Genomic DNA, 60,948 nt, shown 5'->3' on the forward strand with positions numbered 1-60,948 from the left:
GGATGCAGTGATTCCTCTGATGCAACCCAACTAATGCAAACTGATACATCCAGTGGATTTTATGCCTTGAAAAAGTAACTTAAAATCCCTATGGCTACTAGTTCTTTTGCAACACTCCTCCCTTACACACAGGGCTGGGAGGTAGAAAGATGCTTCGGGTCTCTTGCAAGATTGGTTCCACCATCTGTTTGCTAAAGGCCCCACATTTTGCTTCTTGACAGCACCTGAGAGAAAAAGATTTGAAATTTTTGACAAGGAGCAGGGATCAATACAGTAAAAAACCAGAAAGTAAAAACCTACTATCAAATACAAGTCAGAAAGCATTGAAGCCAGACTTCTTCCTTGTTCCCAGATTATTTTGAATTCTATTTCAGCATTTCCTGCACATAGATCCTATATCAACATTTTCTCCAGTTGCATTGAAGAGCCAAACTCCAGTGGATTCAAGACGGACTGTCAAAATGCAGTGTACCCAAAAAGAAGCAGCAAAAACAATCCTAAAATACCATTAAAGATTCCAGAATATTCTCTTCTGAAGGTCAATAAAATCAAACTAGGTGCAGTAGGATTGTCACCCTCTTAAAACTTCTTTCTAGAACTTGACCAGATCTTACAATTTGATACTTAATTTATCTGAGGGTTTGTTAAATACTTTTAAACGTGTCATTAGTGAAAGCCCTAAAAGACATGTAAAGAAGAAAGTGGGTTAAAATATAGGGAAAAAAGTGATACCTGTACAGTTAACCTTCAGTCAAATGCTGAAAAAGTTCAGCTTTAAGATGTTGATTGAGGGATTAGAGCATTGACATGTGCACACATCAAATTTTACTCCCTAAGTTGAATGACTTTAATATTGAATTTTACAAATGTTGTGCAGATAAAGATGTACCATGCTTTGATGTCTCTCTTTGTTATAATAAATTTCCTGAATTCATTTAGATGACCTTGATTTCTTTAATCATAAATAAAAGGGGCAAAGTTCTATCCCGCCCTTTTCTTTTAGCCCTGGCATGCCACAGTTTACATAATGTCATTTTAGTTGAAAATCCTCAGAATACCAAAAAAATCTCAGTTACTAATTCAAGAATGCCTTGACCAATCACTCTTTTATGGTAGGATTCAATCAGGCAATACTCCACAGGAAGACCAACTTAAGAAATATTTTACAACAGTTTTCTCTCCTCTTGTCAAAATGTCTCTCCCATGTGGACACACAAATTTTGAGAACTGGTGTGAAGCCACAGCCTTTTCCCTTCATTTCGCATCAGGATAAAGCAAACTTGTCAAACTGTAATGAAGCCTTCAGGATAATTCAGGTAACGAAGGAGAAAGCATGAGCATGATAAAGAGGAAGGGAAGGTCAGTATTGACATCTTCCCTATGTGCGGGAGCAGCCAGCAGAGATGTTTGCCCTCCTGGGAGGAAACACACCAAGAACTCCCTTAGATCTGTCAGGGGTTATGACTGTGACCAAACACAGCCAACTCAATACAAAGGAATCTCTCATGACACCTCTGCCCAAACACATGAGTGTTGTGATGCTTCTTGACTGTCACTGAGCTTTAAATGCCACACTCTGCCCGCTGCTCACAGAGGGGCACTCCAGAACCACATGTCCTTACAGATACTCACACCAAGTTCACAATGGCAGTGACAATTTTTTTTAATTTATTTTTTGGGGCAGAGAATGGGGAGTGTCTTTTGTTTGGTTTTTTGGTTGGTGTTTTTGGTTTGTTGTTTTTGGGGTTTTTTTTCTGGGAGGTCAGGTATTTCATATGAAGACGATTTGAAGAATGAAATGCTCACATTGCAAATTCTGATCTAAGTAAGAAATTAAATCCGACAGACATCTTTAGGATAAACAGAAGTTTAAGTACTCTTTTACACCACACCATGATGTCTGACCACCTTCATGCCTGAGATCAAAATCTTCCTGAAACTGCTGGTCTTCTAGTTAGGCTGTTCACAGTTATTGGTGAAACCTGAAGATAAGAGTGGGAGAGTGAGAGCAGGCTACTCACAGAAGGGCTTCTCTGCCATGTTTGGGGCTCAGACTGTGCCCACCTGTGCAGGGACTGCTCCATCCTGCCACCCTCCCAGCTGTGCACACAGCTGTGTCACTGTCTGAGTCCAAATCTTGCAGCCACATGCTAAGTACACAAATGAACAAACCCCACTTAAAATGCAACATCCAAACCAGGACTTCATTCAAGATCCATGAACACTTCTATTGGTTGTAGCCAGCTGGTGTCTGAAAACCAGGAGAGCAGCGCTTACTCAGAGTTAAACCAGCCTCCAAAGCAACACTGCATCGCAGTCAGTGGGAGTTACTAATTGGGGCTACTAAGGCACTTTAAGAAACAGCCCTTGTTTTTCACACTCATTCTTTCAGAATGTTTATGAAATGTCACCCTGAAGTTGGCTGCAGATATCTGACCTTAGGAAGGGCACTTTAGAGCATTTACGATCTGCTAAATAACACTGTACAGACCTGCCTGCCATAGACTTTCTGTGCTGCACTAGCAGGAAACTCCACAGCAAACAGCAATCTCTCCCACCCTTTCTGCCTCCATTCAGCACTTACCTGCCTGCAGTTGGTATCAAGAGGCTTACAGAACATAAACCAACCACCATGACAAGAACAAAGGACAAACTGCTGCCTTACAGCATTTCAAACTCTTTTTACTTCTATTTTTTTGTCTTAAAACAAATGCACACAAAGGTGTTTCGCTTTTAAAGAGAAAAAAAATACATAGAAAAGGTCTTTGGTGGTAACAGGAAAACACTCCATAGAAAACAACTTTGGATCATAAGTATTTACTAAAACAAGTCTCTACCTATAAGGTCTTTCAGCCCGGGATTTCAAAGTACTGGTTCCCGTCGTGAGCATTGTACTCTGCAGTGTTTTTTCATGCTCAACAGCATCCCATTTTGAGCTGCCTAGTTTATACCATGAAATACATTAAGTTTAAAATATCCTCATATTTGCTTTAATAGTTGTTTTTTGTTTGTTTATTTTTAAATAGAAGCACACAGGTTGCATTTACTGCTGGAAGTAACAACATAATACTCAGGTGCAGGACCCTCTAAAATTTTTACTGTCAGTACAATCACTATAACAAATATTTTCCTCTGTGTTGTAGTAAAATATTTAAAGATAATCTGTCTTTAAAATCAGGGACACAAATAAAATAAACCTGAAGATAAACTCAACCCCTCCATCCCACACTAGATTTACACAAGAAAAAGTCCTAACTTGTATTGTCTGATGGGCTGAAATAAACTCCAAAACCCCAAGAAGAGGTTTAGCGTGCCCATTACAGGGCCCTGAACCATCAGGAACTGACCTAATCTTCAGAAAAAAAAGAATTGCAGTTGTACTAGCTAATTAGAGAAAATCTACAGATATTATAAGACATCTCAAATCCTCTATGCCCTCCACATATAAACAGCCATGGCAATCTGCCATTTAATTTCCTTCACACCTTTTTTGTTGGTGTTGAAAACACAGACCTTTAATACTTGCCCAGCTTTGCAGGGGTACATTACATTGCTTTGCTATTTTTGCAAACACGTGTCTATTTATTTTGCCAGCCATTTGTTGCAGGTTGCCTGAGAGCTGCTACCCACCAGGACATTCCTTCCGAATGAAACACCGTCTTGTGCCATCCACCCCCAAATGCAGAGCACAACTGCAGGGGAGAGGCACTGCCACCTCCCAGCTGCAGCAGGGCCAGGAACTGCTTCCCAGGCTGGGTTATGGTGACTGCCTGTGTCAGCCACAGTCTGGAGAACATCTTCATGTTATCAGCTCAGGAGGGTTGAAATTTCTATTAGGGTCAAACTAAATTACGGCCTTCCCCTCCTCTGATTCTGTATGGGGGCAGCTACAGCCTAGAGTTTAGTTACACTGGCTAAGAAATACTCAGGCTTCTTTAATGGATATGGCCATTTGACACATTAACCTTTTTCCTCCCCACCCCCTTTTTTCCTTTTGAATATACAATCCCTTTCTTAAAAATAAAAAAATCTACAAGACCTGTCAGAGCATGTCATGGCCACTTAAGCTCCTCTAACATGAAGATCAGTAGTAAAACTGCACTCTAATGTGCAACAGCAGAGTGATTTATGTGCAAATCTAAATGGATTCACATGGAAAAAGCAAAAACTGGTAAGGTACCACAGAGACAAGAGAAGCTGCACAGACTATTATGTAAAATCAGAATAAGCACCTATTACTGGCTGAGCAACAGCAGTAAAAGATGCAAAAATCCCTAAGGTCATGTTATGGGCTGTGATGTACTGAAAGTGGGTTAACTTTCCCAAACTGTACTGGCATTCACTTGTATCCCCAAAAGTCCACAATTAACCTTCTAAAATACATTTTAAAGAGTCTAAATATAGAAAAGCATTGTAGGAGAGTTGATATTTTCTTCTAAAGAACAATTTGCAGTATTATTTCTCATGAGAATTCAGTGATTTCTGATTAATAATTTCAGAAAGTAATTCAGGGAGACAGTAGATTTTTTTCCTCTGAGCTTGAAAATTACATTCAAAGAATTGTAGTATAACCCATTTTTGATGGGCAAAAGGACCAACATATGCTAGACAACCTCTATTATTTGTTATCTGAAATCAAATGTCCACACAATAAAGCTGTGAATTAAATAAAAATTTTGAAAATCCCTGGCAGTTACTGAGTTTCAGATGAAGACATCTGTAACCCCTCTGTGCTGGAGCATCCCAGGTATGTTCAAGTATAAAATATAGGTGAGCCACATAAGCTCTGTGTAGTTCCAGGTACACTTCAGCCCTGAACAACCCTGTAGTGCGAGGCAGAGGATGACATGATGACAACACAACACAGAGACCAAACAAAAAAACCCCACCAAGCCATCAAATCTTCTGACTGACTCCACAGCTACAAGATTGGATCTCGTATTGCCTTAAAAGGCCAAAATAAAAGAATTTTCTTCAGATTCGGAAAACTGTTTGCAACTGTTTTTCAATTTTCAGACCTCCAATTTCTGAATTCTCTCCTTCTTCAACAACCAAGTTTCACAACTTGTGGATTCAGGCAAAATCATTTTAAACGAATAAGCAGCGCATCAACTTCTATTCCTCTTAATGCACATTGTGTCTACTATCAAACCACACAGAGAACATCCCTGAAGTTACTGACCGTTAAACTAAGCAAGGTTCCACACCTGCATGGAAATCTGCACCCAAAATTTAGCAGAGATGAATACTCTTTCACTGTAAATTGCAACTGTAATAGTAACACAATAATTTTCCACACTATTTCTAAGACAATGCCAGTAGCACTCCCAAGACATTCTGGTTTTCCAACTGAGCTGACAAAAAACAGTAATTTCAGCTTCACAGCTCTAGATGCTTAGTTACTGACAGTGGTTTAGGTAAAGCTGGTTTCACAAATGTGCGTATTCACCCTTACATATAGACACTAAAACTAAAAATTCAGGCAGGAATTCTATTTTGCTTACCCAGCAAAGCCCACTTAATTCTGAGAATTTAGTCCCTTACAGCTATGAAGAAGCACACCTTACATTTATGCTTCCCAAAATCCTGTAGTAATTCATTACCTTCTCTCAACAGAGACCTGAGTCTGAGAAGCCAAAGTGGCTCCTGAAGACCCAACAGGCTGAAGGCAGAGGAATCTACACTAAAGCTTGAAGCAGCTAAAAAAAAATAAATTTAAAAAGCCCCTTATCCTGATATCTTCTATACTGCCCACATAAACAGTCTAGCATTGATACTCTTCATAATTAGAACCAACCCAAATAAACCACTTAGAGGAAATGAGAAAGAGCTGCTCATCAAAACACATGGGTTCCAAACTGCTACTTTGACTCAAGTCTGAACTTCTTTATGTTGAGATTACATCAATCCCCACTACAAGATACAATTCTAAAACAGGAACAAAACACTTGAGACATTATACTTCACTAGGAAATATTCCATCCCATATATTTGTTTTCTTTTCTTCTCACACGTTGAGAAGTCCAGATACAGTCTGCAGGACCTCCAGGGCCTCCTGGCAGAGCTGCAGTACGTAATAATAGTCAGCCCAAGCTCAATAATAAGTGCCTTAAAAAAAAATCCACAATCATGATTTATCCTTAACAAGACTTATATACCTCACAAGATTCAATTAACATAATTTAAAATCCCTGTACAAAGTTTGTCTTTGCTTTCTAAAGTTTTTTGAAGGTCATCACATGGTCAGACCAGTTTATCACCAAGACCCCTCAAAAGCACATAGGCCCAGAAATGTGCAGTTAATCCTCTCTTCTCTTATATTTCAGATTTATCTGTGACCTACTAAGAGAAAGGTACAAGGTACCTACAAATCTGAAACACAAAATATTTGCTGCTTTTTGAGACAGAAAACTCCTACCAAATTCTTCCACACATAGGGCTACTGAATGTATGTATGGCCAAACTTCACAACGAAGATTTGGGAAGGGCTCTCCCCAGGTGGGGGTGGTGCCCTTCGAGCCTACGCAGTGGATTTTTTAGGTGAGGCACAGCGTGCGCAGAACTGGCCCCACTGTTTCAGTCCTGAGGTCCATCTGCCACGGCTGAGTGAGCTTGGACAGTGACAGTGAAGTCCTCAGGACTGTCTACAGCACCCGGTACTAACCGGGGCTGACCCTGCTGAGCATCCGAGATCTGACGGGATGGGATGGCAGGGAAGCTTTAACTGGCCGGTACGGTCTCCGCTGAGACTCGAACTCACGACCTTGTGATCCAGAGTCCGGAGTGCTCACCATTACACCACGGGACCACCCCTAGGGCTATTGAATAACAAACTAATAATTAACTGTTCACTAGTTTTATAACATTGATCCATAAAACTTATTACATTCCATTTAATAACACATGCCCAGTTACTTCATTTCTGTGCTTCCTACACATTTGAAACTTTAAAGATAAAGTAATCCAGTACTGTTGATTTCAGTGAAGGTATGTTAGGTAGCTTCATTTTCATAACATTTATCCACTACATGATGTTGACACTAATTATTCCCAAACAGAAACAAACCTTTTTTTCAATTATCCACTGAACAGGCCTAGCTACATATTTAAAGCAGAAAATAGAGAATATTTCTGTTTGAAATAAAATTTTATAATAAGAAGCTTGCAATGTTTTCTAGAGGAAGAAAACAATGAGAGCAAAGCCCCTCTAAAGAATTCTTCATTACTCACATTGTCTTTGAAACACACAGAAAAATTAGTACTAAAAATAGCCATTAGTGAATAAAACTTACTTTGTAGTAGACAATGCCTTCAGGAAAGATGCAGATGCACTCCAGCATTCATTAGGACTAACTCCTCCCAAGCAAAAACAACCTTTAGGGAAGGAAGGAAAAGAGACCTTAGCTCCCTTTGAAATACAGATTATCCCTTAGGTTTTCAGCTGCTGCAAATCTAGATAGCACAAGTGATTTCAATTCCCTTTGAATTTATGGACCTTATTTTGAATTACACCAGCTGAGGACATTCCTGTAGATAGCTTTACTTATGGACACCTAATGCATCAAATCGTTTAGGGAATGATGGGTCTGTGTGAGAGGATGCACAGCTGTAAGTCAGAATCCTATCAGAGACAAAGGGATGGCCAGGACTGAAGTAATTTGTGCAACTGAGTTCCTGCTCACATTTGCTTTGCAAGTCTCTCTCTTGCTTAAAAAACAACACTTTGTTGCCTTGTAAGAGAATTGTTCCATTTCTCCAGAGAATGAGGTAGGAAAGGGAGGCATAGTAATTTCAAGTACATCTCCCTCCCCACTGATTGCTAAGGATGCACCACAGACACCACAACAGAATGTTCTAGGAGATACAAAGCCTCTGTTTGCCTCTGGGAGCTTGTCTGGTCCGGTTTCACGCACCTTGCCAAAATTCTTTGCTAGGAATGCAGCTGCCCTAGGCTTCCTATGATAGAAGTGACTCTAGAAGTGTTTGCTTTGCTCCATCAAATGGCCCTGCTGTCCCTTACCCGGAAATTAACTTTCTTGTTTTCTTAAGTGACTTTAATGATACTCAAAACACCTAGGTGGTTTTAATGTTTATATGGAACTCTGCAAACAAAAATAGCTCAAAAGATATTTTCTTACATTTCAATAAACAAAAGGCTGAGTGATCCATTCTGTCTGCAATTAGTCCAATGTAAATGAAGGAGCGGGGGTATTTGCATGACACGACCAAATGCTAGCCTTGATCTGATCAGATGTAATGGAGAACAGAATTTGGCCTACAGCTACAAAGTGTTCAAGTTAAAAAGTGTAGCTTTGTCCTCCCAGGCAGTCTGCACTGCACAGACAAATGCAATGACATGTAGATTTGGCAAAGAATGTACTACTGGAGAGGGAAATGTCCCAGAGCAGCCCACAATAACAAATTGTCACTGTTCAGGCTAATAAGAACAAGCACTTAACAAAGTTGACATGGAGAACCAGACTGATCTTACGTGGTAGCAGGTGACAGCAGCGACAGAGACATTTATGGAATTTGGAACAGTACACTGAACAAGGGGACCGCCATCCTCCCACTGCGAGAGTGCCTTAGGCTGTACACAGAAGCATCAGGCTTTAATCTCCTCCATATTGCTCAGAACTGAGACCATAATCAGTATTAGATAAAGAGGTATTTTCATATTTGTTTATATTCTGGATGGCAGAGAAACACATGCAATCATTTGAAGCCTTAGAAATCAGATGTGCTGGGGGTTTTGTGCATATGTCACCAAGCATTAAAGAAAAGTATTGCTCACTAATTTGCTAAAAGCTATGCTAGGCAGTTATAAAACAACTTTATAATCATCTGTTTATGGTGACTGCTCCTTTTCTCTTTGATGTTGCATCCCAGACAGTACCCGACAGCAGAATACCTTGTGGGATCATCATTCTGCTGCGTACCTTGAGCTCATCTGCTTGTTTTTCTCTCACAAGCAGCAAGCCAAGCCTTTTTTGCACTCATTTCTTACCCATGCTGTCCATTAATTTTGCTGATCTTATACAGCAGAAGAGTGAGAAAGAAAATTTCTTACTACGGAAGACTTGAAGAGACCATTACTTCTTCGTGTCTGAATGAGAAGTTATGAGAGGATAAGAACAAGGATGAGAATGAGGAATGAGGGAGGAATGTTTTGTTGACTGTAAGACAAGCACAAATGGAAGGGCTAGAGGTTATAAATGTTTGCATTTTTTAATAGGGGGCTGAAAGGCATTTTTCAGATAAATACAGACATAAAGCACATGCTTTGAGGAACTCACAATCCAAACACTAGATTTTGGGCAACTGTTCAGGACAGTGTTGGACTGTCCACATTTCCCTGAAACAAAAAGATCCTTCTTACAAACTGTTAGTATGCCCAAAAACTAAGAGTTGATCTTGTCTTTTGCCCCTCTGACCTGAGCTAGTGAAGGCTGCAGGGTTAGATACGAATGCAGCGCAACAACACTCTCCCACAGTGTGCCTGAGGAAGCCACACAGACTGGAAATCTCAGAGGGTCCTTTATAAGGCCAACCCTGTAAGGCAGACTGAAGGGGCCTACTTAGTGCAGAATGCTTCTCGTGCACTAATGCAGTCTGGGATACCTACCCTTTCAGTCTGCTTCCAATTTACTGACTGGTACAACAGCAAATGATATTGATCTAAAAAGATTAGAGTGGTGGGTTTCTGCTAAGTCTGAGAAACTGAATCTCTCTCCAAAGTGCTGTCACTCCCAATTACAATCTCTGCGACACACATAAAAAAGTTTCTAAGTTCATGCCAAGAGGCACTTCCTGTTTCTCAGCCCTGGTATTCATAATCCTTTTTGGACCAAAAGCTAAGTTTAGTGGGTGTCTTTAGCTTAAGAGCATAAGAAGGGCTATAATAGTTCAAAGACAATGTCCCATGTAGCAGTATTAGGGCTGTCCCCTGGGGGTCAGGAGTACATGTCTAGGGAAGAAAGTAAGAGACAATAAGCCCATAGCAGAATTTTTCTTGTATGAACTACACAAGCCACTAACAATCAGTGGCTCAGGGGCCATCAGAGCTGGACGATGCCTTTAGACCAGTTTGACAGCAATGGATTGATCTCTGAACTCAGTAAGTTTAGTAAGAACTCGATAAGCTTAGTACTAGAGTTAGGATCAGATCTGGCATTATTCACCATGACTGTGTGGATATTAATTGACATTAACATTTCCTACCTCATCTGTGGGCTGGGAACACAAACTGCAGAGGTTGTATTTCACTGCTTAATGGAAATGAATGATATATTATTTATCTATCTCACCTCAACATTGTTATTTTGAGGTAGTTCATAATCTTTCTTGCTCGTAAGAGTTCACAGACCTGTAGCATTAAAGTTTTCATCACCACATATGCTCTTAATGAGCAACTCAAGCACCTGAGAAAACAGAGGCTCCTTGGCAGTTATAAACAGCCATCACTCTCAGACCTTGTCTGGTGATGTGGTATTCAGCACACTCACCATACACAGCCAAAGGAAGCACAGAGTTCCTAATGCAGCTTTTGGGTCACAAGAGAGCTTGCAAAACTCAGGGATAGCACCAGCATTGTGATGTGTTCCCCTCACTGTGCACAGCATCTGTATGGGCTCCCATCATTTCTTCTACTGTCATTTTAAGTGGAGTAAAGGTCTTGTTTGTCTTGGATTAATTTTAAGGTTGGAACAAGGAGAATAAATTGCAATTTCTTTCTTTCACCCTATTTCACTGTGTCACAATGTCACGCACACTCAGCAAGTCTACCACTTGGCATGGTTCCTTTCTGCTGACTCTTCAGCAAGGAAACTTTTCAGAAGAAAACCTGACACAGACACCTCAGAGTGAAAGCATTAATGCTATTCAGTTACACATCTGGTTCCAGGTGATGGGCACTGCACAAGTGCCTGAAAGGCACTCACTGGCAGTATCAAATTTTCATAGATATTACCACCCCTTCAGACTCTTGCAAAGCCTTCATCAGCACTTGTTGCCTGCAGAGAGTGAACTGTCTGGCATTGGTTGACACAGAGGTCCCAAAATAGATTATAATGCCAAATCTTTAAAATTACACATTTTCTGCCACTAGTTTAGATGATTTTGAGTAAACACAAATCTGGAAAATCTATATTAACTGTAACTTCAGCAAATTATGTTGTAAGATAACAGAGTAACCTCTTTTTACTTGCCAGCTAACTTCATCCATGTGCTGGAAGTATTTAGATGAATTTAACATTCTTGAATTATTATTTGGGTTCCTTATTCTTGTAAATATTTATACTCAGCATGAATCCAAGACAGTGTCTCCATCTAAAAATAGCATTCTGATTTGTGGCTTTGCAAATATGAGTTGAGAAGTCAGAGCACTACAAACTAAATACAGAAAGTGTGTGTAATTATCCTCATTAAAACACTTTGAGTAGAAAATATTCATTACCATGGGTTATAAGAGAAAGCAGGGCAGACACTCCCTGGATCCTGATTGCAATCTACTTTTATGAAGACCATGTAATCCCACATTTCTAGTAATTTGCTCAGACTTTCAGGGAATTCCCTCTAGCCCTGAAGCTACAACCTGCTCGTGCAGAGCTGAGGTAGATGCGTGGCCACTTCGTAAGTCCCTGTAAAATTATTCCATGGGTTTCTGAAGGCAAGTGGACTGGACTTCCAAGTGTCAGAGTTGGAATTTGAAAAATGCTATGGAAAAGCTCTAAGCAGGACATTTAGACTTCTGGTCTTCCAAAATTTTATCATTTAAAAGGCAATCTGCTTGACTACACGCTGAGAATTTGGTGTTGTCACTTAATGGATTCTGCCTACAAGTGGGATCTGGAAGCTGAAGTGTAAATGAAAACATCACCATCCCATAATTGCCAATCTATCTGATATTCTGCAGCTGCCTTCATGAGACTGGACATTTTTCTTTCTTTCTCCAACTCTCTTGCTTTCATTTTAAATGCATAAATCCTCAGCACACATTTTCTCTCCCACACATTTAAGCTTTCTCCTTTTCCCCTCCAATCACCTTCATGTTGTTTCCCAAAGAACTGCTTCTGCACTACTGAATGAGGGGAACCACAATCCTTTTCACTTCTCTGAATGAAAGCAGGAAGAACTCCTCTGGTGATGTTTATTCAGCTGTGAAACCATCTTCTAGAGGAAGTAGCAGAATTGCTAACACCTGAGTCACTTTATCACCATACCCAAAGCACTGCAGAATCCATGTCCTACACGAGCAGAGCTGAGCTGATCCTGTTTGGTCAGAAACTTTCAAATTTCTGCTCCCTTGACAATGAATGTAAAATAAAATACAAATCAATTAAACAAAAGTTGTGCATCATTCTTCTTACTAGGTAATAAATGTTTTGTTAAGCTTCTGATTCTTGTTCTTTCCCAATCCATGTTCAATGGAAACTTGCTCAGTTTGTTTTTCCTCTTGATAAGGTGACTCTGTGCAGGAGATGGACAGTCTGGAGAACACATATTTAAGGAATGACTTAGAATAATTGACTTGAATTTAACAGGTTTAATCCTTTAACACACTTTCTCTCTGAGTACTTAGGTATAAACCTAATTTCTTGGTAAACTTCTCTCTTCCATTTTCAGGATGTCAGATAAGTTTTTAATATATTTACTCATTTAATTGGCACATATTTGTATCCACAGGAAAAAAGGTATACACAGCAGAAGCAATATAACAGTGGAAGCAATCACAGTCCTAGTACACATGCTAACTACAGCACTTCTGCTCTATCAAAACTTTTTAACCTGGAGCAGAAACTGAGATAAAAGAGGGCAGATAAGGAATCAAATCAGATGGTTACATAATGCCCCTTGCCTAACATCTTGCGTGGTGTCACCCTTCTCCACATGTGCATGACAGCCACCCAAAGGAGAGTGCACTTACTGACTGGTCATCCTGTAAAGCAACACTTACCACTCGTCTTACTGAATTGCTGGCACTGCAGTGGAACACATTACAATAACCTACACATCAAATCTCTTTTAATGCATTTCATGTTGTTGTGAATGCAAAGTTTAGTTTATCTCTATTTTTTTTCTATTTAAATCCTAAGAGTAAGAAGCATCTCCCCATTCTGCACTTGCTCAGCCAATTCAGGCTTCAAAGGGTTAAGCTCTTAAAAAAAAATAAAAACAGAAACAACGGTGGCATTTTTCCTTCTGGCTTTCCTCACTATAGCTGAAACTGAAAACAGAAGGGCCAGAACACCACAATAAAGGCTGCCCTTACTGTATTTTTTAACTGACTAGAAGAGACAGGAAGATCAAGAAACCCTGTGAGAGATAATAAAAGACAAGCACTTGAAAACTGAATAGTGATGTGGCCACCAGAAATACCACTCTGAGAAGCAAAAATACTTGCAAGTGCATCCCTAGAGGATGGCATGCCAAGCCCTGGCTCAGCAGCTCTGGTCTTTTTTTTTTTTTAGACAGATTATGCAAGAATTTTCTGTGAGCACTTGGAAGGAAAAACCAGCAGTGGCTTTTGTCAAGCATCAAACTATCATGAAAATCTAGGAATTACCATATTAGATTAGGCTATGCTTCCTATCAAATTCCTCTTAGCAGTCATTAGCCCCAGATGCTCCAGAGGAGGCTGAGACAGTTCCAGTATATCATATTCCCCAGGAGACCTTCCCCCCGTCCCTGTTTCTCATAGTCAGTGTTTGGATAAAGTACTGAAGCACCAGGGAAGAACTGCCTCTCTCTGTGCTCCAAGGAGCTCTGAGGAAATGCATTTTACTTGGCCCCTAACTGGTAGGTCTCTGGATCTTTTCAGAGTAATTCAGGGTTAGCTCTAGTCCAAGGAACATTTCATTCGTAAATGTTTTTAATAAAGCAATGGAAGCCACCCACATCCTGCTGGGACAGTATGGGTTTGTGTTTCTGAGCTCTTGAACCATTTCAGCAAAAAACTGATGCACACCAGGATCCTTTTAAATGTCATATCAGGCAGTAAGTGATATTTGGCATGGTGAACTAATTAGTTTCATAATAAAAAAATAGTCATCCAACTAATTTTTTTTCTATGAACACACAAGAGTAGCCCCAGCTCACATGTTTATGCAAGATGAGTATACAGCCCAGTTTTTTTCCCTTTTACCTTTTGAGAGGCATCAAGGCAGCCTCAGGCAGGCCTCTGCCTCCTTGGGAAGATCACTGGGGAGCTGTACCACTTCAGACTTCTTCAAAATAGGAAAGTGTTTCAAAACCAACCACACACTTTAATTACTGGCAATTAGAAATTCCTGCGTTTGTGTGTTTACAGCTGAAAAATGTTAATGTGTGCTAGTTGTGTCAGAAAGTTTGATTAAGCTCTTTAAACTGAACTTGAAAAACTTAAAATGCTCCAAAGACTCTGATCTGAGTATCTAGGGGGGTTTACAAAAGTGACATGTAGAAGTCAGAACTGCTTTAATAGTCTCCTCACTGTTCCCAGTGGACCACAGCTTGCCTTGCAAAGACACACACCCAACAGAATTGGCAGGAGAGATTCCTATCTGGCAGTTTTACAAAGACTAAGCAGCACCTTAATCATATCTAAGGTCACTATCTGAATGGCAACCTGGAGTTACAAGTGAAGTTCCAATGAATATACCTGATGTGAGTGGGGCTTCACAGGAGCAGCTATGAAATGAGATAAAGCTGAGGCTGTATGTGTTTGCTGATTTTTCAGCATACAGCAAAGCTGTGTTAGGGGTTTTTAGAAAAATAAAGGCTGCAAGAAACAGCATAAAAATAAAGTGATGTTAGACTAAGTTCATAAGGAAAATACAAAGAGAACAAAAGGTACTTTTTCCTGGCCTAACAGAGAGGATATTTCCATAGACAAGTAAGGCTGATGATGAATTCTTGCTACAGAGCTCTCCATGTGTCATAAAATATGTGCAATAAAATTAAGTCAAAGAATTGAAAAGACAAATGACAAGCCTCTGTGCATCATTAATGAATGATGAGGGTAGAAAGGCAGAAGATAACCCTCCATGCATATAATAATGATGTCTTTGACTGGTGGTGCTTCTCTATGCCTGCACGTTTAATAAGATGTGTTAGAATTAAAAATTTAAAAATCAAGTCCATGTGCTCCATAAAATATGAGGAAAGAAGCAACTCTAGCCTAAGTTAAGATCTTAGCATTGTACATCCTATTAAAGGAGGAGATGTGTTGATTTATGCAAATACTTATAAATGAAGCATGATGGTATTCTTATTCTGATAACAAACCAAGTCATACAGTCAGTAATCTCATGACTCATTAAGGGAAGAATTTTGATACTTAGCAAGGAGTTGGAAGTCCACAGGAAACTGTGGTATTGTATCAAGTGACCCTTTGTCAGCTACTTCATACTCCAAGCTGCTACAGACACCAGGCAAACTAGTCGGGTTCTGTATTTTTTCCTGAAAAACACAGATTAGTGAGAAGACCTCAAGAGTTCATGTTTACTCGTAACACAGCCCATTGCAAGGGAACCGAGTACACTATTTAATGATCAAACCTACACGCTACAGCCCTTTCACTATCACAGCTATTTCCGAGAGGAGGAATGAGTCTGGGATGTGGCTAAACCCTGGGAATGGGAGGCCCCTGACTCACATTAACAACCATTTGGCAAGTGGTTTTGACCCAAATCACTAACAACTCAGTAGTTAGACCACAACAGCTTTGATTTCATTATTACAGCTGGTGCTAAATGTTCAGAATAAATTTGCAGAAATAACTAAATATGCAGAAACAACTAATTAATATCTGAATTATTTTGTACTATGACCTCAACAACAATTAAAAAAGTAATTCAAATGTGCTGGTCATAGACTTCTCCTGTAGTAAAGTAACCAGTAGTAGTAATAGCATGACCACACTGGCACACAGAGATGCCACCACAGGGAGTTTCATACCACAGCGAGCCGTGCCCCTGGAGGGGCAGAAAGAGGAGCTTGTGTGTGCAGGCATATAATGGGCTGAAGCCGAAGTGCTGGAGGAGAAACACATTATGAAACAGGCAACAAAGTCCATGTCACACCTTTTAAAAAGAAAGACCCACAATCCATCATGATATCTCCATACCTTGACACATTTTTTTCTACAATGCCTTTAAAAACTCTCCTTGACTGCCCCCAGCTCCCCAACTTTGAAGTTAAAAATGAGGAAAGTGTGCTTTAATGAACCATTAGTGTCTCTCAATATCTTCTAGGCTAAGTCTACTCAATTTATGAGACAAGGGATTTTCTTTTTTTTTCTGCCCCCCTCCCCTGCCCCCCCCCCTCATGCTCCTAGCTCTGTAAATTGAACTTGGAATCAGAAGCCTGATGGCAAGGGCTCAAATATCATCACCAATAATAAAAATCTGGTAACTGAAATTTACCTGAGAGTGATGCTGTTAATGTGCCAGACAGAGCAGAAACCAGCTGACTTTACCTTAACCATATAGTCTCTTAATTGCTGCCAATAATAAAAGTTCAATTCCGTTTAGTAAGAAGATATGTCAGACATATGGGGAGCAGGTCTAGGGGGCAAGTGCCATTGTTTCATAGTCATTTCCCTCACAGTAACAGCATTTAAGAAGTTCTTTGCAGCATGTAAACTAGGAGACATGCATGTGGGCATTGCGTGAGAGACAGATGGACTAAGAAAAACATCTGGCTTCTATACAATAGAAATCTTAAACCTCAAAGCAATTAAAGGTTTTCAAAGTAATGAACCCTGTCCCGTTCACCAGAGAAGTGAATGACCAACATTTCAAGGTCTACAAGAGGAACAATCCACCATCAAAACTTCCAGGAGTGAAACACCAGCTACTTGTTTTACTGCACTTGAAAAGTTCTTGGTCAAAACACATGGGTTGAAAAGAACTCATAATGTTCAGGTTCTTAGGCAACTGGGCTTAGGATCCAGAAATTCCAGTTTGCTACATAATAAGAACAAAAGTATTTTAGCGTTACATTCAACACAAAGAGAACTGTAAATGATCCATTCTCATGGCTCACAACAATGTGAGAGGAGAGGGAGTAACTTTAGACCACAGGGGCTGGGAGACAGAGAAGTGTCATTGGGCTGTATGAGAAAAGCTTCTGCCCATGCTCCAGGAGAGCACATTACACATCTTCTAAACATGCTTTGCTGCAAAACTCTCCAATGAGAAGCAAGTAACAGACTCTACATCTAGTACGATATGCCAGTAAGAGGGAAATTACCTTTCCACAGAGTCTTGCCTTTTCCCACTTTTATTTTAGCAGTCCAAACACTGTGCAAGGTGATTTGGCTAGCCCAAACTTTTTGTTTGGTGGAAGTGAAAAGCAGAATAAATGCAGTAAACTTTAAATCCAAAGACTGGTGTCATGGGAGAGAAAAAGGCAAACTTCTTATAAAAGGATCTTGGAGAATGGCAAGTAAGAGCTGTACTGAAATCACATTTTAAAATTATTTTTATCCAGTTGAATGACAGAGCTTGTCACTTCTATGTAGTATAAATGACTGAATATTTGGTATGAGCAATAATACCATGGCAGACTGAGGCAAGCCAAGATTTGATTCTTAGCTCTGCTACCAATTCATGCAGATAAATCATTCAAAGTCTTTGTGCTTTGACTTTCCCATCTGAGAAAGGAGATATTGAGCTTAGTCCACAGAGGTGTTGAAATGTTGATCATTTTTATGCACACAGCAACGTGAACTCCTTGGGTGAAAGGTGCTTTGAAAGTATTAAATATTCTTCTTGCTGTTATGCCTGCTTTGCTCTTCATACTGTGTATGAGTAGTGCTATTCTTTTGACTGAATTTCAGCCTATTAGAATTTGACAATATAGAATTTACATTCTTTGCAATGATAAATGCATTTAATTTTCCTCAAGCAAATACATTCCAATCCAACCTTTGAGTATAAGATTAATCTCTTTTGTTTCACATGACTATTGAGAAAAAACAAGTGCTCAAGTGCTCTGTCAAATTAAGAACATAAGTTTTTGAAAGAATAAGCAGCAAATGGCAGTTGAACTCTGTGATTTGAAAAAAGTTCTCTGCCAAATCTTGGAGAAACTATCCCAACAAAATTTAAGAGATGTAGTAGCATCTACATACTCAGGTTAAAAAATCCCAAACAAATAAGAAAAAAATAATTTTGCATCATAGTCTTGATTGTTCGTGTAGAACAACAATATCCCCTGTTACATCTTGTTTTGACTTTAGAGGGGAAAGCAACTCTAATTGCAAGTCTAGGAATTTTGAGGGAAGATGAAGAGTCTTCCCTTCACCATCCTTACAGGGACAGGGTTTTCTTTTGCAGCTTTATCAGGTGTGGTGTATTTCCTACAACTACGAGAATCTAATACACCAACAGTGTCTCTGACCATCTCTGGTGTCTTCTTGTTTTTCACACCAGCAGTAGTTATACTACTTACACAATCAAAACATTAATCCAGGGTATAAGGAGGTGTGTGCAGCCTATGAGCTGTAACTCATTAATTCCCCTAGAGTACATGCAGGGTGTCCATGCATATTTCATTGATTCTGATCTGTATATTCACATTAATAACAAATGACTGCTATGAATCAGTTCTCATGCTATCTGCATGAGAATACAAACAGAGCTCACTTACACTGGCTTTCCTGAGATGTTGTATCAGGTCAGTCTCACCGTGACCAGGGCTGCAGTTTGTCCTCTGCAACATAACAGATTATTAGGATTTCATCTGACTTCAGAGGTAGAGGATTATCTTCCCTTTTGTATATGGTATTGGGCAGATTGTTGGAATGATCTCCTCAGCTTTATTGAAAAGACAGACCTTATGAACTTCAGTGGAACAAACAAAAATAGAAGTTTCTGCACATACAAACTAGTGCACCTATGAAATAGCCTGGCACAAAGCAAGATTGAATTAATGACCAATGTTCTTGAAATGGTGAATTCTAATGGGCAAGTATCGGGCTCTTTTGTCTGGAGCAGAGACCTGGAAGAGCTAATGTGTAGAAATCTCCAGTGGACATGTAATACAAAACCTAATAAAGCTGGGACACCTGAAGATCCCTCCTTCCCTCAAACCTAGGTATTATTAAGGTAAGCAAAAGTTGAATTTTGCCATCAGAAAAGGTATTTGATCAGTTCTTGCAGAAATAGGGTTAAGATTAAGTTAAAATTGGCACCAGCAAATGCTGAGTGTCACTATGCTCTGAAAGGATGTAGGACTGAGGTAGGACTGATCTTGGACCAAGAGTGTGGAAAGCTTCTTAATTTATGAGATCTCCATACAGCAAAATAAATGGCAAATCATTCCCTAAAGAAGCCTAAATGTTCTATCTCCCTCTTGGGGACTAAGAAAGTTGGGGGTTTTAAGGTTACAGATTTCAGCTCTGTGAATTACCTGAGAGAGATTTGTAGACTCCAGGTACAAGCACTAGAAGAATGGGAAAAAACTCAGAAAAGCAGCATCCAGAATGAAATCACTGTTCTGGGTAAAGCATCATGGCTCATCTCAGGTGACATGTGGACTGCCATTCCCAAAACTACTCAGGAGATCAAACAGAAAAAAAAAAAGTCAGATACAACTGTGGATGTTGCAAAGATGCTCAATGTGGAGAGCTGAAAGCAGGACAACTCCAAGCACTTTAAAATATATCCCTTCCTGGAACAGGAAGATGACTCCATCACAGATGGTAATGCTAAAAAAAAGTAAGGGAAATAAAAAAACCCCAATACTGTACTGGTGCTGCTTTTCAGTAAGGCCTGTTAATCCATCGATGTACACAGAAGTTCCCACTGTTTATTTTACTATCATCAGAAAAACATGTATTGATTTATGTATGATCATAATTCCCAATCCCAATCTTTGTCTACTACATCACAGCAGACTGGGGAGGATAGAAAATACAGAAATGAAACCAAAGTAAATCTTCATTTAAATTTCAGAGTAAAACCTTAAGCACTTTATTCTTTGAAACAGAGAAGAAAAAACCATGATGCAGATTTTGTGTGCAGCAGCAGACATATTGTTTAATATCATCTTAAAATCAGGAACAAAACCCAGTAGAAACTTGTGCAAATGGCCCTAAAATTTATCTTCCTGATAGGAAAACACAGACATGCTGAAGGTCCATCAAACTGTCTCTGGAAGCAGTTTAGCCATTTATTTGCCCTGTATTAATAATGGTCAAGTATGAAAGAAATTAACGGCTCATAAAAAGCATAGGGAGAGTAATAAAATGTTGAAAGACAAAAAGTTGGAATTTAATCCCTTTACAGAAACACTCTCTGCCTATTAAAATGCTGCCTTTATCCAGCCATTCCCATTAAGAGCTAACACAGCCCACGGAAGGACAGGCAGGGGCTGCCGCTCGTTCAGGTTTCCACGCTAATGGAGGTTTCCCTTTGAACTTGATACCTCCCACCGAAGCACTGCAGCCTGGAGGCTTTCCTCACTTCTCCCTCTTGGGATTCCCATGGTGCCCTTCCATTTTTCCCCTGTTTGGCATCTTTGAGGTTGTGAGTCTGTTCCTGAGATCTCTGGGAGGAGCCAATGCCTGGTATGACTTGTTAAGGGAAAAGAAGCTGACCTTGATGCCTAATTATATCAGAAGGGAGTCACGAGCTGATTCCCTGAACAGCCTCCTCCAACAGCTCCTGCCCCATGTGCAGAGCCAGGAACGCTCTGAGCAGTCTTGGGGTAGACCCTGAGCTGACTTTTGCATACTTGAAAATAAGCTAAAGTTTTCCTAGTATGGTGCCATGAAATACTGCTCAACCAGAGGAGACTCTGCAATTAGATGACATGGACATGGGTTTAGCATTCTGAAAGCACAGGCTCAACAGCCCCAACAATGGCTGGACCTGCAGAAACAGTCCATACAGACTCATATACAAATATATCTGCCAGCCAAATGGCCTTAAATAATCATACGTGAGTAACAATTTGCTGCAGCACATTGACAATAAAAACAAAATAAAAACTCTCTAGATAAAAATCCCCCAAGGAATTCCATTTTAACAGTTCAAAAATTGTAGTTTTAGCACTTGGTTGAAGTACTATGTGAAAAGTTAATAATATAAAATTGATGAACTTTTTGCAACACTACCAAGAGCAACCACTGAAAAAATCAAGTAATGTCTCCTTTCCAGAGAAGCTCTTTTATATTTATAAGGGATACTTCTATTTTGATGTTTATAACTAAGAAGTTATTGCCACTGTAAAGGTAAAGATGATAACTATAGATGGTTGAATGATGTTCAATATTTAATAAAAACATTTTTCAGAAACTTCTGAAAAATTGTGAATTGTATTTTCTTGCTGTTAAACCATTTCTATAGCTACTAAATAAGACATTTCTGAGTTTTTGCTAGCTTGCAATGACTAATTTATTCAAATGCAATTTTTTCCATTATTCATCTCCCTCTCAAGGCAATTATTTTGAAAGATTTTGATGTGACTTATTGACCAATTTCCCTTAGCTCTATTACATTTTAAATTTTGTTTAATTTATTAGCTTTTGTATATGCAGTAGGTAGTTACTCTTGTTGGTTAGTTTTGTTTGTTTGTTTGTTTATGATGGTAAGATCACAGACATGCCTCCATACACAGGATGGGGGAAATTCAGCAACCCGAGACAATCAACTAGTCCCACAGAAAGGAAGACCCATTCCTCAGTGGACTAGAGAAGATGTTAAAACTAAAATGCAATGAACAATTGTAAAATCAAAGCCACAAATGTCCTCTAAATCTTTTCCCTTAGCAGGCAAAGTATCCAGCAAGACCATGAAGTCCATTCCATGAACTTCATGGAATTCACTGCATTAGTGGAATAGCAGTATAAGTCCCCCAGATAAAATCATATTTTATAATAAATTTATGTGAATCAACGTATACAGTAAGATCAAATAAATTGTAATAAGATCAACTATCATAAAAACCCCCATGCTCTCTGGTACAAATTTAAGCTACAGCAATAAATTCTGCTACATGTTTACTTAAGTCCTGTTATCCTGACACAGGCCAGAAAGATATGCACTTGATCAGTGCTCCAGGCTGAACTCTTCAAAATTCCATGAACTTCTGCTACAATGCCTGAGTGAAAGTACTGCCTCAGTTTCCCTTAATGTGAACTCAGAATTCTCTTACTGCCTTGACAAGAGTCCTGGAGTGAGTACCTGAACCATACACAGGATCTCTACACAGCATCTCTACAAACAATAAATGAGTATACAGGCATCATAAAAAGACATGTCCTTTTTTTTGCCTGCCAATACAGGCATTTAAAATACATGAGGATTTTAGAGGAGGAAATGAGAGTAGGAGGGGGAATCAAATGACTGCAGACCCCTCGACCTTACCATTTTTCCAGAGTCTATAACAACAGGGACCTCTCTGTTTCAAAAAAAAAAAAAAAGAAAAGAAAAAAAAAGCCCATTTTATTCTCTGAGTCTGCTGGCATGAAATGGAATTTGCATTCAGCATCCATCACCAGTGGTCAGAGGGAATCACTGTCTTCATCAAAGATTGCGCACTTTAAATCCTTTGCTAGTTCAACTGCTATATATTTGATTTTAATTAAAGTTCTGTCATGAATTATAAAAGACCATATCTTCAAAGTCATTAATTAAGGCCCCTCGGTGTCTGAATACTAACACTACAATGACAAGTGAGATGTACAGTGCCTATCAACAAGCAGCTGCCCAGCAGCAGCAGCAAAGCAAGCAGAACTATTATTCTGACAAGTTCAGGATTGCACTTGCTGATTGTTACAGCAAAGAGATCTCCCATGAATACAAACAGAACAGCAGTGGGGAATAGTCAATCTGTGGCATGGCACTGTTTGTAAGTAATGTGCTTCTTCCCAGAATTTGAGAAATGGGTTACTCAGTGCAGTATTCCTTAGGGTTTGTCTCTGAAATTTGAAAAGCAGAAATGCCATAGCTCTTTACTCTGGGGTTTAGGAGCTGATCATGCAAACACATCAATTTAGCTCTTGCTTTTACTATGTGAGAAGTAGTGGCTATTTTACCAGCTCAGGGCTAGATCCCATCATCTTTACTCACGTGTTACACTGCAAGGTGCGTCATGGAGATCAACAGGCCCACTGGCAATACAAGACACAAGGCAACACCTCTGTGGATGGCAGGGTCTGTCCCCACATACTCATCATCATGGTGAGTCTCCTAAGCTTAACCAAACACAGTAGCATTGAGATTTCATTCTTCTGCTGAGCCACCAGAGAGTGGAGTTTCCTTTAAAGACAAATTAGTTCTGCACCTTGTATCCACAAGGTCCAGTTCTTTTTGAATTAGATAAGCCATTGACCAGAAGTCCCTCCCTTCTCTACAAGCAGCACCACTTGGGTATTTTTAGCCATCTTAAAAATGCAGTATGAAATAACATAAAACAGCTCAGTGGGTTTCAAGCACTGCAACCAGCTGGGCAAATTCCATGGTAAGTGATAACCTCATTTGTAAATCACCATGGAACTGGATGCTTGAAAATAAGAGGAAGAGCCAATATGTGAAAAGGGGAAAAAGATCAAATATCAAATCAGATACTAAGAGTCATTACACTGTTCTTTGAAATAATACAAACTGATGCACTTCTTTAAGTTTTAAGCTGAGTGCTTGGGTTTATGTCAGAAATTACTCAGGTTTTCTGTGCCTTTTACTGATGTATGGTCCGCAGAGAATATTGATAACTTGACACTAAAATATCCTTACTCAAAATCATCTTGGCTCTGTTTCCAAAATAAAGGTTTTCTCTTATTCTTCTGCAGCTTTTTCTCCCCTCATTACTGAGGAGGATCCTGAACTCTGTTTTATCTCACCATAAGGAACTCCATAAGGGATTGCCTTATATTGTGCTCCATTTATGCCCATTTAGGAATATATCCCCATTCATACCCTTGCAGTATTAAATTATGTCATTTTTAGTGAAATAACTAGATTTGACATTTTACTGGCATAATTTTCACTGAAGACACATTTCAATTAATGACCTTAACAGTTAGTAAGTCAGGCATATATTACTTACTATAATCAGTCTCTAAATGGACATACCTAAAATACCTATTTTTTATTATATCTAGTGTCTGTCTGAAATTCAGAGATGACAAGCAGGCCATAACCAACTTCAAACAAGAGTATTTGAAATTAGTTTCTAACTAAATTGACAAAGGCTTTATGATTTCTGAACTGTCTACCAGAATGCTCAACAGCAATGAGCAATCAGAACACACCAAATTCAAGTTACAAGAACTCATCAGATGTCACTTTATTCTTCCAGGTACTTGAAACCAAAATAGTTAATACAGGTCAGAATGAAACTGGGATAATGTTCAGGGACAAGAGATAAAGTTATAAAAGGATTCCACATTGTACACCTTCTCCAGAGTATCTGGCAGCATCAAGAAGGCTCAAAGAAGTTTGTCCTGGTAGCACATGAAGACTTGGCCTGGTGTTTTGCCCAAAGCAGTTCAGTGTATTTCCGCTGAACTAATTCGCCCAACAGAAGCTTTGCAATGCCAAACACTGCTGAAGACACAAGCAGGAATTTCTGGTTCAGGCAGAAGCATAATGAACAAATGCTATGGAAAATGCTTTGTTGAGGGTAACAGATTTACTTAAAATTCATTTCTAATTTAATAGCAAGCTAACAAATTAAATCCATGTGTCAAGAGAGCTTCATATCCCTAGGACCTAACTTTCCAAAATAAAAAAGGGATGAGAGAAACAAAAGCTAAAATATAACTGCTACCTTAAATGCTGAAAATCACATCTGGTACCAACTGTTGACCCTTTGTCAACACCACTGTCCTGCTCTCACCCCTTTGTGCACACAAACACACACACACACTGATCTCCAGCAGTTTAAAGACTCCCTCATGTGGTGGTCAGATATGGTGAATTAGATCACTGGAGTCTGAGCCAGACACTGAGCAGGCGGAGCATATCCAGATAATACATGATGTGGATGTTTAAAGCTCACGTTCTGTTAGGATCAACCCTTCAACATACAGGGCTTAGATGAGCTCACTTGCCTGCAATACAAATGAGTTCTCACTGAAGTTATTAATCCTTTTAAGCTCTAGTGAGGACTGCTCTGACTAACCACTGCTTCCTGGAGACAACTTTACGAAAACAGATAAACTGCTGATATCGTGCCTTCCTGTGTTCCTACAGGGACACTTATCTCCATCAGTCAACTGCAGGAGACACCCACTATGTCTGCTACAGGCACTGATTGGCAGGTACATGTCACTTAGTGAATTGCCAGTGCCAAACAAAAACAATGCAGTCCCTTAGTATATCAATACTGCTACTTTTATAGATGGGCCATCTTCAGTAGAGGTACCACTAAGAGCAGTGAGTAGATAAATGATTCCTACACACCTCAGTTTCAGTGGGGCCTCAGTCTGGCACCACGCTGGTAGCCTTTCTACTGCAGTGCCCTACAGGTCAGACATGGAAAAAGGCAGTAAAATTCCTTTTTAGACAGTCCAGTCCTATGCTTTTATCTGTAAGCTCTTTGGTTTCCTGGTACTTAGAAATTTCTGTTCCTCAGACAGGAAGAAAGAAAACTCTGGAATGATGATCCAGGAGAAATTACAGACAGGATCTCTGCAAAGAGACTGAGTCACAAGGCAGCCCTGGAAAACCAGGAAGAAGCCAAAGGCCTGGCTAAACTGGACCTTGGGTTAGTTGCATTGGCACCTTTCCTAAAGCTCAGGCAAACTTTTCCATCATCTGAGCTTCAGGTTTTCCAGTTCCTCAGAAGTTCTAATTGAAACACTCTGAGAACACCACATTAGCTCTGACAATTTTTGTTGGTCATTTCTTTTTCACAAATCCTGCTACAATCAATGGAATTTCATCTACATTAATCAAACTTCATTTCGATTCCTAAACTAGAAGCTATAAACTGACAGCACATAACCTAGAAGTAAAAACACCAGAAAAAGTTATATACATGTACCACAACAGTTTACTTGCAGACACACATCCCACTGCACCCTGTTGGAGCCAGCTGAGTCGGTAATCACAGGATCAGCTGCTTTCTTAAGATCTTAATTGTCCTCATGATTATTTATTTCTTCAGCCTAGCAACAGGTTTCAAATTAAAACATGAAACCCTACTAGGAATAAATCCATTGTCCTCCCGTGGCCTGTGCTCATTGATGCTGTCCCAACATACTCCTCTGGAACCACCAGGAAATCATCAGCTTTTGATAAAATTTTGGAATTAGTGGCAGTAGGAATTGCTACAGTGCATTTCTGGAGGGATGACTATTCTGTCAGCAAATTACCTAGGACACCATCTGAAGTCTAATCCTGAAACTGCTGAGTGCTCCTGAATCATTACAAAAATAACTTTCTGAAACAGAACAATCCTCTGATAAAAACAGCATGTTAATGCATGCTAATGTGTCTCTTATCACAGTCAAATCTTCTGAGATATGTAAGTTACAGTTCTAAAGACATCACGATTCCCTTTTTACTCTTATTACTGAAGTATATCCTCAAAAGAGTCATTTGCCATCTCAGACTGTGTGGTTTCTGCCATATAGTAACTATTAATGCATGAAAGTAGGCATTTAAAAAGTAAATCTGGCATCTTACTCATGGTTTAAAACTTTCAGTATGGAGTGGTTCTAACCTGAAACAAACACAGAAGTAAAGAGAAGCTTTTTATGACACAGGAGAGATGAATCAATGTATATATCAAACAAATATCAAATATAGCAATTACATGCAACAAGGAAATTAATTTTTTCCACAATTACAGAAAGGCTGTAATAGGGGTTATGACTGTGTTCCTTTTTCTGTAGTGTCTGTGCATGTAGATGAAATATCTTAGAGAGTATTAAGGTAAGAGAAAGGAGACAGAGGTTACTGTTTCAGCTCTTCCATAAAGTTGGTAGATATCCTGACATTTCCTCCTTGGGGGCTTTTTCTTCTTTCCCTTTGTTTGTATTGTTTTTCCTTAAATTTTAACTTCCAGAGAATCTATACAGAAGCCACTAATTCATATCAGATGCAATCTCTTCAGAGTATGGAGTGTTGAGGAATGTTTAGGCACTAAACAGTAACAGCAGTTAAACCATCAATCTGTCAATGTCAAAATGCATCAGTTCAAATATTTCAGAGTCTGTTTCCCCAATTTTTAGCTTATCTAGTTCTGAGAAGAGAAAACATATCATACCACATTTTTTCAAACTCAGGGAGAGTTGTAGGGTGATGAAGTAATTGAGGCTGGAACAGACCTCAGGGACTCAGCCCAGCCTCTGGCTCAAAGCAGAGGTCAGCCAGCAGTAGAACACTCCTTTCAGAATTTAGCACTGCACTCCTATCATGTAAAAGCAGCACCTCTGTAGCACACTAAGAACAGGATGATCCCATAGACCTTAAAGACAGGAGACAGTAGACAGGAAACAGGAGACAGGAAACATTTCACCCCAAATTTAGTCACAATACAATAGAACTTCTCACAAGTAAGTGCCACCAGCATTTATTTTGCTTTGCCTATCTAAAAGAGAACAGCTCAGCCAGGTCCTGATAAGCCACTACTGATCTCAAGTGCTAATGGAAGAGAATGCCTTTCACTGACTGCTCAGAAACTCCATCGATTGATTCACCCAGTATCTGTAAATCCAATATTCCATTCTGTATTATGTTTCCTAACTTAACATAACTTGCTTAACTGTTCACTCACTGAGTAGTACCAACAAAGCAATTTAGGAGCAAACAAAGGTGAGAAACAATGCTACACTGCATGGTTTCTGTTGCTTTGACAACTCACGTTAGGAAGTGCATTTAGAAGGTGACCTCAACCTACTCTCACGGTGAGCAAAGATAATAAACAAAATACAGTGAGATTTTCAAACTGCACAGACATCACAGTCCATTCAAAAGTTTCCTCATCCATTTCTGATATTCGTTAGGACACACTGAGAACAGAGCATTCATTAGTTTTCAGTGAGGGTTATGAGTGCAACAGGGATGTGCCAGGACACATATTACTTTAAATGGCTTCACCACAGTACCCTTCTCCACTAAACTATCATAAATTACATTAAAATTCTTATGAAAATGACATGGTTCTTATGCTTCAAGATTTACAGCAGCCCTTGACCTAACACAGAGCACACAGATAACTGCAGAATCTTGCAACACGATACAGAATATTTTTACTGGTTTAATTAAGGAGAGCTAAGAGTAACTTGGCACATCTAGTGAAGGCTTTTTTAGCCTTTGTTCTCATACCGTGTCACATGACCAGATACAAATATGAGCTGTCATCACAAACAAAGCAGAAGAGTCATTCTCCACAACTAAGTACTGGGGTCTGGAAAAACTGGACCATATTTTCAGAACTGCTGATTATTAGACACGGCTTTAAATGACCATGAGGTTTTGCTGATGGGGAAAAGCTAAAAAAAGAAGGCGTAATTTCAAAGCTGAACCATTAGAGGAAAGTTGTTCTCTGTAAGTCAAGCCACATTGGATTTGCTCCTGAAAGGATGAGCAAGTATAAATACAAAGCTCCTTGCTGACGAAGAAAGCTCCATTCACGCACGAAGTTCCTGTAACTCCTCTTTCACTCTTGAGTGTTGTTTCCCATGGCTGGTTCCCCCCACAGCTATGCATAAAGCTGCTGTCCTGGGGTGTCAATGGAACTGTATGGGCAGCAAAAGCTCCTTCAAATGCTTTCTCCCTGAGCCTCTCAGCTCACCCCTTGAGACCCTTGCCTTTAATTAAGACTATTCAGCTCATGGATGATGGGGTGCAGTAAAATAGCTGGATATTGGCATAAATCAAAGAACTGCCAATATTAACTATTTAAAACCAAGTGTTACTAGTAAACAGAAAACACCAGAAAAGTATTTCCTTTTCATTAACAGCCCTATACGTTAATAGGAGTCATATCTGGAAAGTTTTTACTTAACACTCAGTGGAAAGCTGTGACAACTTTTATGGTGACATACAGCCCAGAGGAACTGTCATGGTTGGACTCGTTAAGCAGAAACTGTAGACACTTGGCTGGCCAGAACACATTCACATTCATGCAGTATTGCCAACCTCCCATCTTGAAAAGCCATGAGTCAAACCCTTAGATTAGGGATATTCAGCTAAAACAATATTCCTCTTGTAATAACATCTCAAAGCTGGCAATATTATGAATGACATAATAAATAGACTGTCCACGACAATAGTTGTATTTACATCCAAATATCAGACTCAGGCAGATGCACCAGTGGATCAGTTATAAGCAAATCCTAAATTTTGTACTATTTCCCTGACATCAGTTATTGAAGTTAATTGCTATTGCTGAATCTGCCTACTTCTCTCTCATTCTGTAGATTAAGGTGATACACTGTGCCTGTTGGTGGCAAAGCCTTCAGCTGATTCTAAACCCAACAAGCCACAAGGATATTATTCAGAGATCTACACATTGTGCACTAAGCAGGGAGGGAGTGACGCTCTCACCAAGTGCCGGTGAGCCCTGTGCACGCAGCCTGTGCAGCCTCAGCAGGAGTGGGACAAGGAGCCTCACTCGCTGCACTGACCTATGCAGGCTCTGCCCAAAATCCAGAATCAAAATGTTTGCTGTAGGGCACTGTGCAGGAGTGTAACCACACAGGACTAAAGCACGTCATTATGTCTGTGCCATAAAAATAGGTTTAAAAAATAATTAAAATTTACACCCAGGGATACAATGTTTAGCAATTTCTTCTTTTTTTTTTAAATACAAAACTTACTTATGTGGGACACTTTGTCATCAAAACTGAGCCAGGTTTTACTTTTTTCCTGCTCTCTGTCATAAGTAAACATTTTCATATATGCAAATGAGGAGAAAATGTGGCTTCTTTCAGCAATAATAAGTATCTGCCTGTTGCTACCTTAAAATCACAGCAATCACATCTGGTAACTGCCCTTTTCTCATGTTTCCACTAGTTTTCAGACTTCCTCTTGTGGTAGCTTGAGACTGCGCATCTGGATGTTTTAAACATACAAAGGAATTGCTAGAGCAAGCAAAAGGGAAAACGGTGCCGAGAGTTAAGATGTGCAGATAAGCAACTGGTCACCGTGCGGCTAAAGGAACGGAGAGACAGTGGGAAAAGCTTTTTCCAAAGAGGAGAGCATAAATTTTAGGCAGAATGAAGACTCACATTGGCTGTGCCTTCGTTTTTCAAGTACTGTTCATCCAAGTGTATCTTTTTAACAAAACTATAGCTGCACCGTCACCAATCATTAAGTTTCCTGGAGACAGCACTCCCAAAACAGACAAAGAACTAGCAGTGGTAAGTGTTGGTTTCATCTTTGCTTCAGATTTTTATTGTTGTTTCATAAGCAGATGTTTCTTTCTTGTTTCAGCTGAGGCTAAGGAATGACTGTAGCATTCTCTCCCTGGAGTCTCTGGAAGTGCTAGCTAGCTAGCAAAGGTATCAGCTTTCAAAAGTTACAACTGGAGCCAAGTAATGTTTCCTCTCTTAAAAATTTTAAAGTCAGCGCAGAAAGTAATTTGATTTTTTTTTTCCTTAAGTCTGAACATAAAAAATATTTTCATTAAACCATCACGACAATAATTAAAAGATTGCAATGGTAATAGGGGAGAAGGGCAAATGAAAGACATGTAGGGTTTTTTATTTAAATCAAGTAGAAGTGAGGTCTGTTGAAACTCCCTTAATACAAGAATACAGCTTTCAGAAATGTATTTTCCAGAGTGTTTACCGTGTGTTGTATAAACACAGCTTTAAGGCACACTACAACTGAAAGCTGGCTCAAATTTCGGAAGCCATTGTGACTAGCTTTGGCTTTGAAAAAAAATACCATCAGTTTAAAGAAATACCTTTTTTCCCCCAAATCCAATCTGGAACAGAAAAAGGAGTTTGGATTTCTGTGATATTAGCAAATTATAGCTATAACTCTACAGCATTTTATTCTAACCTTATTTTAGCCCCATGGACCTTCAAAAAATGACATTATGGGAAGTCCATTTAAAGGGAGATTGAGATGGATTATCCTTATTTTAGCATGTAAATTATAGACATTTCTCTTCTTCAGCAGTAAATCCATTTTAAGGAAGATTGAGATAAATTATTCTTATTTTAGGACATAGAGATTTGAAACTTGGTCACTTTTTTTCCTAGCAGTTTGTGTGCATCTTGGGAAGGCTTCCCAGGTTAAAGGTTTGGGGGAGGGTAGAGAATTTCCAGATGAGAGCTGTGTTGGAAAGTTTAGGAAAAACAGACAAACTGACCCAAAAAGGGCAATCCTCAGTCTTTAACAAAACAAATTCACCCAAGCTTTTGCCTTAGCAGCATAGCAGCCTGGGGAGGAGGGTCTGGAAGGGGCCAGTGCATTGGGAGAGGAGAGTGGGGTCCCACGTGTCTAAGAGTAATTTAACCACTCCTAGATAATCTATTTTCTTAGACACAATCAGACTTTTATTCAATAACAGCAATCCACATCTCCCCTCATTGCTGTTTCTTTTGAACAACCTATTTATTATGTGTACTCAGAGGAAAATTACAAGCTGGTTTAACTCTGCAGTTCTTTGTCTTTCTTGGAGTATTCTTGGGTAATGCTTACTGGCTGCCTTTCCTCACACCCTCCATCAGAACAGCTCCAACACTCAGCATCAGAACACAAATTGCTATGTTGCAGCTGGACTCTGTTTCATTAATAGGTTAGATCAAAATTCCAGATCACCACAGCTCCCTGCTGACTCTGGGGAAACTGCAATTTGCAGCCTAGGCCAAGATGTGGTTTGCATAGACATGACATTTTCTTCAAGATTTTTTCTCATAGAACAGCTGGTCATGTTCATTTCTCATCTTCAGTAAAATTTCCATTTTAGAAAAAGTTGAAAGGGGTCAGATTTTACTTAGAATGCTAGCAAGTAAAATTCTTTATCATGACTTGTTTTATATTTTTGGTTGAATGTCTCGCTCACAATCATAAGATGACAAGAGTAGCAGCCTGGTTCTTCACTAAACTTCAGTTCTGATGTACAGTCTGTACCTCATTCAGAGAGGCAAGCAGAAGCAGAAGAAAATCTACCAAAGTACATTAAAGTGAATATTGGGATAAGAATAGAGCCTCTATACTGGCTTGTTTGATTATGTTCTTAATACATTTCCCATAATTTCCACCAGGCCTCATTAACTATGCATAGACAGCAACTTAGTGGAAGCAAAGTTGAAACCACCATGTCCTTTACTTGCCAGTGCCAGAGTCTCCACTGGAGAAACACCAAATGAGAAGTTACAAAACCCACAAAAACTAGGCCTACTCTGGCCTTAATCATGGTGGATGGAGAAACTTATGAAGGAAATGGTGTAACATTTTGATTGAATCCCTTTCTGAGTAAGCCCTGAACCATTTCCTATGCAGGGTGGATGACGTTCACCCAGACTTCATGAGAAGGGTGGTTAAATTCAAGCTTGACCAGTTTTGCTGATGTAGTGGTATTATCCCATTAGACAGATAAAGCAAGCTTTCCCATGGGAATCTTTTCTGGCAGAAGAACTTAAATGTGCAGTAATTTTGTCAGGCTTCTTATAATCCTCAGTTTAAAAAAGTTCTCCCTGATACTTCTGACATATTTTTGACAGCTTGACCTTATTTAGGTGTTTTCCTACCTTGGACCTGTAGTTAATATTTTTGATACAATCCTTGAAGGATGTTTCTTTCTCTGCTACAGACAGTTTTTACCAGAATGATTAGTAACTTGCAACCTTCCTGTCTAACAGCACCATGGGCAAGGGCATCTCTCAGCTCTGTGCCATGCTAAGCACCATTCAGGTGACCTACACAGCAATTTGGGAACACCTGCTCTTTGGCATGGCTGTAACTTTTCTTTGACAGCTAGGCATAAAATATTGTAACTCCATACTTAGGAGAAAGGAAGGAGACTTGGCTGGGTATGATTTTAGGTAACAGGAGAAAATAATGAGATTTGTACCATCTCTTTGACCCCTTTAGGACCACTGTTTTTTTAATGAGAGATAATATTGTGATAATTTTGTGCCACTATGGTTGTATCACAAACATCAGTGTGGCCACAGATGTGCCAGAGCATTCAGTGGAGTTCTAAGTATGCAGATATCAATTGGCTGCAGTGTCCAGGCAGCTGAGATGTTACCAAAGACCTTCTTCCTCAGGTCTTTGCAATGTTTGGCTCTAAAACAAACACAAATAATATTCAAACAGCTCTGTGCAGTCTGATTAAATAGTAGGGTTTTTCTTTGCAAATAATGTGGTCTCATTTGTGGGGTTGCTTTGATACCTTGACGAAGTTTCTCAATAATCCAGATTCTTCCAAGAAAACATTACACAAAATCCAAAACTATAAGCAGATTTACACATCATACAGAAACCAAAAAAGATAAACCCACTTTTACTTTGTAGTTCTACATTAAAGCTCCAGGCTAAAAGCAATTCATTAAGTAAAGGTGATAGCTAATAATAGAAATGATAGCTTAATTAGCACTGTTGTATGATCAGGATATTTTGTGTCAATTAAGGAGATTCAGCTGCTCCCTCAGTTACTAATAATAGTAATTTTGAAAATAAAACTTACAATTACAGATGGAAAGCTAACATTGAATTACAGTATTTATTTGTAATGCTTAACTATTTCTTTTATGAATTTTAAAGTCTTTGTCCTGTGCTTTTTTTTTCCCAAGCAATACCTGAATAAGTACTATGGGTGCCCGAAAGACAATTGCAATTTATTTGTCCTGAAAGATACTCTGAAGAAAATGCAGAAGTTTTTTGGGCTACCTGAAACAGGAGATTTGGATCAAAATACTATTGAGACAATGAAGAAACCACGCTGTGGTAACCCTGATGTAGCCAATTACAACTTCTTTCCAAGAAAGCCAAAATGGGAAAAGAATCATTTAACATACAGGTACTGAGTGGTGATGGTGGGTTTCGCTCACATATGACCATAGTGCTTTCAAGAGTCAATCAGACAAGACACTTTGCACTGGGGCAGGTGCAAATATCCTAAGGGAGTGTCTCACCTGCCCATCTGCTCTGGGACGACCACAGTCTTTATTGATTGCAGAGGCCAAACTCATCTGCATTTGGCAGTCCTAAAAATGGAATCATCAAATAAATTTTAACATCAAACAATCCTATTTCAGATATTTACAGACACAAGTTAAAGCCAGCCTACTGCATTAAGTTTGGCATGTTTCAGTTTCTTCAGCTGAATAGTGAGAGGCCAACACAGCTCTTGTTGCAGTCAGTATTAAAAAAAATCATTACTTTAGGTGGTGCAAGAAGAAACTTATAGCACGAAGGAGAACAAACAGCAGATTTGTCTTAGCTGCTTGACTTAGTCTGCTTCTCCCTCACAAGTTTTGACTCAAAGCATCCCTCAGGCTGTGACTAGCCTAAAAACACTGATAAAAACAGTGGTAGCTCTCACAGCTCCCACTTGTTCATGTGCTTCCTCTGTTTCTTCCTCATTCTTCTTAGGCACAAAGTAGTTTCCCCAACTATGCACAGCCCCACAGCAAAGACTTGGAAACTTCTCTTCATATGGAGGATAGCAGGCTGTGATATAAGGCACTAATAAGTCCAATTAACATACATAAAGAAGAAGAAAGCAACACACTAAAGAGTTTATCCCTCATGTAAGCCCTATGGCTCCATCTTATGTGCTTTTTCCTCCAATTTCCCCATGTATCCTATTGCCAACATAACCCACACAATGGTAAAGGATTAGCATTCAAGAGGGATGAAACAATACACAGTCACAAAGAGAAGGGCTACTTTTCTAAGCAAAACCATCCACACTTGAAGCTTTCAGAATGTTATTGAGCTCCTTTTCTGGTCTCAGTGCTGATGCAAAACCCAGAATGTTTTGTGCAAGGCTCACTGCCATGTAGGCTTTACAGCCTCTGGATATATAATTTTCTACTTGTTGCTGTGTCAGTTCCAAAATAAAATAAATAATCAGAGCCACATCTAAACACACCTCTGATTCACAGGAAGGTGTTTAGATCTCATGTGCAGCAGTGTTACCCTTAACTGGTTTCACCATCGAGTCTACTCAGCAAGTAAACAACTAATACAGGGAGGAGCTTTGTGTGTTAATTAACTCTTGCTTTTACCTCTAAGGATTATAGGCTATACCCCAGATTTGGATCCTGAGACCGTAGATGATGCCTTTGCTCGAGCCTTTCAAGTCTGGAGTGATGTCACACCGCTGAGATTTAACCGAATAAATGATGGAGAAGCAGACATTATGATAAATTTTGGCCGATGGGGTATATTTTTCTATTTTTACATATGTTTTTGGTTTTGTTCCTTTCATTAATCCTCAGTATTGGAATGATCCACCCTCAATAAGTAGCACCCGTGAGCCTTTCTGGCAAAACTTGTCCTAGTTTGCACTTGGCTTATACAAGCTAAGATCTAATTTCACTAAGACTGTTTTTTTCTTGCTTATATGTGAGAGAGAGAGAAGTATTTATACAACACCCTAATACTATATTTATCTTTCCAAAAGAGAATTGCTAGGAGCAACATTTTATTTTTAAATTTACAAATCAGAAATAGAACTGAGAATATTGGTACAGATCTTCAGATGATGTGAGCTGGCTTCCTGCCATGGAAGAGAATGGAATGCCATCATACCATTTATTTATAGCTCTGTATGCTGTTTTCCAGTGATAGTGGTAAAGGTTCTAACAGCGGAGCTCAAAAATGTATTTGTGGGTTTCAATTTTGACTCCATAGCTGGTTTCCATTCTTTAGCATAGCAGAATGTAGGCTTTCAATCTGTTCTTTGGTCTTGAGGAATCTTAGAACATGGATCATAAGCTGAATTATGGTTTGAGTCCAGATGATTATAGGTGACTGGATTCATTTTTGTCATACATGCCTTCTCAATTAATTTTGGTTTCCTCTAAAGAATGTTTATAGCTTTTCAGTGTAAACACAGGGAATTTTAACTTCTTTTGGACAGTCGCAGAATTTTTAATACTAATGAAGATACTTGTACAGCCAATCACTTGGGAGGTAGACTTTGGAAGTGAAGTGAACAGTTCAAAGAATAACTGAGCTCTTTGTAAAAGCCTTCATTTCAAGCTGGTTTTCTTTGCTTTAGCTACTGATGAGTTGACCTCAAAAGCTTCAGAGATTCTGTACACTCAGACCTTCAGATCCTCATCCAGGCTGGCTCAGTTCACAAAAAAAAAAAAAAACAAAACAAAAAACCAACAACAAAAAAAAACACCAACCAGAAGCCTTATAAAAGCATAAGTGTTTCTGCAGGTTTTAGAACTTACTGGTTGTAGTCAGCTCAGAAACTGTGGGCAAAGAGCTCCTTCGACATTCAGTCATTCTTATCACTTTGCTGCATGTCAGATTCACAGGAGCTGAGACATTCACAAGATCTTTTCATTTTTAACCTTTCTCTTAAGCAAAGGATCCACTTTGAAATAAACAGGAGTAAAGCATCTAATAAATGTCAAAATCTTGTCCTTGACAACTGACATTAATTTCCTGAAATGAATGAACTGAACTACTATTAAGAGAGTGACACCAGCCTGAAATCAGTGTAAGATAGTAGAGAATCAGGCCTGTGTATTTAGGGCTCCCGTTAAATGGCAAGACATCAGACCAAAAGGCCAGAAAGGATGCAACTAGCGATGCTGGCAGCCAGCTTTGATGCACAGGTCAGCATGGTGGGAAAACTATGAATGCCAGGGCTATGCCCGTGCCAGCCTGCCTTACCCACACACGGTGTACTTCCAAGAAAAGCCCACAGTGTAACAACAGGAGAGCTACTTAACCTGCTGCTGCTCTGTGAGCTGCCTGAGCCTCAGAGTGGTTGATGTGGAGGAGGAATAAGCTCCTTCAGCACTCAGAGTAGCAAGACCGTTTCCTAGAGGCTCACTGCTGAGACACTCAGATTTGCTTTTCTGCTTGATGTAGTGAGTATCCTGCAGATATACAGAAAAGAGCACAGAAGTCTTAAGGGCAGCAGAAAAAAGTAGCCTGCAAAATGAAATCTGCCTTTACTTTCCAATCTCTGTATTGGAGACTGATACGAATTACCTGAAAATAGCCCTTATCTACAATACTTATTTTACAGCTCCCTATCAGTCTCCATTGAGAAACTGCAGTGTATATGCAGTCATACATCTAATGTACAGTACTTCATCGTTCTTCACAATCTTTGATTCCTTTCCACAGTCCTTATGAGATATAAAATAACATGCTGTGACAACTGCAGCACTGATGCTTCATGTTCTTTGTAAGAACTGGCTGCTTCTCTTCTGGTTCAGTCTTGCCAGGACAACACAAACCAATAAACTCATTCACTAGAGTATTCTGCTGCCGTCTTGAATAGGAAAGTGTACATGATAATTATCATTTTTGTATAGAGTCTGACAGTGCAGAGACCATTAGAAACTGCTCTATTTTGTCTGCTTCCTCCTGCAGAACATGGTGATGGTTATCCCTTTGATGGCAAAGACGGTCTCCTGGCTCATGCCTTTGCACCAGGGCCAGGAATTGGAGGAGACTCCCATTTTGATGATGATGAACTGTGGACTCTTGGAGAGGGACAAGGTACCAGACCTTTAATGTTTCAGAACATATGGCCTGCTGGCTGCTGTATTTTAAAGCTGTTTCAGGCACTGCACTAAATGCTTTCATCGACTGTCAGTATACAGGAGAAATTCACTTATATGATTTAAATTGCTCTCTTCAACAATTTTAGGTAATTCCTAAATAAACGTTATGTAGGATTTCCCTTTCTGTTCCTCTACTACTGGCCCATGAAAAACTGAATTAACAATAGGCCTGATGCTGCATAAGCTTCAGGAATTGTGGTACAAGTACAAAGCCTTAACTATGATTTTGAATGCTTCAGATTTCAGGGACTCAAACTGCACCTTTAAGTTCATTTGTAAGAGGCAGACTGGTCAGTGTTTTTCTGCTGATACACCCTTTTTAAGATTATTTAAGCTGTGGCATCAGTTGTTAAAAGTAAAACCACCCACCTGAGTAAGTTTTTATATACTCATGATATCTTCAAAAGAACCTGGAATATAAATTACTCATGCTGATGACTGAAAAGAAATTGACATTAAACAGCAGATTAAGAACATCTCCAAGAATCTTTAAAAGGCAGTTTGCCATACCCTTTAGAAGAAACATCTGAAGTCCAGATAATATCACCTGAATTAGACAAACCAGATCAAGCAGCAGTTTGGAGCGTGTTTTTTTCTGCTTGAACTTTTCCACAATCATATAGTGCTAGCCATAATTATTTTACAGTACAAGAACACAGAATAAGAACAAAAATTCATGTTTGTCTTTCACTTCAAACTCTACTTTTCTTATCTGTCCTCCTTTGAAAAAAATAATTGAACTTTAATACCAAAATAGTCATCTTCCTTCTGTTGGGCTTTCTTTTACTTTTAGCAGAATCACTGATGAGTAACTGAACTAACCGGACTGGATCTCTGCCTCAGAGACAGGAGGAAACTGTTTTCCATAGAAGTGAAAATACTACACAAGTAACCAGTTAGTTACTGCCATTAAAAGAAATGCTATGGATAAGTGAATTATCTATGCATTAACAGGTAGATGACAGCACCAATACTGTAGCCACAAGAGCACATGTGATAAACTGTAATAAACCCCAGGATCTGGGCAAGCCTACATTTCCACCCCATCCCCATCTGCCACAGTAGATCTCATTCAAGTCACATTGGAAATACCAAAGTGGTTTATGAGGCACAAGGCATGTTCAGCTCATGTTGAGCTGCTGCCTGGAACCTTTGAAACTATACTGAATATTTCAGACCATATTACCAATGACATTAAATTACTAAATGTATTAACAGCATGTTTGTAACTTTGTCTTGCCATGGTAACAACATATATATTTTTCTGGACTGATTCTAACACTTCACCATGAGTAATATCCATATAATTCTTTTAAAATTGCCAGTTGCTATTTCAGCTATGATCATCTTGCCAATAGAGAGACCAGCAGCATACTGAATTTCAAAGAAGAAATTCAGACTGCATTTCTATATCAGCATCTTCCAGGAAAAGATGTCCAGAAACTGTACTTTTATATCAGTTGATGGTTAATTTCACCACTGCCTTTGCTCTCTTTATAGTGGTTAGAGTGAAGTATGGAAATGCAGATGGTGAATACTGCAAATTTCCCTTCTGGTTCAACGGCAAGGAATACAACAGCTGCACAGATGCAGGACGCAGCGATGGATTCCTCTGGTGTTCCACAACCAAAGACTTTGATGCAGATGGCAAATATGGCTTTTGTCCCCATGAATGTAAGTAGATCATTGTTCCTAATGTCTTTTTCCTGGGAGACTTTTCCCTTCTTATTTGCTCATCCACATCTCCTTGTACTTTCCCCACTTCCTTTCTGGCAGGTTTAGATTTACTGCTCCTCGTTATCTGTCTAAGCAGACAAAACTCACTAAACTCTCCCTTGGTGTAGAAGAGTTTGTAACTGATGAAGACTCAGGCCAAGGTCTTTCTCTAATCACCTAAACATATTGAATGTGTGCCTGAAGCAATGTCAGCACCATATAAACATCAAACACACTTCAGGTTGATTTTTACAGTCAAGGAAAGACAGCACCTTGTAGAGTAAGGATAGGGCCAAATTTGGAGGTGCAGCACATAAATGACAGAAATGGTTCCCTACATTGCAGACACTTCCACAATGTGCATTCATGTGTGTATCTGCTAAGAACACTCAAAATTTCAAGGCATGTATATGTAGAAAGTGCAGATACCCTGTCTTCAAAAGTTCTCTGCTATTCTCTTGCAGCAAACACTAAATGGATTCCTGCTTGACAGATTTTGGGGGTTTTTTCAGCTAATTTGCAAGACCATAGTTTCCAGTATAAGAGTACAGATTTTCTGCATCAGGATGCTGGTGGTTTCCAAAGATAATCAGTTCTAGATTATGTCAATCTTGTAGCCCTAATGTGGTAAAGTATTATTCTTTAATTTCCAAACCTCTAATTTCCTATTATAGTACACATCTAGAGCTGGGATCTATTATGCTGACAGCTATTTATAAAACTATAGAGGATGAACAAGTAGAAGTGTGAACTTTCAACAGACTTCAGTTAATTAAAGAAAAAAAGTTATCATTTAAGTTGCATGACTTTCAAAAGTAGCTTCTTTAGCCTAACATTTACTTCAGCAGATTATATATATCTGCACAGGCACATACCAGCACAATCTTTTTCTCCTGAAATTTCAATATCTCCTTCATTTCCCACTTTCCCCAAATCTTATCTCCCTCAGGTTAATCCTTTCAGCTGGAAAAGAGAAAAATTTGACTTATTTCTTTAAAATACTCCAAATACTGAGATACAGTCAGAACAAAGCCCACATTATAGGTAGCTGGACAAATGGAGATCCACGTACCCTGACTGATACTTTTGTAAAATCTTGAAGTCATACAAGGCTGAAAAGAGTAAGCAGTGAAGCACTGTCAGGGAGAGTTGGTTCTGAAAGTGAAGTTCCTGGAAATGCCTGTGTCAAGGTTTCTGAAACAGAACAGAAGGGTTTCAGCCTTTTGTTTCTGATGCAATTATTTTGCAAGATCCACAAACAGTTATTCACAGATGGTTGTTATTAAATCCAGAGTGGCATTGTTCACTCATTATTCCAAGTTACCATTTGCTAAACCACAGCTAATAAATTCGGATACAGGAGGATTTACATTAGAGTCTGTGTCAGGGACAACATTCCTAGCTGTTGGTCTTTGTTTCTCTCATGTTTAATTCATGGCAGTTAGTTTCAGTTCTTGTTATAGAGCCACGGTGCATACATGGAAACATTTTTAAAGCTATGGTACTCCCTCAGGCTTTTCTAAAGTTAATCCCAGATCTGTACCCTAATTTTGTAAACTGATTCAACTATCATTTGTCAAAGCAGAAGAAAGTGGAGCACTAAGTTACCTTCCTCCTACACAAATCTTATGCAGGTGTGCTGAAATTCTCCTTTGCCATATGGGATCAAACCATCTTGCATCTCTCTTTACCAAGCTGCACTGACACTAAAGGCAGTTTAGGCTCCCAGCTTTGATCCTCCAATATATAACAAAGATCTATTCTCTGCCTGTACTTCCCTCACATCAGTCACAAGTTCTTCTAGGCTGCTGCCCAGGCAGAACCCTCATGAAGCTGCAGCTCCCTCCACCTTGGATCTGTGCCACAGGGGTTTTAGCAGCCTTCCAGACTGAGGTTTCCTGACATCACAACTGCTTGATTTTTCTAGGAACAGCTAACAGTGAAGCTCATAGATTAGTAATGTCCACTCTGAATCTGCTCTCACATCAATGTACCTTTATCAATTTTTAAATTACTGAGCTTACCATGAGGCAGAACAGGACTCGGGCCCCTTATGATTTACTTTACAAGCAAATTAGGCTTTTGTTTTGGGGAAACTGACTGAGTGTCTGTCTTTAACTTTCATTTACATTATAGCAATTTTACAGTTAAGGCAAGAGGGCAGGGGGATTGAAAACTTAATAAACCATTGTTGTTACCATCACATGGTGTTGCCTCAAGCAAAATGAAAAACCGCATTTTGATGGTGTGACTCAGAACGGCTGCATGCAAAGCAGTAAGAGACTGACTTTCCATATGGTTTTTGCAACTTAGCCACATGTAAACCAACAAAAAATAGCTATTAAAATGCAGAGTTTGCCAGACCTAGAGCTGGAAGCAGCTCATGTGGTAAGTGAGTCATCTAAACAACTCAGTTTAATTTTTCCCTCCAATTCTATCATTTCTTTATTAAAAAAATAAAGTCTTACTCCAGTCACAATAACCACAGTCCTAGTTGATGCACCTTTCCTTAGTACGGCATCTGAGACAAAACAAGCATTTGCAGCTTGCTCTTTTGGGGAGGCACACCATGTGTTGCAGTTTCCCTTTGCCTAAAGACAGAACCTCTGTGTGGCTGCTTGTGTGTCCAGGATGCAGAAGGATAAGAGACACTTTCTCAGGCAGATCAGAAGTTCAGGAAACTCATATGTGTGAGCCAGACCTGCACAGCTCCAAGTCCTCTCTAGTGGAACTGGAACTTACTGGTTCATGTCCCTGATGCTGTGGCCAATTACTAGTTTAAGTGGAAAAGGCAAAATGAACCATTTGAGTCACAATACCCCATTGTTAGAATCCTTCCCAGCCACCCTTAGGGCAGAAAAGGTCTGGGGGTTTTAGTTACTGCTACTCTAAGAAGTGAAGCACACCCATAAACAATGTCACTTCCCATTGATGTGTCTGACTAACCAAAGACACATCCCCTCAAATCCTACACAGACACTGAGGCTGCAATGGCTGTTTGGTCATCAAAAATGACAACAGCAAACTTAGAACTAACTGCTCAAGTCTTCCCACATACACATTTGGGTTTTAGCTGTAGCTTTAAACTGGGAGAGGGAAAGGGGAAAATGTGCCCTTGGGCACCTTAAGAAAGGCCAAATCATGCATGTTTTACACTGGGAATTCAAACAGATATATCATTCTGTGGTGCTCTTCTGAAATCTCAAGGGGAATTAGCCCATGGCTGCATGAATGACTTTTTGTCTATTCATCAGTGCAAGCCTAGAGCAGTTTGTTGCCTTCACAGTTTCCTCTCACCAGCACATGGCACTCACTGTCCTGCCATTGAGAATTCCCACATATAGAGCAGCCAGGAGAAGACATAGGCAAAATTACAAGATGTCAGATGCTCCAAGCCACCTGCATTTTCATGGAATTCAATTTAGACATATATTTTTTTAAATATCAGCATATGAAATTGTACCTGTGTTCCTCTAGATATTCCAGAAAGTTTACAAAAACCCTAAAAGAGATCCCAGAATCCTTGAGACAGTTTAATCTGTACTCCTGCATCAACAAAAGAGATTTCGGATTCTCACGGTTGACCCATGGGGCCTTGTTTATGCATATCGACAGATTATAAACAACCCCTGCAAGACTAATATACAACCTTCAGGGACACTGAGCAAACAAAAGACAGGAGTAGCCTTCAGTGTTCAGCTTTGTTGGAGCAGTCATATTTGTCATCTCTTGCTTATTTATTGCGTGCCTGAGCCCAGCTATGGGTATTCTCAGAAATGAGAAGCAAACCTAGAGGAAGAGCCCACAGGTTATTATCCAACTTCACTGTATGCCACCATTCTAGAGAAACTATCTAAAGTTTGCCATTCTAGGTAACATCTTTGACACGAGTAAATGAGTCAGCAGAGGACTATGGAATGAGTGACTTTCTCAGAATCCTCCTTCTAAATGTTTTAAGCAGGAATATCAATTTTGTGTTATGAGGCAGGCCATAAAGGATATGAACAAAACGACATTCAAACAGCTTGGTAGAATTTTCTTCATTCTCTATTCACTCATAAAGATCAATTCCTTTCTATACACTTGTGAGACTGTAACACCCCTGGTCTATCTTGCCAAAGCATTTCAGTGTTGGTATAAAATAGTGGTTTTAAGTGTGAACTGCACCACACATGATGGCTGTCTAAGGTCTGTCCAGACCATCACACTGTGATTCCTTGTTTATATTGATCCTTGTGGATTGACATTTTCCTCTCTCATTCTCCCCACAGCACTCTTTACAATGGGAGGCAATGGTGATGGGCAGCCATGCAAATTTCCCTTCAAATTTCAAGGCCAATCCTATGACCAGTGCACAACAGAAGGCAGGACAGATGGATATCGATGGTGTGGAACCACTGAAGACTATGACAGGGATAAGAAATACGGATTCTGTCCAGAGACTGGTATGAGGAATGCTGCTTGCGTAACACAACCTAATTTGTCATCACTTTAAGTAACCAGCTGCCTTTTGCACACCTTCACCAGAGCACACAAAAGTTGAGGAGTTAGACACAATTTCAACAGAGGTGGCCAAGGAAGTCACTGGAACAGGAGCAATCTGTGTAAACACCCACTGTATGTCACAGCACACCAGGTTTATCAGGGATACACAAATGTCATTGAACCATGAGACTACATGGCTAACACTGCAGGATAATTACAAGCAGATTACAATTTGTTAATGGCCCTGGAAGAGAAACCTTATGACAGAAGAAAGCATGAATAATATTTTAGCTTAATACTTACCATTTACACTTGAAAAAAAATCATGTTTAGTATGTTAAGCTTGTGTTAATAGATCTTTTCAGCAATTCAAAAGAACTAAGTGAAATGGTTTAGACACTAAAATAGATTTCAGCTTTCTTTACACTTTTTTATACTTTTTAACTTGAGTTTTACCACACAAAGGAACAAAAATTAATTTATAGCCTTGTAATGCTTGGAAGGTGTTCAATTTTAGGATACAGATTAGAGCCATAAGCATTAAGACTGTCTAGGTTAGCTCTGGCAGTTCTAAAATCTCTGGCTTTTAGCAGAGCCAAGGGGAAGCCACAGTCCTCCTGTAGCTCCATTCAAACCCATACCTATCCTGCTTTTAGATTTTTTTGGGGTTTTTTGAAAATGGCCTAACCATTTGCAACAGAGATTTGATGTACTGGTATTTGACTTCATGTTACTCTTGATAACCAGGTGTAGCACTTCAATTTTATACTACAGATGTTTAAAAAAAATAAAAGAAAGGATCAAATTCATCATAACCTGCTCCACAGTTAGTTCTTACAAGGGCAATGCCTTGACTTTTTCGTTCTCTGTCAGACAATTTTAAAATATTACTTTTAATCTTACTCTTCATATTCATAGACGGACTGCTTGCCTTCAAGTTTTAGTGTGTAGTTTAGGAGAAGATGCAAAAAGATTCCCCTCTCACTGGGTTTTCCTTTCATTTTCCACAGCCATGTCAACAGTTGGTGGAAATTCAGAGGGAGCTCCTTGTGTATTCCCCTTCATCTTCCTTGGGAATAAATACGAGTCCTGTACGAGTGCAGGGCGCAATGATGGCAAGCTGTGGTGCGCCTCGACCAGCAGCTACGACGACGACCGCAAGTGGGGCTTTTGTCCCGATCAAGGTAATGCAGTTTGTCAGAGCAACACAACAGTCCTTGAGCAGCCACCACACTTGATGGCATCACATCCTCTCCCCAGCCCAAAATGCCAGTAAAATCCCTACATTTAAATGTGAGACTATAACTAAAGAGCCAGTCCCAGAGCTCATCGTTGGGAAATGATCAGATTTTCTAAAGTTATATATATAAAACAAACAAACAAATAAATAAATTGATGTTTTTCTCCCCACCAGTTTTTCCTTCCAAGGCTAAAAGCCACAAGTCCTATAGTATTTCACTAATTATACAGTGATATTTGCCAAAACAGAAATGAAATATAAACATAAAATTAAATTACTAAATTTAAAAAATCAATATATTTGTGACTGATATTGGCAAGGTTGAAAAACATGTTTAAAAAGTGAGTGAGACAGTACAAAGTTGATATGGTGAATATTGGTATTTGGAATTATTTTAGTTAATATCTGTCCTTATTTGTAACATGGGCAAAATTAAATCTAGCAAAAGACTTCTTTCATATTTACAAATAAATGTTAGATTCAGGTTTTTCTTTCAGGAAGAAAAAAAATGCCACATTTCAGAGACTGGACATAATAAAAGATCATTCTATGATTTTTAACCTAACAATATTTGGTGCATCTGTATTGATTCACACTCTGTTCTCAGGAACACAGACTTACAAACCTGTTTATCACTTACCAGCCATTTGTAAAGGAAGATTTAAGATCTAGATTGCAAGTTTAATTCTTGGTGCTTAAAAAGGTGTTTGATGTTATTTGCTACACTCTTTTTTACACACAAGTATTAAGACTGTGGTCAGAATCACTTGCATGGGAGACAGCAGCAAACATCACCTACAAAAGAGATTTTAGAATCTCTCTAATGAAATATCATTACTGGCACTGTGTGTGGCATTCACCAGTGGAGGCTGTAAGTACTAATTATTATATTTACTATTGAGACATTTTTTGATGGGCAGAAAGGAAATCAAAATTGTAAGACTTTGAAGAACCTGTGTGGTACAATACGATTCAGATGAAAGCAGCTAACACTATCTTACTGTGTTATTCAGGGTACAGTCTCTTCTTGGTTGCTGCCCATGAATTTGGCCATGCCATGGGACTGGAGCACTCTGAGGATCCAGGAGCTCTTATGGCCCCTATTTACACCTACACCAAGAACTTCCGACTTTCTCAGGATGACATTAAAGGGATCCAGGAGCTATATGGTAAAATCCTCCCTCACCAGCAGAACTCATCAGAAAAGCATGCAGCACAGGTTGAAATTTGGGACTCAGAATTTGCAGTAAATTACAAACTGCACAATCCCACCAATGCCAGAAACATCTTCTGTTCCTTTCTCTCTGTTTTTTTCATGTTAATACCAGAGCTCCAACTTCAATCAATATCATAATTTAAGCATGAGAGCTCACTAAATTTACTGAATGAAAAGGACCTCCAAAAACTCCCCAAAACCAAATTTTTATATGAAAATTTCTAGTGCCTTCCCAGGGTCAATGAAATGCCATGTTTGTCTCTAGCTTGAAATACCTGATGTGGGTGGGTTTGGACATTACCTTCTACAACCACTCTGAGCTTCCCAGATTGCAACTCCCTGTAAGGTGGGAATGATGTCATTTCCTGTGTCCCAGGTTGGAAACAAGTCACATTGCCTTCCCACAATTCCAGCTGTACCATCCCAATACATGTGCAGAAAGTGTGCACGTGAGCTGAAGCATCAATGTAAATGTATTTGGCAAGCTCCTGGAAAAAAGTGCATTTAAGTATTTTTATGTTGCTATGTCTTTAAAATTTACTATTTTTCTCCATAGGTAATGTTATTAAAATGCATAGGTATTATTACGATTAAAATTCTTTGCATGTATGTATTTTCCACCTTGCAGAGGCACAAGCATACTACAGTCCATTAAGCAGTCATTTCTATATTCCATTTCTCTTTCTCTGCTTCTCATTTCTCTACTGAGAGATCTTCCTAACTGACTATATTCTAGAGCATTCAAAACCTTGAAAATTTTAATAAGAGTATACCAAAATTATTAGCACATGAGAGAAAAAACTTATTTGAATCTTCATTTTTCCTTGTCCTTAGCTGCTTTAATTAAGAATGGGAATTGACACATGGGCAAGGTTAAGTGAGTTTTCTAAGCTCACACCATGTATCTTTGATAAGAGTTCAGAATTTAACCCAGTTGTCTCAAGGCACACTTCAAGAACCAAGACAAAACTTCAATACCTGAGGCAAAACTATGTTTCTTTCTTCTTTATAACTGATATAACCCATTACGAACATCTTTCTATATAAAACGAGTATTGTAAGAAAACCTTTGTTTTCTCCCACTGTTATTATTATCACAAATCAGCTACGACCAGGTTTTTTTCATACAGTAAATCTACCCAATGTCTAAGAAAAAAGGCACATGCCTCATATGGCAATACAACAGCATCCAAGTAATAAAACAAAATAAAATAAACTAGACATATGTTCTGAAGAACACATTCTGATTCTTGGTGAGGGCAGAAAGGTCATGCAAATGGCTCAAAATTACTCTTTGGAACTTGCAAAATATTAGCAATTCTTTAAAGAAGAAAAATCCTCTTTGACAACTCTCTCAGACAAGTTGCAAATAATTCTGAGTAGAAGGACTTTGAAATGCATTTCTCTTCTTTTAGAAACCAGCAAAATAAAAATTGTAATGGTAACTTCTGAACCCAGTATAGTCACTGCTGAGTATCCCTCAAGTTAAATAGGCAGGTCAGGACAGACAGACTCTCACACAGGCACAATGTCTCCAATGAGGCCGAGGGGCAGATTAGGGCAGGGCTGAAAGGCAAGGCTTGCTCAGCTGTACTGGACCACCCTCCTGAAAAGATGTTCTTATAAGTTTTTCTTCTTCAACCACTGCTTCCAAGCGGTCCCTCCTCTAGGCATCATGGTAGCTCCTGTTCTTGATGTAACCTATGCAGCACTATTGCAGTGTAACAGAATGTCTCTGTTCACCACCACAGAAGTGTCACCGGATGTTGAACCCGGACCAGGACCAGGGCCGCGTCCAACCCTTGGCCCTGTCACTCCAGAGCTCTGCAAGCATGACATTGTATTTGATGGAGTTGCACAGATTAGAGGAGAAATATTCTTCTTCAAGGACAGGTAAGTGATCTAAATTCCTTACCAATGGGGCCCCAAGTGAAGGAATCTGTGAGACACATTCATCAAAACCTAGAAATTTATTATCAAGCACAACATCTGCCCTTTATTTTATGTGTTCAGAAACAGCAAAGTGTCCTAACCAATTCCTGAGGGAAACAGATGATAAATTCTTGTTTTGTGGTTAAATTACATCACCTTCTTTGTCACAAGGGTAGGCTGCTGGCTCAGGGTCAACTTGGTTTTGACTAGGATCTCTAGGTCCATTTTCACAGCCTGTTGGCCCCCAGGGTGTACAGGTGTGTGGGGTTGCTCCTCCCCTGGTGCAGCACCTCAAACTGTCTGTAGCTGAATTCCATGAGGTTTCTGTCATCTCATAGGTGACATAATTTGGTCATAAATTCACCTTTTCTTAGAGCTACTTTCAAACTTAATTTGGGAGTCTGGAATTTTCAACTTCAATAATTGTTTTAGGCAGTTTTGTGGCACTTTTAATGTCTGGTTTCTACCCTACACTGGAATAGTGCAAGCCAAAATGGTATGACAACTGGGCTGGGGCTATTTCTAGCTAAAATCAGGACAAGGAAAAGCAAAAAAAAAAAAAAAAGGCTTTTTCGCCCATTCTCTGCCCAGTTTTACAGATTGGAGAGCAAAAATTAACCCTGGTGTGAGCTCTGCTGGCTTCTGTGAAGTTACGTGAGCATTGCTCAAAAAGGTGAAGTAGTTGCAAGACACATCCAAACATCTAAACAAATGCAAATCAGAAATGATCCCTAGAATCTTTAGACATTTACCTATCTGTAACATTAATCACAAAATTAGCAATGAAAGAGATGTATAGACCAGTTTATTGCCTGCCAAAGAAGGATTAATTTCCTACAAAATATTTATTAATGTCTTTTGTAGCAAAACTTTCAAGGATTGTAATTCAGCAGTGGGGAGTAGAGGTCTGGAGGCACTGTCATTCCTGATTTCATTTCATACAGTTTGTACCCTGGACAGAAGTTTCAAACCTGATTAGAAAACAAAAATTCAATCTCAACTTCTAAAAATACCCCTCAAAAAAAATGTAGTTCACTCAAGGCTAATGTCAATATTCTCAAATTCCTCTTTCACAATGAAAACACTGTTTTAGCAAATCTTGGGGGTTAACACAACTTTCATTATGATAGACTGGTCCAAAAAAGGATCTGTTCCTTCCTGATGTTCATAAAGATAAAATCATGGACATCTATGAGCAAAGTCTAGTTCCTGAGTGGTTTCAATCAGGTTGAGTCCAAAATCATTAAATAAAGAGTGTTGTATGACTCATGGCTGCTGTAATAACACATCAAGGACACTGGTGCCTGGGACAGGCTCCATGTGTGCAAAACCACCAAGACTGAAGACACCAAAGACATTTTTGATGCAAAAGCGGAAACATTCCTGATAAAATGAGGTGGCTGCACAGCTGCAGCTCCCACTGCCTTTGCCAGGCCTGTTCAGCTGTTCAGCAATGAGGAGCACCTCCTAAGGAGTATGGGACTTGGCAGCACCATTGTGAGAGACACTAAAGCTCCATTTTCCCTGCCATAAATCAATGCCCAATTTGAACTCATTTATCCTCAGTTACCCTGCACACTCTCCCAGGACCATGGAAGATCTGGGCCCACACAGGCACAGAGCTTGCCTAAGTCAAACACTGTCACCTATGATATAAAAATATAGAGAGTATCTGAAGCTGAGGGACGTCTTGCAACTCACCTGTTCATTGTTCCTTACCAGAGGTCAGCTGAAATCTGAAAGGAAGCAGGAACCAACAAACAAGTTCCCTCACACAACAGCAAATTAATAGTTGTTTGTATCTCCTGGTGATACACCTCAGTCCAGTCATCTCCAGATTGAAATTTTCAGCTGGAAGATATGAAGAATTTATTACTATGCTGCACAGTTAACTCTATTTACCAGATTTTCTAACAAAAAATCACAGTCAATTGGGTAATTTTACAGGCTATGCTATACAGTAATTCCTTCAGTGCATTTCCTTCTAGATCCAATCCACAAGGTACCCAGAGTAATGGCACTTTGGATTTGAAGTTTGACTTAATCTTTTTCACACACTTTGTGTTTTAGCAATGCAGAAATGGGATTTAAAACTTCTGACTGAAAGAACATAATATCACCCATTTGTGTTGCAGCTGCTCAGGGCAAAAAGGGTTCATTTGATCTCGCTGTGGGGACACCTCTGATGCTTTTCAAACTCTTCCTCTTGGCCCTGTCAGCAGCAGGCTAAGATTCCAGTGATCCCTATTGACAAGGAACAGTCCTCTCTTGGCCTCAAAATGGCACTACAGAAAGCCACACTGGGTCCTTCCACCAACAACCCCACAGCCCTGGTGCTCAGTTTTGCTAAGGTATCATCCAAGAGCATCAGAGTATTCACCTCAGCTCAGCACCTTCAAAGAGAAAACATATTCTCCCAGCAGTAAAACCCTTTTCAAGTTCCACAGAATTCCCAACATACTGCTCCTCTTCTCCTCACTCGTTGGCCTTGGTGTTCTGCCAGACCTCCACCAGTATTCTAAATAATCCCAACAAAACAGAAGTATTTTGCATTTAGATACAGTTGGTCTAAGAACTACGCAAATACCACAACAATCTGTTCAAACTGGCTCAGGCTTTATCTAACATGCAGCAAAAGCAGACAATTATGGAATTGTTTTGCTCTGGAATGGCTTTGCCTGTCAGTCTTGCAGCTTTCCAAGTATCAGGCAAACAGCATTATGACTCACTTTTGGAATTCAAGAAACAAATGTCTATCATCTGTTGTGTGACTTTTATGATTCATGAAAATAACCACAGAATCCAACTGTCACATGGCACAGGCAAAGAGAGCAAATAGCAAAAAGGAGGTCAGATATGATCAAGTCTTTAAAAAAAAAGTATTTTCCCTCCCTCCTCAAATTAAGGAAATAAAAAAGTACTGAAGGTGCTGTTGGCTGTAGAGAATAGTTGAGCTTTTCCACTGGGCACAGAACGCTCAAGGATTGCATTTACAGATGGTTTTGTTATGAGAGTGAACAAAAATTAAAATTTCTGAAGTTTACCAATACATTAAAGAAGACTTACTGATTAGGGCCCTTTAGATAACTGCATGTAGTAGTAGTAGTAATAATAATAATAATAATAATGTTGATTATGTAGAAATATTATGCAAAATACTCCCTGTAACAAAATTATTAAATATCCCTATAAATGTAATATTAAAATTTCATACAGAGGAGTTAAAACATTTTATCATGCTCAAACTGAAACGAGAAAGCCAAATAATTCATTTTACCATTTCCTCAATAAGAAAAGTAGAAATAAAAATACCTCCTATCCCATTCAAAAACAAAATAAAATTCAGCTTTGACAAAGTTTCCTATTCCACAAGAAACCCTCACTATTTTAATAAGTCCCTTGAAATGTGTGGTTTATTAAAAACCTGGTGTTCAAGTCTCTGTTGGCACTGGAAAGCTTGGAACTCATGCAGATAGCACTTATTAGAGCTGATTCAGCCATAAATCAGGTCCAAATTAGACTGAGAATTCTGGAACTTGGATTTTTAAAGGAGCTACTTTCATGAATGCGATGTCCTTCCATATCATATTGGATCTGCCTTTCTCTCTGAAAAGAGATGCATAACACAAATAGTATAACCTTTTACTGCATTTTACATGTGTTTAAACACAGTTAAGAGAAAGAGCAATTAGCAAAATGTCTTTTTCTTTACCTTTTTTTTTGTAAATGAAACTTATGATGTCACACTCAGAGATATTTTGTACATGTTAAAAATACTTCCATGTATGCAAAATGAGAATATGTTAACATACTATTATCTTAACTATTGGTACCATACACCAGGATAAATTATTTAAATTTTTAATTGAGGGGTAAAAACCAAACAATGCACTTGCCAGTTGTACTCTTTCTCCTATCAAACACTGCAGATTAATATTTAGAGTTCAGTATGCAACAACTGATCACGCTTGCAAACACATTTCAATATGTTTCATTTCTCCTGTTTTTGCAGTCCAACTTCTGCTGATAAAAATACAACAATTCATTGAATGAATTTAAGACTGCTCCTCCAAGTTTTAGAAAAAACTACAATCCAGTTTTAGATCCTGAGTTTCTCAAAGGTATAATTATTCTAGGCAGGAATGGGTAATGACAATTTATACTCTGCAAAAAATAAGATGCTAGTAGCACCTTGAGCTTCAGAAACATACTGCTGGTAAAAGCTGTTTGACCTCAGCATTTAACAGCTTGGTGCAAGAGAAATTCCACCAGCCTGTTGATTTTTCATTTTATGACCATGTCAAAATTTTTGTTCTGTTGGGAAAAAAGTTGTTCATTCTGTGGAGCGGGAAAGAGCAGTGCCATTTTTAATACCTGAAGTCCTAGCACAAAGCTCTGCCATTTAGAGATAACTAGAGCTTTTTAAAGCTTAAATCAAATGATGATCCTACTTATACATAAAATAGCCAATAATTTACCCTTTGCATTTCTCTAATGAACACTTTTAGTGCCAGCAGTTTCTTTTACAGCCAAACTCACTTCCCAGCAGTATGATATACTGCTATTAAATTTGAACTTTTAGTCCCTACAATAGTAATTGCAAGAGCAATTCATGGGACACAAAACTCTGCTTTTGTCAAACATTTATCCATCTGCTCCAAACACAGGAGCAGGAGAGCTCCAACAGTTTAAATGCCATGTTAAATGAGTTTATTTGCAGACTCAAAGCACAGGATAAATTTTGCCCTGATGTAAAAAGCAATATTAGGCCCAAGGCAATCAGTGCAATCAGAGCAGCAATGTCCCCTGCAGTCCAGCATCCAACTTCTGGTGCAGCGCTTTGAGCAACGTGCTCCTAAATATAAGCCTTGGCTTTTCAGTCACTGTAGGAAACGAGTCACAAGCGCGTGTTGCTGAAATGTGTGTGTGCACATGTGTGTCTAGGCAGGCTCATGTGGCCTTTGCCAGAAGTGATGAAAAACAGATGTGCTGGTGAATTACTTCATTGTAAATCTCATACAATTTTGTGTTCTGCTCAGATTCATGTGGAGGACTGTAAACCCCCGAGGAAAACCCACAGGTCCTCTTCTTGTTGCTACATTCTGGCCTGACTTGCCGGAGAAAATTGATGCTGTCTACGAGGCCCCTCAGGATGAGAAAGCTGTATTTTTTTCAGGTATTGGTTTTAAATTTCAAAATGTAAGTAGCCATTTGCATAATGTTGCATCCGAGCTCAGTTTCCTCCGAGCTGCGACAAGGCCATCAGAGCCAAAAGGTTCAGGTGACAGATCTCCATATTCCCATGCTGAGGTTTTAGAACAAAGGCTGGATCTGAAAGACTGAACAACATTCAGCCTCCAGTACAACAAAAGGGGAGCTATAAGTACCTAGAAAGACATTCAACAATAAGCAAGACTAAACAAGAGTCTGTATTTAAGATGAAAAGCTACAACACAGTAGGAGCTATTTTATCAGTCACTGCCCTGTTTTTCTGCTGTTTCTTTCCATTTTAAGTTACTGTCTCTGCACATGTTGCTTGAGAAGACTTCATGGGTTTTTTTTCCTTCATGCCTTTCCTTTTCTCATTCTCTTTTGCCAAAGACTTCCACTTCCACTCTGGCTTCCAAGTATCTTCCTTGGTGGCTCATCAAGCAGAGGATACAGGTGGCCATGTGAGCTGCCTCCATGGGAGAGGAGGAGAACAAGAAGCACAACTCTGGTTTGTGTCACACGTGGTTCAGCTGTAGTGGCCAAATGAGCAGAGCTGTGAGCCTGTTTTTAACATGAAAAACTGAGCCAGCAAAAACTAGGCTCCAATATCTACTAAAAACATGACTAAACATCTCCAGTCATGTAAAAACCATATGGCTGAAGCTGCTGTACACTTTCTGTACAGAAGGGGAAAAGTAATGATAATCTGTTCCACATGTCTCAGAGGCCATTTGCTTTAGTTTACATGGAGGAGAAAAAAAAAAGCTTAAAAAAGTTTTTTATTTCAGGCAACTCAAAACACTTTAAATATTGCATATACTATATATAATTTTATTACATCTAAACCTCTCTATCAAAAAACAAAGATTGGTTTGAAAATAATGCAACTATCTTAAAATACTTACTAGTAAGACCTGCACTTGCTCCTGAATGGTGAAATAATAACTTCTGAGGATCTCAAATGCTACTCTTTACACTTTTCTCATATTAATATTTTACTTATTTCCCACTAGCACACAACCAAAGACATGCCCTTTCATGAATAAATCTTTCTGTGGCTTTCAGTGAATTCAGTGAGGGTATTTACTAAGTAAATTGTAATTCCTTGTAAAGAACACAGAACGCTATTACATCTTCCACTAGCACATATTTAGAGAGACCTTAGAAAATGTTGCATTACAAAGGAGAACAGGAAGTCTGAGTAAAAACCTCCAGTTAATCACTCAATAAAATTCCTCAACAAAACAAACAGAGGGAGAACATGAGTTGCTGCATTTGAAATTCAGGTGCCCCTGCCTGGTTTCAGACCATCTTCATCATACAAAAAGTTACCAATAAAAACTATTTGTTTTGGAATAACCCCCATTGTATCAAGACCGTGTCTGCCTTGAAGAGGAGTCAGCTAAGAAGGGAAGAAGCAAGAGCACACCAAAGTGATGTCTTTTTCTGAGAGGCAAGCAAGACTTTAGTAGCAAAACCAGTTGTAATCACAGTACATCTGCATGGTAATCTCATGCTTCACAGATGGTAAAGTACTAGAAAGACTAGTAGTACAGTCAGTGCAATAAAGTCACATAACAAAGTGAAAAAGAAGAAATACACCTCTGTTACTGATTAATAAACATTGTTTGGTTGCTTTGCTTTCTCCCCTACTTAGGAAACGAGTACTGGGTTTATTCAGCCAGCAACTTGGACAGGGGCTATCCAAAGAAACTCACCAGTCTGGGACTGCCCCCTGATGTGCAACGTGTTGATGCAGCTTTTAACTGGGGCAGAAACAAGAGGACGTACATCTTTGCTGGAGACAGATACTGGAAGTAAGATGCAGTGAGTGGTGGTGGGATGCTGTTAGCACAGTTGTGTCTTTGGGGCTGAATGCACACTGAGGGGCAGCAGGCAGGCACCAAACACAGGGTTCATCCTCCAAGAATACAAAATGAAGGTTGCCAGGGCAGTGCTGACAACAGGCAGAAGTTTCAGTACATCAGGAAACTAGCACATGTTTGAGAAAACAGCCTGCAGTGGAAGAGGGTATCGGGAAGCGTCTGTCGGACTGTCACCACTACATCCCTCTGCCCCACGCTGGTCTCGGGCTCTTAAGAGAAACAAGACATCCTTACTGCCAGCTCACAAATGCTGGGAAAAGACTAAAATGATTTTTTTTTAAATGTACTGATCTCCAATCACTTGAATCCAAAGACTGGCCAGACTGTTTTTGAAATTCTTTCAGTAATCCATCAGGTTTGGAGGCAGTGTATTTAAAAGAAACAGCAGTGTGACTAGCAAAGCATGCTGGGGCTGATTGTAAATCCTTTCAGCAGCTGATCTACCACTCACTCACACCTTTGCTCTACTAATATATTTGGCACTGGGGGAATCTGAACAAACCACAAGTGTATCAGTTAGTACTTTGAGAAAAATCTTAGTTTAAATTCATCTTGACAGCCTCTCAATCCTTTTCATGTTTCCAGTGAAACTCAGGTGACCTGCTACCACACTCTTATCTTATCTTCTTGGATTAAGAAAGAATGTCCTTAAAATGTCTTAAGGCTATTACTGCAGTAGAAATAAATATCCCACATTACACCTGGAGACTAATTGTATAATTGTATTTAATAGAATCTCATTATCATAATTGGCAGGAAGATCTGGCACAAAAGATGATCTTAAAAAGCAGAGGCATGTTGCTGCTTTGAGGAACTTTGTGAGTTACCTCCGTGCTGACTATCAAAATGGCACGAGAACAAAACAGAGACACTAAACCCTGCGGTCACAGTCAGAGGCCTGTTCCAGGAACAGGACTTTCCTTCAGGAATGCAGACATTACACAACAGGCTGAAAGTGGACCCATTCATTAACCAACAATTTAGAAGAAAGTTAAACATCAGAAACAACCACCAGAAACATAAAAGATTCTCCAAGCTATAAGGGTTCCTTCTGAGAAGTGCTCTATCTAAACTATCAAAGGAAGTCTCAGAATAATTGAGTCCATTTTATATGAACATTAATTTCATGTTATGATCAAACTGAATTACTGTCTTTATTATATCCTAATGGTTGTGGATTCCTGTAAGTAAATAAAATACCCTTTCACAATTGCCACTTGATCATAACTTTCAATTACTTTGAGGACAGTAATCTTCTCCATTATCTAAAGAGAGTAAAAAAAAGGAAGAACTTAAAAGCTAAAGAATGTTATTAATTTTTTATTGTCCTATTGTAGAGATCATTGCAAATAGTTCTAATGCATCCATCCGCAACCCTTCAGACTCCTGCTAAAACCTACAGACCGAGTTAACAAAGCTGCTGGTCTCTTCTGTACAAACTATTGTTTTGATTAACTGATTAAGTGTACTGCAAGGCCTCCAAGTAATTAATCACTAATCACAGACAGCATTTCGATCATGGTACCTTATCAATTGCAGTGGCTGCAGAATGCATAATTTATTTTAAAGGAATCAAAATAAGCTTAAGTGATTTCTATCTATGTAAATAAAAAAGCAAGCAGTTGACAAATATTTCGGAAAAAATGCATCTCTGTTTAACAGACACTATAACCCCTAAGTATGTGGCTGTTACATTTTATACAAAGACTCTGTCACATGGAATCAAAATAGTTACATAGCATAGTCCTTCCTGTGCCATTATCACACTTACTTTAAATGGATTTTTTGGAAGCCTTCTCTCTCCCTCATTCCAGCCACAAGCTATTTTAGTGTTATTATAACAAGACTGTTAAGCATAGCAAAGTTTTGTAAGGGATTCCACAGCTGAAGTTTTAAAGCTGCCCAGCAAGGTACTAGATTTTCTTTAAATATCCAGGGAATAAAATAGTAAGGAATGTAAATTAATCATTTAAATTGATTTTGGCCATCTACTGCTCAGTTGTACTAGTGTCACTTTGGATATAATCCAAACAGTTCCATACAGCAGTGAGGGAAAGGTAACCTGAGATACCTACAGGCATGGATAAATAGCAATTGGGAACATAAATGCTTCCCTCCCTCCAGTACTTGCCAAGACGTCTCTCTGAAGTCCACTCCTCCTGAAGAGTGTTGCTGGAGTGGTTGAGGCCTCATGTGCACTGGAAGCCTGGTCCAAACTATATCCCATGTCACTGCTCCTCAGGATAACTCTACTCCTGCTTAGCACTGACTCCCATCCAAGAAGCAGAAACACATGGAAACCAGGTGATAGTCCTGGTCCTTCCACCTTCACTGTCACAGACTTTGCATCCCTGGAATATTTATTCCCTACATATGGAAAGGGAAATCCTGGATTACTTTTCAGGGGGAGTGTAGAACTGGCTTTGCCCAAAGCTATCTCTGCATTCTGCAGTGGAAAACACACTGAATATAGGAAACAACTGATCATCTGTGGCTGTGGATACAGACAGATCCACTTATATTGCAAATTACATCTGCCTTCCATGGAATTAGGTGGATTTATATCAGCTGAGGTTTTTTTCTTTAAAACACAGATTGAGAAAGACATTGAGTGAATTTGGGGGTGTATGTCCCCTTCAAGAAAAGCATGTATTTTTAACTTGGCATTTATCATCACTGAGAGAGAGATTATGTGAAATAAGGGGATTTTAATGTAAGGTTAGGGAAAGTAATTAGTAATTTAATAGCAATCTATCAATTGCATGGACTACAAGTATATATCAAATAAGATTTTAATTAACAGTAATTTTATATTAAAATCCTCTATCTTTAGACGTTGACTGCTGTCTGAAACAAGTTAGCTTTCCCAGAATTATGTTCAGAATTGCCAAATTACATTTCTGAAAAGATTTTTTCTTAGTGTATTTTCAATTCTGCAAGAACTTCCTTTTCAAAGCAAAGATTTAAAATTTCACAGGATTTAAATGGGTTAGAAATACTTATAATGAAATAGAAACAATGTTATAATCTCAGTTATTATATTTGTTTGATTGCTTTATAGAGCCATATTTACTGAGGACTTCATGAAAAATTATATTACATTTTAACATTAAACACAGATTTTTAATGTGGAGACATAATTTCCTTCAGGTACAATGAAGAAAAGAAGAAAATGGAACTTGCATCCCCTAAATTCATTGCTGACTCATGGAATGGTGTTCCAGATAACCTTGATGCTGTCCTGGGTCTTACTGACAGTGGTAAGTTGTAATACAGATTTAATTCACTAACAAGCTCTCTTATTTGTCTGCTGTGAAACTTATTGAAGACCTTAATTTCTTGTAGTCCATGAGTAAGAGCCAAATTGAGCCACCCAATGCTCAACGCACAAGATGTTCTAAGACCAGAAAGCATAACCAAGCCAGTCCCTACAGCTTGGAAATTCCCCAGTCCCTTGACAGCTCCGCAGGCTCCCCCACAGCAGCAAACAGTCACAGCTCCATTGCAGAACTCAAGTGTGATAATCTCCCTCATCACAGGCATGACTGGGTTTTATTTCGTGATCTTTTTTACTTCCTATCAACTGCAGCTGAAAGCCTGGCCCATGGTTTTAAGAGGCCTTACATTTTGCACAGATATGCATAAATGTCTGAAAGCATCACTTGAATCACATGACTCTTGACTCAATCATATTTTCAACATTTATTTTGCCAGCAAATATTTCTTCCCAGAAAACTCTGGCTCAAAAAACAGTAACTTGAACAAGGTTCCATTTAATAAGACCTTTCTTCTACAGGATAAGAATTTTAAAGTAGATTAGAAATATTTTTTAATCATACAAATACAACTACATACAAATATTTTGAGAAATAAGTCTTGCAGCTCATTAAGATTCATAAAATCACATAGACAAAAAAGCTTTGATCAAGAATTGTGTGCTCCATAATCTCAGCATGCTTTTTTATTTATCTTCACAGGATACACCTACTTTTTCAAAGATCAGTACTATCTACAAATGGAAGACAAGAGTTTGAAGATTGTTAAAATCGGCAAGATAAGTTCTGACTGGTTGGGTTGCTGAGGCGTATGAGATACTAATAATCAAATATTTACTTTTTTTGTTATATGCCTTATCTGTAATTAGAAATAGATCTCAATGCTAATTACTGGACCAGTCTGGTACTGGCACCAAATCATTAAGTACCAGTACTGTACACATCAGATAATTTAAAAGTGTTTGCCTCCTCAGTATACAGAAGATGTTTACGTATATATTCTGGTACAATTTTTGTCATGCTAGTCATAGTAGTGCTAGTAACAGAACAACCATCATTCTTTATTCCCTTGGTGCTTAAACAAAGCATTGAAACCTCTGGAGACTGGATCATGCCCCTCTGTTAGACACATACCAGACAGGCTCAAATGAGATGTACCAGCAGTGCACTTTGATTTTTATTTTTTTTAAATACAACTCTGTTATAAATAGATGGTTTGTCTTGATGTTTTTCACCCTCTTGAGAGCTTGATCATTACTTCCATTTCTTTACATAATACAGAAAGACTGTCAAAGGCACAGGTTGCCTCAGGATCTGCTTTGTGTTGATGCATGATGGAATCATGGCAAGAAACTGTGTTAAAGTATTGTTTTAAAGTACTTTTTATTTTAATACCTTAGTTAAATTTAGCAATTTGCTTCATGCACTTTGTTACTACTATATAACTTGTTTATATGGATGGAAACGACTCAGATTTTTGAAGACAATGAGTTATACATAAAAATCAAGTATTATTGTTTAACTTGTTTAATTTTTTCTGTTCTTCATAATATTGGGGGTTTGTTCAATTAGGTTTTTTGCTTATACATTGGGCAACAAAAAATGTTCTTTTTACAATCTGATGGAATGTTTCTCATTTAAAAAATAAACCAGGAAAGAATGTCCCACACACAAAGTGCCAACGATACAAATAAAATCAAATTACACTGTCAACACTTCGCATGGCCAGGCTTCCTTGTATCATTTGAAATTAAAACTTTAGTCACATGTTACAGTAAAATACCTCTCAAAGGAAAGAACGTTACCCCAGTATAAAACTTCATCCTGGGTTTATTTAGAAACCCAGGCTGTTTTCTCTATTAGTTCTAAGATGCAACTGCAGCAGTTTACATTGAAGAGATGATATGCCCTATGTCTCCACAAAGCCACTGCCTCCTCAGAACAGTTCACACGCCTGGCTGCGACCCACACTTTTTCCTCACCAGCAGGTTACCTCCCACAACCCAGGCAGGAAGAGGCAGCACAGACATGGTGGTATATGTATCCTATAGGGATGTAAACTAGAGAAACAGAGATGTAAACCTTCATCCTGCCTGTAAGATCAGACACCATCCGGCCAAGGATCTTATGCAGCTCCACGCACATGAAACACTTCATGAACCTCTATGGGCTGCATCATGCCAAGTGGCCAGCCCAAGTCCTTCTCAATACATCTCTTGCACTGGGTCCATGATTCACAGAATTGTCTAGTAACCAACTAATACCTGAGCTAATGATCCATTTGTTTCTTCTATGTCCTCTACAGCTTCATGTTTACACTC

General features: G+C 39.0%; 1 protein-coding gene across 1 annotated transcript; it reads left to right on the plus strand.

Moving 5' to 3' along the window:
- Positions 1-29,986: 29,986 nt before the first annotated feature.
- MMP2 (matrix metallopeptidase 2) lies at positions 29,987-60,333 on the plus strand. Its single transcript, XM_071567233.1, has 13 exons — positions 29,987-30,304; positions 33,695-33,921; positions 35,142-35,290; positions 37,473-37,601; positions 39,167-39,340; positions 43,654-43,827; positions 44,878-45,051; positions 46,121-46,276; positions 48,075-48,216; positions 53,295-53,431; positions 55,124-55,283; positions 58,503-58,612; positions 59,330-60,333. The coding sequence occupies exons 1-13, from the start codon at positions 30,161-30,163 to the stop codon at positions 59,431-59,433; spliced, it is 1,980 nt and encodes a 659-aa protein (XP_071423334.1). The 5' UTR covers positions 29,987-30,160; the 3' UTR covers positions 59,434-60,333.
- The last annotated feature ends 615 nt before the right edge of the window (positions 60,334-60,948 follow it).

Source organism: Pithys albifrons, chromosome 12 (genome assembly GCF_047495875.1).
Source record: "Pithys albifrons albifrons isolate INPA30051 chromosome 12, PitAlb_v1, whole genome shotgun sequence".
Lineage (NCBI taxonomy): Eukaryota > Metazoa > Chordata > Aves > Passeriformes > Thamnophilidae > Pithys > Pithys albifrons.

Coding starts and splice junctions, on each gene's coding strand:
- MMP2 (XM_071567233.1), top strand. CDS start 30,161: ATGAAGACTCACATTGGCTGTGCCTTCGTTTTTCAAGTACTGTTCATC. Junction 33,922..35,141: donor AAGAATCATTTAACATACAG/GTACTGAGTGGT, acceptor TTTACCTCTAAG/GATTATAGGCTATACCCCAG. Junction 58,613..59,329: donor CCTGGGTCTTACTGACAGTG/GTAAGTTGTAAT, acceptor TTATCTTCACAG/GATACACCTACTTTTTCAAA.